Genomic DNA, 71,425 nt, shown 5'->3' with positions numbered 1-71,425 from the left:
GGCGGAGGAGCGACGACGGCAAATAAGGCGGAGATCGACACGAGCGCCCCTTTCCGGTCGGTTAAAGAGGCGGTGATGTTGTTCGGGGAGAGAGTTCTTGCTACTGAGGTTTATGCTAACAAGCTCAAAGAGGTGACCCTCAGATTTTTTAATTTCAAATTCATATCTCATCTTATATTTCACTGGAATATATGAAAGATATTGCAAGGCCAAATCTGATTTTTGTTTTTGCATGTTTTGCATTAAGCATCAGTTAGTCTTGCTCTTAACTTTAGCTTAAAAGAAGAAGGAAATTAGATGTATGCAATGTTATGAAATGGAAGGAGGAAATGATGTGGTACACTAATAGACTATTTACCAAAAGCACGACTACTGTTAAAATTAAGCATATGGCGTATATATAAAGCTTCATCCATGCCAAATTAAACTTGATGATTTTGAATGAGAATAAAGTCGTTCATTGGCGTGGGCGTTGCTTCTCTCAAATATATATTTATATATAGAATAACCAAAAGGCAATGCCGTACATAGTGATATCAAAAAACGTAATATCAGAAGATGCCTCCTTAAGTTCCAAGCAGAATTAACATCTTGCATAGTATGCATACACTAAGTAATACAGGAAGTAATCAGATTGTCTCAAAATAAAAAATAGAGGAAGTGATTACATTAATTAAAACTTTTGTCCCCATGTTAATCAACACATAAAATGTGGTATAATAAAATTAGTATTAGCCACACAGTTGCAGGAAGGGGGTGGGGAGGGAGCAATGGCGTCGGAGTTGGAGGAGACGAAGCAAAGCCTCCAAAAGGCACGGCAAGAGAGTGAACACATGGCCCAATACCTCGCCTCTCTACAACAGGAGCTCCACCAAACCAAAAAAGAGCTCCAAAATCTCAAAATGACGACGGAAGATGTCGAATTCCAAAGGAGGAAATGCGTCACGTTTGCAAATCCTCCCTTGGTGGCCCAAGTAATGCCGCCGCCGCCGCCACAGGCAGTGTTCCAGAGACACCCCTCTCTTAAGAAGAAAAAGATTAAGGCATTCATCGGAGGAATCTTTTCCAAGAAGAAGGGAAGCTCTGAGATCGCTTTTGCATGAATATATTAACTACCTTTAATAATGGTCGCCGTTACACGACAGTTTTCTCGTATCTAGCTAGGATGTTGCCACTTTTTTTTTTTTTCAATATATTATACTCTAAATTGGTCTGCGAGTAAGTTGACAAGTTGCTCGGTTTGAGTATTGTCTATTGAAGGTACAAATAATTAAGCTGCATAATTAATATAGAGAAATTAATTAGACGTGAACATTGTTTAAAACTTTTTCCCAAAGTATTATATTTGTGCTTTTGCAAAGTAGCATAACATTTAAGAAACGAATAATTATCAAATAAGAAAAGGAAAAGAATTCTCGATCGAGTAAAAGGAATTGGAAGCTTAGATGCGCGTATGTATATAACCTCAAGCTCGGCTTGGCACATATGCATACAGCTTAATTGGTTCAAGCTCGTTCGCTTTGTTTATTACACAGAGTTCGAGACGAAGCTTGATTTTTGACTCCTCAAATTGTTTTGTTTTAATTTGTCATTTGAGTTCGACTCCTTCAAATATTCAAGTTCAACCTCATTTAACTTGCAATCCACAAATAGTAGTGGCGACGCAGGATTTCTATCAAAAGGTGACAAAAAAAATTATATCAAACGAAACTAAATATATACTCCAAATTATTCATAGAAATCCAATCTATATTTGACCGCGACGATAAACAATAAACATGAATTCGCCACATTTATATTATGTAAACATAACCGAGTAGTATGTACGGCAATGCATCATTCATATAAATAATGTTTAAGGTTGTTAGCTTTTTAATAAAACAAACACATTACACAACAAACTTAATTGAAAAAGAACATATAATCAAATATGATATATAGACTAAAACAAATATCAATATAAATAATTTTGTCGATTCTCTTGATGAAAACTTATGCTATGAGAGTGTTACTTTATCGTAGTATTATTTTACTGCGACAACGACAAGTGAACCATAGTCTATATGAGATGGTTTCTTGATTGTGAAAACATTGGTAATCGTTTTCCATTAGCTCATGTTTTATTTTAATGTCAAAGTTTAATTTGGAGCAGAAGTATCCATTATATTAAATTACACAGGGTTTTTATTTTTTAAGCTCTTTAACAAACAACTTATAAGCTTAAAAAATATATATCTTTCAAGAGCTTATAAGCTTCCAAAAAATAAATTTCTCTACCCCGATTTATTTTTTTATAATCTTATACTTTATAAATATTATTCAACTATAATTTGTTATGTTAATCATATACCCTCCCAAGTCTCTCTTTGATTTTCTCCCTCTATCTCTCTAACTAATTATAAGCTTAATTATTCAAACACTTTGACAATTTATAAGCTCTTAAGAAATTATATTTTATAAGCTCCTGATAAGCTCAAAGAACTTATAATCTCTTCTAAATAAGCTCAGCCAAACAACTATTATTAGGCGGTACCTAATGAGAGCTGTTCCTCCATTAGGTTGTTTACTCTGAGACGGATTAAGAGCCAATATATAGCTTGGGCGCCGCATAGATTAATCACGTAATTAAATTTTTTGCCACATTTTGTCCCTTACACAAGAAATTAAGACACTAGCTAACAGACCCAAATTTATACAAATTTAAGATTTTATTTTTGTTTGTGATTTTTTTTTTTTTGGAATTGAAGTATTATTTTGTGTAATTATCATTAATTTAACTTAATGATAATAATTTTATTTTTCTCAAGGAAGACATGCATATCATTAATAAACACATGTATAAACATAAAATTTCACTAACGTATTGGATCCTTTCCATTTCATATATCACATGTCATGGTAATTAATTAAGTAGTATGTGGTTAGATATGATTTTTTTTTCAAGAGTTTAACTGGATTAAAACTTAAAGTATTTTATATTTTTGTATCGAATTTTGTAAATGTTTAGCAGTCATCCGTTGTTAATTTGTTTCTTTTCTTTTCTTATTTATTTATTTTTTTTGAACTGGAGAAGGAGGGAGGGAGGTAGGGATTAATTGATTTATTTTTGAACCTCTCTGTTAAACACAGAAAGTGTTCATCATTTGTTATTAGCTACAAATTTAAATGAGCGCGGGTGAGTAAAAGAGGTTGGCATGTTTAATTAATTAAAATCTATAACTACAAAAGTTTGTATGCCTTAACATATTTAGGACAAAAGGCATGCAAATGATTTGATCACATGCCTTAGGCAACATCTTTTCTTTTTTCTGAACTAATATCGATCATTGAGTCACAAAGATACAAATCCATTAATTCCTTTTATTCCGCCATACGACAGAAATGATTGTGCTAGTCTTCCCGATTAATATCTTTCAAAATAAATAAATAAACAATTATGAAATATTGAGCAATAAGTAGGAGTTCATGTGAGGATGCTCATTACATCCTAGATTAGGGTTTTCTCTTCTTGATAAATTCATGAAACTATTAGAGAGATTTCGCAAGATAATAATGCGGTTCATCTTCCCGCGCGGCCTTCCTGCGAGAGGAGGCTCGTCGGAGGCGGCGCCGAGGCGGAGATCGTGCGACTGGGCGACGGAGCCGCCCAAGACCTCATGCAGTTCCTATTACTACTCCAAATCTCATTACAACGAAGCCATTTCTGATTGCATCGAGTTCTTCAACAAGTCGTCGCAGGATGCTGCTGTATCTAATGGGACTAAATCTATGGTTTGAGGAAATATTGTTCTCTCTTTCACAAACTCAGTTTGCAGTCTATACATTATATATATATATATATATGCTTGTATGCATCTTAATTTTATTACCAATGTTGTCTAGTCCCTCGTGACTTGCGAATTGATCGATGCGCCAAGAGAGAGAGAGAGACGAGCAGAAAAGAAGCTAATTTAAGTTCTTCTACATACTTATAACTTTTTTTTTCGTATTGCATCTATACATTGAAATAGTGAATTGATACAATTTTTATGATTATTACGAACCATAAGAAAATGTTATGGATATAAAGATGGAAACATAAACGCCACAGTTTTAGTTTTTCCGGTGAAGAAATTGATAGATCAAGAGGGTCTTTGGCTAATTTTAAAGAGTTTATAAGATCTTGGAGCTTACAAGATGTTTCAAAAATTTATAAGATGTAATTTTTAAGAGCTTATAAGTTGTCAAAGTGTTTGAATAATTGAACTTATAAGCTAATTTTTTTGCTAGAGAGAGAAAATATTTTTTTAGAGAGATAAAAAAAAGAACTTGAATGATATATGATGAAAATAATACTTCATCCGTCCTACGAATCTTGAATCACTTCTTTTCAGCACGAGAATTAAGAAAATAGTATTTAGTGTGTTAAGTGTGGTAGGTAAAAAAAAGTGAAAAGGTGAATAAAGGAAATTTTTTTTGCCGTATAAGGAAATGACTCGAGACTAGTGGGACGATCGAAAAAGAAAAGTGACTCAAAATTTGTGGGACGGAGGAAGTAAATTATAGTTGAAAAATATTTGTAAAAAGATTATTGCATATGAGATTATAAAAAAATAAGTTGGGGTAGATGAACTTATTTTTGGAGCTTATAAGTTGTTTAGGAACTTATTTTGCCAAACACTTTGAAAGAATTTGTAAGGTTCTAAACAACTTATAAGCTGTTTTGAGGAGGTCTTAAGCTTTGGCCAAACACTCTCTAAATGAAGGGTAGCGGGGTGTTGATGGCAACCGTAAAACAATGCAAATTAAATATGATTATGCGCGTGAATGATATAATGTCCAAATTTAATTACGACTTTGGATGTACGGTTTCGAATAACAAAATATACATGAAAAAATAGTTTAAATATTATCACAAAAAACTATATATATATATATATAGGGTAGGGATCTATATATATATATCCGTTTGGTTTGCTCTAGTTTCAAAATTGTTCTTTGGATGTTGATCCATTATATGTTAATTGTCGTGTTCCACTAAGAACATTATAGATTACGAGACAAAATACATAGAAGACAAGTAGACAACTATTCAATTAAAAATGAAAATTCCAACCCCTTAAAAAAAAATGAAAATTCCAAAAATCATGCCAATTAATGTCTCATAAAACACAAAAGGCAGCATTGAAAGGTCTATAAGAGGAATCAAAATCTTAAAATAAAAAAATAAATATTCAAAAAATTATCAAAATTTTAAAAGAACTTGAAACGATTTAATTAGGCATCAAAAGTTATGCACGTTTCGAATCTTGTCAATAATTGACCTTAATTTGCTCGATTTTTTAGTCATCAAATTAATATGCATCGATCAGTCACTTGTCACTAGTAATTTACATCGGTTTTGTTAAAGAACCCGACAGCATGGAACATAAAATACAGAGAAACATGAAATAAGATGACAAATAAAAATGAATAGATTAGAAAAAGAATTAACCAATCCAATAGTTAAGAAACACAAAAACTATATAATGTGTAATTAGTTCTCGCACAATGATCACTTGCTTTTGGCCCACAACACATTTGTTTTGGATAGGTTACCCATGATCTGCTTTCTTGAAATTACTTGTTTTGATTTATAGTTTTTTTAACTGTTATTCGACAACAAAAATAAAGTAAATTTGATTTAGGTTATGATGTGAATAATTAAGTATTTTATGTATATGGTCTCAGCTGAGGGCGGTCATATATGTATTCTTATTTTTACACCTTAACTCAATAATCACATAATGCACATTAAAAAATGTAGCCTTGTACGTATATTTTAATAATATAGTCATTCAGTCATCGATCGATCCTTATCATATGAGATGATACATATGGACCATTTTTTTTCTAAAATTAAATAATCTAGATTGGATACTATATATATTCCTTATGTCCTATTTAAAATGTCTTATTTTTTAATTTAAATCATTTCATTTGAAATGTCTCACTTTATTTTGAAACACTCAATAGAAAACAAACACAACTTCATCAACATAACTCATAAATTGTACTCTATAATATACCATAAAAACACTACACTCTAGATATATTTTCTATCTTGCTTGAAATATATCCTCAACGAAAACTCTTTCTAACTTTATTATAATTATAATTACAACTCATTGTATATTTAAATCACCTAATCCTTAGTACACATGCCCAAAAGAAATTATAGACTTTTCAAATAGGGCTGAGGGAATTCTCTTAAACAAACAATAATATCTCGAACTGTTAAATATAATCTAATAATTAAATACTACATAATAATTTACAAAAACATATTTGATCAATTGAAAAGTTTTAAAAGTCTGACCCGAAGTCTTTCCATACCGAAATAGAGTATGAAGTTGGTAATCGGAATCAAATATACTTGATTCTGAATAAACTTTAAATATACAATCGAAAAGCTCATCTTCGAACTAGAACACGATCTTGGCCAAAACGGCATAAACCTACTTAATAATAATTAAAAAAAAAATCTGTCTACACCCAATGGTTGCGGATACTAGCTAACATATAAAATTTTTTGATGATATGTAATTATGTAAACAAAAGTGAACTATTTACATATAAAGAATAACATAAGCCGCTAATATATTTAAACATATGTCTACGTTTCCCATGACTTACAATATAATGCAATATCAAGTACTAAATTCATTATATATACATGTGATGATTTGATTGCAATTAAGCAGTGACTCAAAAAAAGAGGAGTATTAACGAGCATTCATTTCGACTTTCTTAGCTTTTCTATATATATATATAAAAAAATGAATCCAGCCGTTCTTGTCGATCCACTTTAGTTTCCCGTTGTCATAAGTTGCCAGATTATGCGAATAAATAAGAGAAACACAACAAAAGAATATATTAGTTTAAAGCTTCGAATATAAGGTTGTCTCTTGTACATTCAACATGGTTACAACAAAGCCCTTTCAATCGAAAGTATATGTGTTTTTTTTCTCTTGAAAATGGAACTTTTTTAATACATAGATGCAGCATTGGGCTTTAATATTAGATTATTTGGAGGAATAAGGGGGCGTTGCGATACAATTTAATACAATATCACTACCAGGGGCGAATCCAGGAATTTTGTTGGGGGGGGCTGAACTTGCACGGGAAAAAAAATTTTGGGATATAATATATAGTAATTAATAAATAATTGTTTTTTTTGTCATTAGATCAACAACAATAATAAAAACCTACAATAGTTTCATTCATTACCATGTCTATTACATTACAAATAATCTATGAATAGACACTTGGCGAACCCGAGCTAGTAATTGTGGAAATAATAAATAATCACCTGGCCCAAAGTTGATCAAGACACGCCATGCATCTAAGCAAATTAGTGCTAGCTTCGGAAAACCGAGTGTTTAGCTCTTGTATTGTTAGATCAACAACCTAAAATATTAATAGAGTATTTAGTTTATTATTATTTTTAATTTCTATATTTTAAAAAAAATCAAAATTGGGGGGGCTCTAGCCCCCCCTGGATCCGCCACTGATCACTACAAGAAAATACGTGTTTAACGACCGAAATTTTCGGTCGTTAATTTTGCGGCCTTAACGATCGATTTACGACCGTTGCACGACTGATTATATTTTTTATTTTTTAACGACCGAAAATTCGGTCGCTAATTTTTTTTAATATTTCAATATTTTATTTTTCTTAACGACGGAATTTTCGGTCGCAAAAATTATTTTTTTATATTTTAATTACTTTTTTAATTTTAACGACCGAAAATTAGGTAGTTAATATATACATTTTTTATTTATTTTTAAAAAATTATTTTTTTAAAAAAAAATTTAATTTTTTTGAAAAAAAAAATTTATTTTAACGACCCCGAATTATTCGGTCGTTAAAATTATTATTATTTTTTTAAATATTTTGAAATAAAAAATATTTTTTTAATTATTTTTTTAAAGACCGAATTTTTCGGTCGCTAAAATTATTTTTATTTATTATTTATTTTTTTATTTATTTATTTATTTATTTTATTTATTAACGACCGAATAATCGGTCGTTAATATTATTTTTTCAATTTTTAAATTTTTAAATTTCGTTTTTATTTTTATTTTTTGATTATATATATATATAAATATTTAATTATTTTTTTATTAATTTTCTATTTAATTATTATTTTCAAATTATAGAGAATATTTTAAAAATGATTGTTCATTTACATAATATTATTCTAAAAAAATAGATAATATTGATTATTAATAAAAATGTGATATTATTTGCAAATAATAATAAATTATTAGATTTATTATAATAAATTATTAGACTTATTAGATTTTCTAAATTATTAGATTCATTATTTTCAAAATATTAATAATTTTTTTATTTTAAAATAATAAAATTATTTTTCAAATATTAATTTTATTAATATTGATTATTTGATTTAATATTAATTTTGTTGTATATTTGATTGTTATTTTTCATACTCATATTTTCTTTTCTTTTTTTAATTACGATAATATTAATTTTTTATTATTTAAAATTTGATCGTATATTTACCGTCAATGTTTCGTCGGCACCACAAATCTCAGTTATTATCTCGACATATTATAAGGTTATGAATGATTAATGATATTTTATATTGAATTAGAGTTTAAATGAATTAATAGGTACTATATATATCAATAATACGAGTGTTCTGTACTGGTGACTACTCGAAAGGAACTTCAAGGTTAAGCGTGCTTGACTTAGAGCACAAGTAAGATGGGTGACCTACTGGGAAGTTCGTCAAATGGTATGCAATTAAGGTCAAAATACATTAGAAATACACTAAAAATACTTGTGGGATACAAAGATAGTAATATTCGAAAAAAAAAAAGAAATATTATTTTTTATTAATTTTTAACGACCGAATTTTCGATCGTTAAAAATAAAATTTTGGTCGTTATTTAAAAAAAACTAATTTTTTTATTTATATTTTTTATTTTTTTTTCTCTTTTTAGTCGTTAAAAATAAAAATCTGTCGTTAAATTTAACGACCGAAAAAACGGTCGTTAAAACTCGGGCGACGATGCAAACAACGACCGAAAAAAACGGTCGTTAAATCGATCGTTAAAAATATTAACGACCAATTTTTGGGTTTTAACGACCGAAATTTTGGTCGTTAGAACCGCATTTTCTTGCAGTGTATCGTCTAAGTCTCAAATCATTATAACAGATTAACTTAAAGGGTTAAGTATCAATTTGGCCCCTAACGTAGAGGCCCCTATAGCTATTAATACCCTATGGGCAGGGGTGTGTCAACTAAGCCCCTGAAGTACCTAATTTTCGCCAATTAACCCCTCCGACTTAACGGACGGTTAACACCGTTAACTATTTTAATTTTTAATTTTTTTTATTTTATTGGTGGTGGGACCCACACCATCTTCTTCACCAAGCTCGCCGGAAACATGCCGGAAACCTAATCCACCCCTTCCCCGAAACTCCGGCGTGGCGGCGACGACAGTGGCGGCGGAGCTCTGGTGGCGAGCTCGGCAAGGCGGCGCGTTGAGGAGGCTCAGCCGCTTTGTTGCTGCTCCTTTCGCTGCTATATATGGAAGACCGAAGGTGGCACTCAGGGCTGCGACGCCGGAGTTTTCGGAAAGGGGTGGATTAGGTTTCCGGCGTGTTTCCGACAAGCTTGGTGAAGAAGATGGTGTGGGTCCCACCACCAATAAAAATTAAAAAATGAAAATAGTTAACGGTGTTAACCGTCCGTTAAGTCGGGGGGGTTAATTGGCGGAAATTAGATACTTCAGGGGCTTAGTTGACACACGCCTGCCCATAGAGTGTTAATAGCTGCAGGGGTCTCTACGTTAGGGGCCAAATTGATATTTAACCCTAACTTTAAAACACCATTTAAATTGTTGTTATGTCTTGAATCTCCCGTAAAGGTATGCAGTTTTGGGTTTTTAGCCCAATTTGGGTGTATTATCTCAGTACTATATATATATACTTGAGATCAGTAATCTGTAATTCTAATCGCATAATAAAATATGTTCTCCTCTTTGTCAGTGAATATAGCCAAATTGGTGAACCACGTAAATTTATGTCTTCTTTACATTTTTTGTTTGATTGTGCTCTTTAATCTCATTCTGTCACGACATAAATGTATGTTATAGGTAGAGCCGTACAGGATCAGATACAAATTAGTTGTATATATATCTATTAACTTAAAGATCAATTTAGTTCATGAATCTTGATTGGTAGGTAATTATGTATACAATAATTATGACTTTTTTTATGTATACACTATATTTTTTATTTATTATAATAACTTTTATATATTACAATAAATATATAATTCACCGTTAACAAAATGATGTTGGTTTTGACCAAAATCAATCCATGTTAGGATATAACTGGTGATTTTTAAAGAAAATATTTATTTTTATTGTTATGGGAAAGACATGGTGATTTTGAGTAAATAAGAGAAGATTAGTAGTATGATTTTCTCTCGAAAACAGAAAAGATAATAATGATTAGCTCAGGAGCTGATTTCCCGTGCGCGGTGAGGTGCTATAATCACCATTAATATTAATTTATTATTTAATTAATTTGATTAAATTTTAATTAATTTTAAATGAAATATAAAAAATACTACTACTAATTATTTTTATTTTAAGAAAGGGCTCAAGCAAGTTTTTGTAGTAGCCCGGCTCAGTACCCCCAAACCTTAAAATGGTTAATTAATTTAACAATAACTTCGCTTTTAAGGTGAGTTTTGTAGTGGGGTTTTGACATGCGGATTATAGCACCATCGTTAACAGAAAAGGTTATCATTTCTTGAGTTTATCTAAAACTAATGTACTTTTGTATAATTAATTAATCTCGTCAGTTACGAACAGATGAATGTGGTGATGATGGTTGTCTAATTATTGCAATAGTTTGAAACTAATTAAAACGTATGCAAGGAATTATTAGCGCTCAGCTTTTTCTGGGAAGTTGTATATTGTGACCTGAAATAATCATTAGTCCATCTCCATTACTCTATACATTAGAACTCCAATTTATTGATTGCATCAAATTGGGAATATTTAAAAGTAAAAGTATTTATTGGTCGATTCGTTTTACTTGTGAATCGAATCATTATAAAAGAAATAATAGTAGTATTTTTTTTAAGGGTTGGTATTGGATGTGGCCGCCCCGCGCCCAAACCCACCCCTGACCCGCGCTCCTGATCCGTTCTCTTTTGACCCGCGCCTCAAATTATTATATTTATTTATAATAATTGTAAATTTTAATAAGCATAATATATACATTTGTTCGCACAAATATATACTTATGTAAATATAAATATTTATCTTCATTCAATATAAAGTATTATATTTTTTAAACCCTAAACCCTATAAACTAAATCCTAAACCCTGTAAACTAAACCCTAAAACCTGAACACTAAATCCTAATAGGAGTATTTACTTTTAATAAGCATAAGAGCATCCGCAATGGGCTTACTTGATAACCTACTTGATAGTGGTTGTGTTATTGAGTAAGTAGTGCTGCATTGGGGTTACTTGATAGCCTACTTGATTTTTTTAATTTTTAAAGAGGAGAAGAGAATTAAAAATAAGAAAAAAAAGGAAATTACTCGTGCATACTCGAAGACTCGAGTAGCACTCACCTGCAACGCTCTACTCGAGTGCACTACTCTACTCAAGTAGGCACTCGAGTAATGCGTTAGTGATGCTCTAAGATATACATTTGGTCGCACAAATGAATACTTATTTTAATATAAATATTTACCTTCATTCAATATAAAACATTATACATATCAATAATTACTTTTCTTTACGATAATAATTATTTGAACAAATAATAATATAATTATTTATGTTTATTAAAAGTAATAATTATTATAATAAAAAGTAATAATTGAAATATTACGTTTCTCCACAATATTATAGTAACTATTTATATTAACATAAGTATACATTTGTGCGAACAAATGTATATCTTACGCTTATTAAAAATAACAATTATTATCAACAAATGTAATAATTTAGGGCGCGGGTCAGTGACTCGAGTTTGGGTGCGGGGCGACTCGGCCGCATGACCGCACCCAATAATTGGTGTTCTTTTTAACATGAAAAAGAAATGTAATATTTTGATATGCTGATTATATTAATAGGTTATATATCCATATTGCAAATCTTATCTCACCACATCGATTTTATCTAAACAATTCGAAATAAGAACTTATTTATTTTAATACGTTTCATACGTATAAATAAATAAGAGGTGGTATTGGGTACAATCGAATTACACCCACACCTAGATCTTGACTTGTACTTTGATTCGAACCTACATCCTAACCCGAATTGTATAAATAGCACTATTATGAATGTTGGTCAATCCGGTTGTACGGTACACTCGACTTGGTTGTACTCAAATTTTTTGTGAATAAATAAGTATACTCATTCTGTACCAATTCAATAGGCCACAAAGTTAGAACAAAAACAAATAATCTATAATAAAATATAAGATAGAAAATAATTTTTTTGAGAATATATTTAATCAAAAAGTACTAGAGATAAAACAAAAAAAAGATAATTATGTGTGAGGTATAATGACATGTGGTGTAAATAATAAGTTATGTAGAAATAGTTGTTATGTATTTATTTTTTATATTAAAAAGTGACCTATTAAAATAGAATGTTCAAATAAGAAAAATAGGTCTATTAGATTGGGACGAAAGGAATATGTATTAATTAATTCGAATTGTTAGACCTGGTTAACATCTTTATGAGATTCTATGGACCCAATAGGCCCAAATCATCTTAGGGTGTACTTTTTTTAATTGTAAATTTATCATAAAAAATAAAATACAATAAATATTTTTCCTTTTAAATATTTTTTTTTATAATAAATTTACAATGAAATAAAGGACATCTATATGAGAATAAGAGATTCATCTAAAAGTTTCTAATTTCCAGCGGCTTCGACTGTTACTTAACATTGCACTACAACGGAGTAAAATGGACCCAAATATGCTAATTAATTTGCCACTCGTAGTCCAAAATCCTTAATCGAATACAAAAGCCCAAAGCTCTAAATCTAACGTACCCAATTCTTTTAGGAACACTCATGTTTTCAGATTTGTGGTGCATCCAGTTTAATTAAAATTCTAAATATAATTGAAAATTCCTCATTAAATATTAATAAAGTCTAATTAATTCTAATTAAAATTAATTAATATGTAATAAATTTTAAAATATCATTGTTGAGTTCGATTTTATTCTCAACTTCTAATTCACGACATCATCTACTAAGCCGATGATGGGTTTCGATTAGAAACAAAGCCGAGCACAAGAATTAAGGAGCAAAACTCAAATACTCGGTGTTTCGGAGTGTCGAAAATAAGAGACCTTGGTTTACGGAGGGAATCGAGTGCTATTTATAGAGTTTACATGACAAAGGCAAAATAGTATTTTCTGCTTTGAGCTCGGAAGGGTAGTTTCGCCTTTTCAGGTCTTCGCTCGTTTTGTTTCTATCTGAGCTAAATTCCAAAATTATGCTCCTATATTCATATATGAATTCTTAAAACATCAAATTTCATCCTTATCAATTATATGAATTCTTAAAACATCAAATTTCATCCTCATCAATTATTTAATTGTTAATTTCAAGCGGTAATGTTTCCGCCTATCTATCAACCTGAATAGCAGGCCCATTAGCCACCTTCAAACGCAATCGAAAACACAAGTTTAGTTAGTCCATCATAGCGTGGTCTTTAAATTTATTTATTCAATTATTAATAATAAAAAATACAGAAGTTGAGCATGTGTGTGTACACTACAAAAAAATGCGTAAATAGCGACAACAATTATCGACGACGATTTTGCCGCCGGTAATCACCGGCGGCACGGCGGCGGCATTTCAGGCGACCCTCCCTTTCGCAATCACCGGCCAAGTACCGACGGCAAAATCGCCGCCGGTAATTTTATTATACGTATTATATGTTTAATTTTATACAATTACTGACGGCGTTCTACCGTCGCTAATTAGCGACGGCAATTGCCGTCGGTAATGAATTAATAATAGGGTACGCGGAGCCCTTCTTTTTTCAGTTTGCGCCGCACAGACCCCCCCTCCCCCCTGCTGTTGCTGCTTCTCCTTATCCGGTCGCCACCTGCCGCCGCCGTCCGGTGGACATTACCGACGACGGTAACGCCGCCGCTAATTAGTGACGGTAAATGCTGTCGGTAATGTTCCGGCAATTCTCCGCCGTTCACCAGTGGAAATGCCGGCGGCGGCCGATCGCCGTCGGTAATGGCGTTACCGACGAGCCGATTAGCGGCGGCAAGTTGCCGACGGCGCCGCCGCCGGTAGCATATTTCACCGGCGGCTGTTCTTTATTACCGACGGCATTCTCTGTTTTTTTTGTAGTGGTAGCTTAACGGTAAAGTGGTTAGTGTCTAGATCAAAAAAATTTGGGTTTGAATCCATCGTGACATGATCTTTAATTTTTATATTTAAATATTAATTTATCAAAAAAATACAAACTCAAGTTGAGCTTTAACTTTTCCTTAAAATTTTGTGTGCGTATGTTAACTTAATTATAGAGTGATTAATATCTAAATTTAAATATATTGAATTTGAATACATCATGATGTGATCTTTAAATTTACTTATTTACTTATTAACTTTTTATACGCAAGACTCTGCCAATCTTTGAACTTTTTTTGTGGGAAGTTCAAAGATTGAGGGAAAAAACGGAAAATGACTATAGTTCGATGACATTTAATTTCACACGCAAGACTCTGCCAATCCAACTCACAGTTTTTGTACCTGATTTTACTCTTGTTCCATTCTTGAAATCTTGGCCACAGCCACACGTGAAAATATAATTTCATATTCCTTCTGTCCACGAAATAAATATTCGTATTTTCTTTTTGATTCGTCTATTGAATGAGTATTCGTTTTCTTTTTTTGATAAGTACTATATTTCACACAATCACTCATAATAAAAATGAATCTCTTATTCCATTTACATGTACTTGATCAATTTTTAAAACTTGTGCCATCCCTAAATGAATAATCATTTTTAAAAGTTGGACCATTTTCATAAGTCGGTAAAATTTCACACATTAAAATATAATCAACCAATGGAAAGCTTCCCTCGCCAAAAGTGGCAACCAAAACTAATTAAGTCGAAGACCAACTTTCATTCTAAAATAAAATATTACAAACTTGTACTTGTGTTGAACTAATGATAAGTGGTTAATATTCAAAGTTTAAGGTCTTAGATTCGAATCTATCATACTATGTTCTTTAAATTTCTTTATTTATTTGTGTAATTTATCAAACAAAATATTACAAACTTAGAATTATATATATCACTACAAGAAAACACGCAATTAACGACCGAAATTAACGACCGAAATTTTCGGTCGTTAATTTTGCGGCCTTAACGACCGATTTATGACCATTTCACGATCGATTTTTTTTTATTTTTTAACGACCGAAAATTCGGTCGCTAATTATTTTTTTAATATTTTAATAGTTTATTTTTCTTAACGACCGAATTTTCGGTCGTAAAAATTATTTTTTTATATTTTAATTATTTTTTTAATTTCAAAGACCGAAAATTCGGTCGTTAATATATATATTTTTATTTTTTTAATTTTTTTTAAAAATTAATTTTTTTAACGACCGAATCGTTAATATTATTTTTTTAATTTTTTTTAAATAAAAAAATATTTTTTTAATTATTTTTTTTAAAGACCGAATTTTTCGGTCGTTAAAATTAATTTTATTTATTTTTTATTTTTAATCTATTTTTTATTTATATTTATTTATTTATTTATTTATTTTATTTATTAACGACCGAATAATCGGTCGTTAATATTAATTTTTCAATTTTTAAAATTTTTAAATTTTGTTTTTATTTTTATTTATTTTTATTTTTTGATTATATATATATATAAATATTTAATTATTTTTTTTATTAATTTTCTATTTAATATTATTTTTCAATTATAGAGAATATTTTAAAAATGATTGTTATTTTCATAATATTATTCTAAAAAAATAGATAATATTGATTATTAATGAAAATGTGATATTATTTGCAAATAATAATAAATTATTAGATTTATTAGATTTATATTATAATGTAACACCCCGCCTATTTATATTAAATTTAGAATTATTTTAAACTTAGATTAAGATGATTTATGCCGGAGAAATGAAAATGAGTTTATTCCAACAAAATTATTTTCAAAAGCTTTTATAAAATTTAGTCTTTTGAATTTTTGTGCATTGCATAAATTGAATTATATGAATGTGATTAATTCTATATGCTAATATTATTTTTTAATACTACATGATTTAATTTAAGTCTATGTTAGGCTTTAATTATTTAAATGTGTTGGGCTTTGACAAATATTTATTTGGGCCTTAATTTTTTTTTATTAAAATGATATTCTATAAATACCAAAGCCCACACCAACCTCCTCATTTGTACCACAGCCATGAACAGTGTGTTTCACCATGCCTCTACAATTGCTACACTATTCACCCCATGCGCTCACTCCTACAAGTCATACAAAATCCCCTAATCTCAGGGATTTTGGGTAAATTTTTCAACGTCTCACCTCCCTCCTTTCAATCCTTCACGCATGCTTCTACTCCCTCCTTTCAATCCTTCACGCATGCTTCTACTTTCTATTATTCGTCATTGCTCCTATAAAATATCATCCTCATTCATCTTCTCTCCTTACCACAACAACACAACTTCTACGGTAAAGAATTCTTCTTGTTTATTCAAGTCTCAATCTTCTCATTCATTTTCTAATATCAGCAGATTTCTTTCATATGCAGAGAAAACCATCAAATATCTGCCATTTTTACAGAAACCACCAAACAGAATTCATACAAAAAGGTTTCACCTTTCAATTCCTCTACTTATTCATTCATGCTCAACATCATAGTACGAATAAAACCAACTGTAGATAAAACAAAGAGATACTGAATATTGTTCTTACATTTGGTAACATAGATGAAAAGATTAAATGATATAGAAATGAAGAATTTATATGAACTGGACTTGTGTGTTGCTGTGTTGGCTTGATGTTGAGTGTGTGCTTGCTGTGGTGAGAATCGAGTAAGGAGAGAGAGGGCAGGCGGCGGTCAGCGGTGGCTCCGAGCTGCTGTCTGGCCGGAGCGCGTAGAGAGAGAGAGAGTGAAGCCGAGGGTGCGTGTGTTCTGTTGGCTGGGTCGGAGCTCGGCGACGGCGGCGGCGGCCTGGCAGCTGCTGTCCGTCGAAGCTAGAGAGGAAGAGGGAGAGAGATGGGGCGGAGGCGGTGACTCGACGCCACTGTTGTTCGGCGGCCGGAGTGAGTGGAGGAGGGAGTGAGACAGAGTCATGGTGAGGGAGGAAGGCGGCGATTTCAGATCTGGGGTCGGAGGCGGTGGTGGCCGGCTCTTCGCTGCTGCTGCCGTTGACTGCCGGAGTCGAGGAAAGGGAATGGGCGACGGCTTCCAGTTCGTGTGGGTGAGTGAGCTGTCGTGAGAGAGGGAGACAGAAGGAGATGGAGGTCAGGGGCGGCGGCGGTAGCGGCCGGAGGCCGGCTGCTGTCGTCCGCCGGATGAGGGAAAGGGGGGGAGCTGGGCGGTGGTGTGTGGTGTGTGGTGTGTGGTGTGTGTGTGCGTGTGAGGGGAAGAGAGAGATGTTGGGGGAAGCGGCAGTGAGGGGGGAGAAATAAGGGAGATAGGGTTTGGGCTTATTCTTGGGCCTCAAGGAGTTGGGCTGGGATTTATTCATTATTCAGGCCCTTATTTTATTTAATTGGTTTGATTGCTTTTAAGAAGGATTGAGCCCGAATTTAATCAAATTTGGGGTGCATACATGTCACTACAAGAAATTAAGGGTTTTAGCCACACATGGATGTGTGGCTAAAAGTATATTTATGTGTCACTGTTTCTTTTTACCCACACATAAGTCAAATGTCAACATGTGTGGGTAAAACTTTGTAAAGAAAGGGTATTATCCACATATATGTATATGTGTGGGTAAATCACCAAACATTTACCTACACATATATATGCCACGAATAATATATTTTATGTGTCGGAAAAGATATTTATGATATACTGCAGCGATGATGTGGAAATGACATGGCATTTACACGTGGCAAATTTTATGTGTGGGTAAATCATCAAATATTTACCTGCATATATATGTCACTAAAGATATATTTATATGTGTGGAGAAAAATATTTTTTTAGTAATTGAATTTTAGAAAAAATATTACTATTTTCAAATATTATATTTTATTAGTCAACTATAATATAATCATAATCAAAAATAAAAAATTAAATATAATACTCAACACATTAAATTTAACAAGAATATCATACAAAACATTTACATAAAAATATTCAACAAAATCAAAGTATATGTGCGAAATGACTAACTACATATAATTATAAATATCTAAATAACTAAGCACTTAATCTACAACTCGCGATTAATCTAGGACTGATAATTTTTCTTCGAGCTCTTGATCAAAAGCAATTCCATTGTACATTAGAATAGTTGAACATTGGTTAACCATCATGATAACTTTTTGAATTACTCCTGTCAAGATAAGAGAAACACAATATTAGTCAATATACACAATTTAACATATTGTAAAGTACATATAACAAAGTTAAAATAACCTGAAAAATATAATTGCTCCAATTGTTAGTTTAATCCATTAAGTGATTTCAATTTTTGAAAGAATCAATTCTCAAGCTAGAAGAAGCAAGCGTGAGTTCGAGTGGATAAAACAAAGTTGCTGGGCTATAAATTATTTCCGTAACTAGATTTAAAAAAATCACTTCTTTATGTGAGAACAACATTTATATTGAGTGAAATACATATACATGAGTTTAGTGCCTTATGATTTTTAGACCTTAAGAAGAACAACAGAAAGTTTGGTCCAGAAGTTAAGATATTAAGCTTAGTGATTCTTACTATTAAGCTATCAGACATTAAAAGAAATCAGAGATACAAACCTTGATAGATATGACAAAGTGGCCACCAGCTTTTAGGAAATATGATGCATTTAAAGCCAAATTTCTTTCCTGTAGGGGATGAATAAATCAAATACTTCAAAGTCGAAAAAAAGACTTGATATCATATTTATTCAAAATCCCTCAAACCATTTGATGCATCAATTGGTAAGGTTTGCTAGCTAAACAAACAAACAAAACAACCAACAATAGTTGGACACAATTTACATTTAATGAAGCCACATCTTAATTTACCAATATTTTTACACTACATATTTCTACACAATTTACAAAGTGATAAGCTGACACTCCTACAAAGCTGAAAACATGAGCCATTTCCTATAGTTGCAAGAATAGTCAGCAACAATCCCTCCAATAATAGTTCTTCACCAGTTAGTTAAACATATTTTTGTTTCTATCAGCATATATAAAGGAAGATAAAGCAAGATCTGTCAACGCCAATTCAATCTAATTACATAAATCAAATCTTATTTGAGAGATGACATTTTACTTGAAATTAATGTGTGAGAATGCAAAGAAGCAGAAGAAGTTCCAAACCAGTGCTCAGCTTGTCTTCTTCCCCCAAAGAAGCCGGAATGGATGAAGCTCAGAGATAGTTTCCAAATGCTGCTCCAATTGCTATTGCAGGTTAGTTTCACTGCATATATATATAATGCAAGTATTATAACTTGAGCTTGAATTCTAAGTGGAGAGAGAGAGGGGAGGGGAGAAAGAGATAACTGACTCCATGGTGAGAAAAAGCCTAAGAAGATCATCCCCTTCTACGACTAAAATCTACCACAATCAAGAAAACATTGATCAAACAATTAACAATAATACTACTAAAATCAAATTTAAAAAAATACAATGACCCAGATCTAGGGTAGGAGCCTCTCCGCCGCAACGCCGTCTCCCACCAATGCCCCTGGATCGCCGAAATCCACCACCAGGTTGCCGCCCCCCTCCACTTGCTCCAACCTCAACTTCAACAGCACCTCATCGCCTATCCTCCTCGCGCTGTCGTCTCCCGATAAACAACCCATGAAAGGAAAAATTAGAGCTTTGTTTGGAGTATTTGGAGAGGGATGTGGGGATCGCTTGGAGTAACTGCCGAATATGTGGAGGGTTTTAGTATCTGGCGGTAAAATGAAAACTTTTTGCGAAGATAGCGGTAAAATAAAATGTTTTCTAATTTTTGTGGGTAAATGTTTGTTTTAGACTTTTAGTTTTCAATAATTTTATATAATTGCATTTTTTGGCAACAATTATCATACTTGTATATTGCTTTATTATATATAACTTTCATAAAAAAGTACAATATTATTAATTAATATAACATATTTAAATTTTTAACCAATTATTCATGGAAAAGTATAATTAATAATTTTTCATGAGTGTAAATTTATATATATCATTTCATTTCATCTTTACGAAATTAATTTTAATTATGATTGAGAAACTTGTCCGACAATTTTAATTTCAATACTTGAATTACTTATTCTAGATTTTGAATCTAACATCTTAAATTAAATTTATGATGTAGCTAATGATTGTTATTAATTTGCCACATCAGCGTAATTGTATTTATATTAAGAATTAAACAAAAAATAAAAATAAAAATAAATGTGACTAAATCTTTTTACCCACACATAATTAAGTGTCTTTAACTATTTAAAATCATCTACTGAATTTACCTACACATATTCAATTATGTGTGGGTGTATTGCCACACATTATTATGTGCCACAAATTATGTGTGGCTAAAATTTCCACGTCAGCATAAAATATATTAAGAGTTAAACGGAAAATAAAAATAAAAAATAAATGTGACTAAATCTTTTTACCTACACATAATTAAATGTCATTAATTATTTAAAACCGTTAAATGAATTTACCTACACATATTTAATTATGTGTGGCTATACTGTCACACATAATAATGTGTCACAAATTATGTGTGGCTAAAACCCTTAATTTCTTGTAGTGTGTTTATTAAAATCTGGGCTGAAATTTTAGTTTAAAGGTGGACTGTTATTTATTTTATTTGAGCTGCGAATTTTTCAAATAAAATATGGGCTTCCATTTAATTGTTGGACTTGTTTATTTGATTTATTAATTTGACTCTTTATTTGAGTTTAATTAATTATTTTTGAAAAAGTTTGCATAATAGTATTTTCTTATTATGTGCATATGTTAAATATATTTATTTAATTATGTGAGTTAAAGCATGAATTAATTTTGCACCAAACATTTTACATAAAATCATTTATGATTAAATTGACTTTATTATTAATTCAATTATTTAAGTAAAATCGAGCAAGGATATTGTTGGCGTCCTTAACTCAAGAATTTTAGTTTTCAAATATTTATTTATTAAATTTTGAAAACCCGGCTAAGTGAATCATAGAAAGATAAGCACTACACTATGACTTAAGATTAGATTCAGGAGACCTATTAAGATTATAGATTTCTTGTAGGCTTTGTGGATCGTGAGGAGTAGCACTACTATACCAATTCAGAGTTAAGAATAAACGACAGGCATTGCCTAATCAGGTGGGCTTATTTTCCAAATGTATGATTTAGCTATTGAGCTTAAATGTTTCAATGAAATGAAAACTGTTTATCCGATAAAATATTTTGTGCACTCTGCTCTGTTTAAGGCTCGCAACAATGAATCGATCGAGGTTCTCTCTTGACCTAACACGTTATTTGAGAATTGTGTACACCTATTAGCTGACCTGGTGGGTTGATCTCCATCGGGCACTAATCATGTATGAGGCGTTATAAGGGTGCTCGACGGGATGTGTTCCAGAGCATTGGGTCCCAAATGGGAACTTGACTGGGTTACGCCCTCAGTTCAAGTAAGCAGGAGTAATGGATCTGTCGGTGGCTAAAAGGTCCGAGATCACAGCGAGTAACGGAAAGGGAGTGTGACAATTGCGCGCAATATAATAAAATGTTTTAACATGCTTAGAAGTTATTTCAATTTAAAACCTTCTAAGTCATGTCAAGTATAATTGGATAAACTGCTCTTATGATTATGAAATGTTTATAAAAATGCTAGCCCACTAAGTACATTAGTACTTAGCCCAAAATTACTTTCAAATGTTTTCAGGTTGATTGGTTGGTGCTGACGGGGCAGAGCTGAGGCTAGGGTTCAACTCAGTATTTTGTCTTCCGCTGTTGCATTAGCTCTTATTTGTCTTATGTTTCTCTATCTTAAAAACTTTTATGTTAAATTCTGAATTATGTTTCTTATCGAGCTTAGACTCTCAACTCTAGCACTATGTTATTTAATATTGGTTATCAGAAGCATGAAACCAAACTTGTGATCCTAAGATTTAGAATGTTATTAATTGATTACTATCAGTTGATTTATGTCTTTCTTCACTCAAAGGGCGTTGCCCGACTTCTTATCCTATTATTTGAATTTCACAAGGTCCTTCCCTTGTTCATTTCTATGATTTTAATCGCACCCGATTATAGTTTATTCCTTCAAGAATTGGGGTGTGACATATAATAAATTATTAGACTTATTAGATTTTCTAAATTATTAGATTCATTATTTTCAAAATATTGATAATTTTATTATTTTAAAATAATAAAATTATTTTTCAAATATTAATTTTATTAATATTGATTATTTGATTTAATATTGATTTTGTTGTATATTTGATTGTTATTTTTCATACTCATATTTTCTTTTCTTTTTTTAATTACGATAATATTGATTTTTTATTATTTTAAATTCGATCGTATATTTACCTTCAATGTTTCGCCGGTACCACAAATCTTAGTTATTATCTCGACATATTATAAGGTTATGAATGATTAATGATATTTTATATTGAATTAATTAGAGTTTAAATGAATTAATAGGTACTATATATATCAATAATACGAGTGTTCTGTACTGGTGACTACTCGAAAGGAACTTCAAGGTTAAGCGTGTTTGACTTAGAGCACAAGTAAGATGGGTGACCTACTGGGAAGTTCGTCAAATGGTATGCAATTAAGGTCAAAATACATTAGAAATACACTAAAAATACTTGTGGAATACAAAGATATTAAAAAAAAATCGAAAAAAAAATATTTTTTTATTAATTTTTAACGACCGAAAATTCGGTCGTTAAAAATAAAATTTCGGTCGTTATTTAAAAAAAAAAGTTTTTATTTGTATTTTATATTTTTTTCTCTTTTTAACGACCGAAATTTCGGTCGTTAAAAATAAAAAATCGGTCGTTAAATTTCACGACCGAAAAAACGGTCGTTAAAACTCTGGCGACGATGCAAACAACGACCGAAAAAAACGGTCGTTAAATCGGTTGTTAAAAATATTAACGACCGAAATATCGGTCGTTAGAGCCGCATTTTCTTGTAGTGTATGGAGTATTATTTTGTTCAATACTTTCGTATTATTTTATATAAAAATAACAATACTATAATTTTAGTTAAAATTATAAAAAGAATTGACATTGAAACACCAAACGAAATACTTATTAAGATTGGGATAGAGGATCCAAGCACTTGAATCGAATGATAGTTTACGTGCAACATGTACACAATATGTAGGAAATTAACTAACAACTATATTTACCTTTTAACATATTCAAATCACAAAAAAGGTTCTAGATATAATTAATACTCTTTAATAAATTTAATTGAACAGTACGTTGCAGCCTTGCAACGAAAACCCATACTAATGAAAACTCATAATACAATTAATTAATTGAACTAAGGATTCAACCCTACTAAAAATGATAAACAAAAACTCCGTTCGACATTAAATTTAAAAATAAATGAATTTTAGTTTAATAATTAAATTAAATATCCCAACATAATGATATACTTGTATATCACAATTTCCATTTCAGTGGTTATTTTAGACACATTAGGTATGATACATCATAGTTCACTAATTATAAATTGATTTGAACTTAGGCCTCGTCAAATATTGGAAAAGAAATTAAAGGGACAGAAAACTAATTAAGGAAGCAACCAAATGGAAATGGTCAACGCCTTACTAATCCAATCCAACCGAATCTCAGTTGAAGCTATATTTATTTAAATGAGTTTAGCTGGCTAAAGATAAGAAAATTAAACATTATAATCATTTGCCAATTAGTAGATTGTAGAAGTAGCATTTTCATGATCTTCTAGTACCAACTAATTCAAGATGTGAGATAATATTAATTATCTTACTATGATTTGGTGTGTTTATGTTTTTGTTAAACTAATCAGTAGCTTGGTCTCACAAATTAAATCGCTCAATAATATTTTGCATGTGTATGCAATTATTAATTATTATTACTCGAAGACTACTGAGTGGGTCAAAATTCACCCCACTTTTTTAGTTTCCTTGGTTAATTATGTGATAATGGTATTGCACTTGCCCCAAGAGCACCCTCACGTGATAATCACGATTTAGTTAGGGTGGAAGAATTAGTGGTCTCAAAATGTTGGTTGCACATTAAATCCAAGCCTTTCACTTTTCAAACTTCATCGTCTCCATGAATTCAAGTCCAATTATTCCAGGCATCCAACGAAAAGTATTGATAGCATGAGAGACAATTCAGGGTATGGCTTTCAAAAATTCTCAATTAATTTCGAATTTCGATATAAGATAAATGTTTAAATCTTAGCTCCAAATCTATATCTATATATAAAACACCCAAATTTATGGCAATTTTGCAATATAATCTTTAACATGGTGATGGTAGCAATTATATAGAAGTTAAAAAGAGAGGAGAGTGAAGACAATTAACAATTCACTGATCATCGCTATCAACCTTTTATTTAAAAGAAATGAGAGGAGAGGAGAGAGGAAATATTTAAATCAAAATTATAAATATTAATAATTTATTTCAAATTTATTTTAAATTATTTTGATCTAGTGAAATTTGTTTTAGAACTATGAATATCCTTTAATTTCCGCATGAACCTATGATTTTTTTTTAATGTGAATCATCAAATTAAACAGAACCCAAGTATTCACCGTTTTTTTTCTTCTTCTTTTTCTCTCTTTTTTATTTGATTTAAAGGTAATATGCTATTTTTAACCTGAACGTCCAAACTCATAACGAGGATTAATTTGATCTTCTCATTTCACTAAAGCGACAAAATAGGAGTATCATCTTAATGAAGTATGATACATGATTATCTAAACATTGTTCTACCAAAGAGAAATGTAGATGTGATAAAGATATAGAATTAAAGGAACGACATATTTATGGGTTAGTTGAAATTGATGATTATTTCCCACATCCTGAAATTTGATAGTATTTTATTGCACCAATCTGCATTCAACTTGTCGATAAATTAAGGACCACAACAATAAATAATGAGGGCAATATATATCGAGTTACGTCAATCTCTTATTGAAGGCGATGATTCGATCGGAATTAAGTTCGAGCAACCACCACCTTTTTTTTTTTGATAAGAAAAAAGAAATTTATAAAAAAATCATGGGTACCAGCAGTACCAAGATCACATTACAGAGTCACAAGAGATGAAGCATCTGCTAACTATCCCTCTAAATTCGAATCTAAATCAAGAAAACCGAAAATCTTACCCCAACTCCACATCCTCACCTTAATCTCCATAACCACTTTGTGTATGTCCCATCCTTTGTTTTCGAATCTGCTCACATTTCTACATCCCCAGACGACCCAGTTAACACAGCACCACAACGCAAGTAAGAATTTTCTACTCCTTTTCCAGTTTCCCAGATTAGTAAACGAAAGGAAGTGTGACACCGCGTAAGAATCGAGCAACCACCACCTGCATCTTCAATCTCATACTAGCTCCATCTCTCTTGATTATATACTCGCTTATTTTACTGGATTTTTTTTGTTTGTATTTGTCATTACTTTGTACAATCACTTACAAAAGTAGCCTATTTGATTTTAGAAATGCCAAATATTCCAACACTTAGATTTGATTTTATCACATCAAATAAGAATATATAATAGCTAGGAAGTTCTTAATATCCAATTGAAGTTCTAATATATCCAATTAATTAAGAATCGTTATCCAATTGATGTCTTAATATCACATCTAATATCATCAGATTGAAGTCTATATATATGCACATAAGAACTTCAGAAAATAACTATAAAATCGAGAAAAAATTACTATATGTTATGAATTTAAAACATAATAATAGAGCTACTCAATCTATCTTAAAAAAAGGTCACCCATATTTAATTTTATTGATTATTGAGGTAAGAGCCCCGACAGCCTCAGGTTATAAAAGGAATCTCAGATCCTTATAAATTTCAGTGCTAAAATTTGGGGGAAAAAATGAGAACGAGAAAAAGTCAATCAATCGCAGCAAATATATGGTCGTTACATACCACAAAAATAACTACATATTTATGTATCACAAAATTAACTATACTCTTAAATGTCATTAAATTTTATGATATGCTTTTATTTATATAACACGGGTATTAGCTACTCGCCTCGATCAAGAATGTCATGATATTATTTACTGACTTTTATATTCTCATAATACTTCAAAAAATTATATCACTATTAAAATATTTTATTGTAATTTTTTTCTTATGGAATAATTTGTTGTAGTCTTCAATTATTTTATAAACAATCTACTAAATTAGGTTGGTAACTACAAATTTAAATTGAAGGCAACTGATCATGTAAACACAAGACGAACTAACACATGACAAGTCTTTCGTGTCTAAAAAAATTTCACAAATGTTCTTTATATTGAGTTCCGATGTGCTTAATAATTAAGAAAATGACCTGTTTTCCCCATAAATAAAGCCCTTCGAATATTGAAGTAGATGCAAGTGGAGGGGTAGGAAACGAATTGCATGTCTCAAAAAATTAACAGCATGAGTGACATCTCAATCAATCTCCGATCGATACGACTCTAGATCGAGTAGAAGAAACATCACTATTACAAGTATTAATTAATGAGAAGTGGTGGCAAATGAGTAGATATATAGCGTTTACTTTGGATGATTAGTCTTGATAGATAAAAAAATAATAAGTCTAATTCTTTGTTTATTTTGATGGATTGAAACTTTGAGATATTCCAAAGTCCTTAATTATTTCTATCAATTAATCTAATTTTGTTTTGATTTGTATCTCATTAGAAAGAGTGGAATTGGAGAAATACTACTATTGAAAATAAAAATACTCAATCATGCATTTTATCAATCATGTAAATTAAACGATCCTAAAAGTATGATTAACATCATCCGGCGCCAAAGCAAGCTAAAGCTTCAGATTGTAACCAAGTTAATTGTAACCAACGAATTACGTTCCCACTCCAAAAACAACAGCCGCTGGAATACATCCCAGCCGTTGATACGTGCATTTACGGTAAACAATTCATCAAATAACTAACTTTAATACTACATCCCAGCCGTTGATCCATCCATGTCATAGATCTCGAATTAATATTTTCTTGGATTCGCGTCAACTGCTTCATTAATTTTCTAAATGACAATCGGCTGGCTTCAACATATATGGATTCGTTATGATGGACTTGTAAAATATGATGCTCAAATGGTTAATTAAGGATATATTTTTAAAAAGTTCTAATCTCTTTTAAACGATGAAGATTTTAGAAGATATGACTATTTCTTTGTGAACTGTGATCACGTTCCATTCTTCTCTAAAATGTCAGATTTCATATAGCATTCGTTTCCTGATACAACAATTAAAGAAATATACTATAAGAAATTAAGATTAACCATAGTATATATCATTTCTCTTTTTATCTTTTCTTGTCTTATAGATCTATACTGTTCTGTTTCATTGGGTTACAAATTAAATTAAGTAAACGCACTCCAATGCCAACTCCACCGGTTGTGCAGTACTACAAAATGTGATATACTTGAACAAAATATTAGTAATATTCTCTCACAAACTAGCTAGAGAGACATACACATCACACACATGAATAAACAACATGGCACTGAAAACAATAAAAAAAACTGTACATACAAAACAGAAATAGATCAGCTTTTAGTTACGTGACTTGATTCCACCAACTACCACACTACAAGTACAAGATATACTTGAAAATACAACTAGTAATTAATTAAAACCCTTTCTTTCATCAATTTATGTGTTACAAATTCTGTTTCATCTTATGTGCTTAACATTACTCATACAAATCTTGTATATATACTTATTCTAACCTATATACACGATTTGTACGAGTAATATAGAAATAAGAGATGCAACAAAACGTGTAAGAGAAGATTCGAGAGCAGACAAAAAAAGAAAAGGGTTAAAATTTGCAAAAATTAAAAATGAGCTAGCATTCGAGAGCTTTGTAGATCACCACAAAGCAAGGCAAAATGGCCCTCGAACTAAACACATGCAACTCCTCCATATTTGAGTAAACTCCGGCGTGCCCGGCCACGGAGTCATACGACCCGGCCGCCGCCCCGTCGTCGGCGTCCTCGGGCCCGCGCTTCACCCTCCCGGCGATGACGCGGCAGACGAGCATGGCGCGCCGGGCGGCGGGGGCGGCGAGGCAGTCGTGGGCGCGGCCGCTGCTGGCGGTGGTGCGGATGCCGGTGGCCTTGGCGCCCTGGAAGCCGTGGCGGATGACGGTGCAGACGCCGCAGGCGGGAATGGAGCCGCAGAGGGAGGAGGCGCCGCGGGCGCCGAGGGAGCAGGTGAGGGTGGCGCAGTGGAAGCGGAGCAGCTCGTTGCCGTCGGCGGCGCAGCGGGCGCTGCGCTTGGCGGCGTTGGCGGTGGCGCGTATCTTGACGGCGTCGCGGTAGTCCTCGAATCGCTGGATGGTGCGCTGCGTGTTGTGGACTTTGAGGATGCGGTCGATCTTGCAGATGGGATTGTCTTTCTTCAGCCAGCTTGATTTGAAGATTATTTCCACTATGTTGCGGCTTGAATCCTCCGGCCCTAGCTCTGACACTGTTTAACCAATTATTCACAAATTACAAAACAAATTTCCAATATAATATTTACGTACCATCCATCAATACAGAAAAACAAGTTTCGTACATGCATTTACAAAATGATGTCAAATCTACAACATTAATTGCATCACGCGCCTGGGTGTGAATTGGTAGAATTCAACAAATATAATCATTTATTGCTAAAGCTTTTTAGTTTTTGTTTTTTATTTATTTCAAATCTAAATAGTAGTACATTTTTTAGGGGAGTGTAATACTCCATATAATACTCATTTGACTATAATGATGCTACAAGAAGCTCGTTCAACGGAACATTACAGTGGAGGAAAATTATTTAATTACGTAATAAACCAAAAATTAATCAGAAAACTCAATTTGTCATAGATTAAGATTTACAAATTTATCGCTATCAATCTCGTATAGGCTTATGACCTAAACAAAAAAGAGTTGGGTCGACCGAAATATGAATTAATTGTTGGTGTCGGTGAGGTACAATATTAATATTATACAAGACGAGTTAGAAAGCGCCACGTATGGATTGAGAGCTGTAATTAGATGGTCCTCCACAAATGAAGTGGCAGAACTACAGGGTCGATGCTCCAAAAAAGAAAGGCAAACATTAATGGAGTTTAATATTTTTTTTTTGAGAGGGATTAATGGAGTTTAAATATTAAGCACGTAATTAATCTGATTTACATCTTTTAAGATTGCTGCCTGCACTAACAACTTCAAATTCCTTGATTTCCTCTATTGAGAAAACTTTAAAGTTCCTTCAATACCCAAAAGACCACCATTTTTTATGTATGTAAACATATGCATATATGTATTTTTATATTTATTGAACATGCCAAAATACTTGGACTTTCCAACGAAACCAATAATAAATGAATAAATAAAATAAAAGGATAAAGGAGACTAAGGAGTAGGTAGGCCATATGCAATGATGGATCAACTTCAACTGTCCCAATAGTCAATCTCTGTTCCACCATATATACTGGAGTGAGATGATTTAAATGGGTAAAATGGCCTAGATAAAACTACAGTAATCATGAATGCTATCACAAATCCACCTTTTATATATTACTAAATTGAGCAAATTTAAGTGACAAATTAACTTAATCTAACATGGGATAAACCAGGTTACCTTTTTATGCACAAAAAGTAGAGAGTAGGACTAATTATGCAGGATTAGGACCACAAAATTAAAAAAGTATGAACAAGATTTTAATTACCTGCATGCCTCACTGCTTGATGATGTTCCAAACTCTCAATTTTGGGGAAAACCTCTCCACATTCGGAGCAAGCACATATAGTTGTTCTTGGCAACGGATACCTGCACCACAACAAAAAATATTTCAATTAAATTAAACATATGTTTTCAATGAAGTTGCGATGAAAAACATCATTTCTCATATATATTTTTTATTTGGACAAAGAACCATAGTCGTAAAAAATTTCCCTTTCCCTTTGAATATTACCTGGTGGGATCAACAATGGCATGACACTCGTAACAGCCGGAGAGCTTCCTGAGCTGGATGCCGCGGGTGGCGGATCTCGCGGCGGAGGCGGAGTTAGCCGAGCGCGCGGACGATCCGTGGGTGGTCTTTTTGGTGAGGAGCCTGGTTTCCTGGCCGGCGGTGCTGCCGTCGGGCGAGTTATCGGCGCGGTGTACAACTCTGGTGTTGGCGTCTCTGAAGGTACAAATGGAGGAGCAGGATGAGTAGATATTGCTGTTGTGTTTGGAGGGATCGTGGATTTTGGAGTCCACGATTTGCTTGCAGGTTAGTAGGTTCTTGAACTGGTCCCACGATGACGGCGGTTTCGCCGGCGGCGGCTGCTTCTTCTTCTTGCGCTTCGAGTTGGAGTTGGGAGCATGTTTCTTCTGCTCCTGAGATTGCTCTGGCAGGAAAGTTAGCAGCGCCATGAAAAGGAGTGCTACGAATCTCAAGAGGAGTGCTGCTAAAGGATTAGTAGTATCTCTCTCTCTCATCCACACCATACACACACTTTGAGAGAGAGAGAGAGAGAGAGAGACTTCTTCTCTCTTAGCAAGTTGGGAGAAGAAGATTCTTTAATGGGGTGAGGGATCCAAGGTGTGTAAAGAAGTTGGGGAGAGGGGGAGGGCCGGGGGTGTTTTCGGTATTTTGTATATATGCATGTTTATCAATGTTGGTTTCTCATACTGATTAGTATTAATTAAAACTGGTTAGTTAAATAACCTATAATTAAGTCAGATCTTTGTTGCAAATGGTGCTTTATGAATTATGATTATGCATGTCTCGCTATTGCTATGAAAATCATCACTCTATATATATTTATGACTATTTTCAATGTAACGCGTGTGATGAGTATATCTTGATATAGCAGAACTATTTATAGCATAGAATTTTCTTGTTAATCTATAGTCAACGCTTAATTTGTACCAACCGATTGATTTGGCTTACATATTATTCCCTTCGTCTAATAAACAAGTATTCATTCCGTCCACAATATCGTTGTCATTTTTATCATTTTAATTCGTTTACAATATTTTTATCACTTTTATTTATAATAATAAGATTCACAAATTTCATTCACAAATCACAATAATGGAATCTAAACTTCATCCGCAATAATATTCACTAATATCAACTACTACCAGTCATTTTCTTAAAACACGTGTCGTATTCACAAAGTGATAACAATGAGAGTATTATTTTTTCCATTTTCGTTCGTCCTATAAAAAAATATCACTTTCATTTTGTGATACGACGTACCCCACACATTATTTACCACATATATTATCACTTTTTAAAAAAAGTGGTGAATTTTCTTCTCCAATCAATATATTATCTATCAAATATTTTTTAAAATTTATATTATATATCTCCTAAGTGATATTCTCTTATGTGATGGAGTATGATAACATTTAATTAGCTTAATTATTAGTTCACCAAATCAAATAAATTGTGGATGAGTGTAGTCGGTGAAAATCCGACCAAAAAGTTTTGTTAAGAATGCTTACTGCATCAAGTGTTTTAGTTTAAGACAAATAGTAGTTGAAGAAGAATTCATTAACTCAAAATTCTAAAGTTGAAATCTGAGCGATAATAGATATATTGAGGTGGGGCGCTGGTCATTTCCTATTAATGATCGATATGGCAAAGTCTCATTTCATGCATTTCTTGTACATGGAGTAATTACTTCTATGTATCCATCAATCAATTGATTAATAATTGAAGGCAAAATAGTCTTATTTTCACTTCTCCTTGTGAGCCTTTTAGAAACTTTAATTGGGTTCGTTTTCGTATGTTTTCTGCGTTTGGTACATGATCGATCTAGATAGAAATCTAGGTAGGAGTATAAAGTCAGATTATTCATATACTCCCCCGATTTATTAGATGCACAAAAATTTTGGACATTCAAATTAGAGAGAAAGTGTAAAATATATAGTTAAAATTAAGTGGTATGACGTATAATTTTTTAAAAGTTAAATTTTGTCATTTATAAAAACATATCACCTATAGTGGGACCACCCAAAATATAATATATGTCACTTTTAATGGAATATATAGAAAGTATTAATTATAATATATATATATATATATATATATATATATATATATATATTAAGAGAAGCAAATTACTAATATTTTTTAAAATCATGCCACGGTGAATTTGAACCTAAAAGCTTTGGTTTCAGATTACCATTACGCCAACACACACACATGCGGTGATAGATTGAAGGAGGAAGGGAGGGGGCCTTGGGCCCACTGGATTTTTGAAAAAAAAAATAGTAGGTATTATATAAAGTATATATTTACTATTTTAAAAATTAAATAGACCTAACAAATTCTTCAATAGTACTGCTAATAAATTAAATTTAACAAAACCATATCTTCAAATTAATTGATAATTTATAATGACAAAACTATTATTTGTTATTAAATTAAATTAATTTGATTTGATTAGATATATGCTTCTATTTATTATAATTGTATTAAATTAATAAATTTCTTTTGATTATTTAAAATGTGAAGAGATTGAGACAAACTTTTGAGAACACGATAAAAAAATTGAATCAAACTTTTTGAAGACGGAGTGAGTACTAGTTGAACCCTTCGACGAGTTTTTGCATACACACATTAACCAATATATTAGATTCATCAAATAAAGACAGTACTATTAAATTAAAGATAAATAATACAAGAACTTATTAATATATTATGAAAAAATTGTATAATTAAAGAATTAGTGAAATAAAAAATTAAAGGAAAAAGATTTAAGAATGCATGCATTTTACCTATACTAATAGAGATTATGTGCATTTACAAGTAAAAAAGAAATTATTTTAGTAATTATTTTTTTTATGAATGAAAGTTTATTTTCATTTCATTTTATAGTAACAATTATCATTTTAATATATTTTTGAAATTAATTATTGGATTTTTTTTTGAAAATTATAATATTATTACATTCATAAAATTGAAAAAAATTAACTAAATTTAATATAAAAATAATACTTTTAATTAATTAAGCATCACCTAATTTGGTCGTCATTAGAAAAGGAGCACAATAAAAAAGAAAAGAAAATTGATATGAAATTCATATTTATTTTCTAGGTTTCTTCTTTTTATAAATAATTTTAATGTTAAGGATTCTGGCAAAATTAAACTTGTAATAGAATTATTAAATAAATAATTTGTATTGTAATTCTAAATTATTAAATTTTACATAATAGTGAATAAAGTGTTCTAATGAATACTACTGCTAATTAAATAATTATTAAAATATAAAATATAAATCATAGTAATATATTTTTAGGTTTATTATGTATAAATATTATTACATAATTGACCTAAAATTAAGGATATATGAGGGATATTATAGACAAATCAAATTTTGTAAAACAATTTAAGCTCTTTAATAGGCATAGTTATACTCCAATATCGGTCCATGATAAAATTTTCTAAAATAGAGTGACACAGGTTTTAAATTAGGTTGTTGAGTGTATTGTGAGTGGTAAAAAAATGTTGTAATTGGTATTGAGAGTGATGAAAATATAAAAAATAAGGATAAATAAGGTATTATAAATGGTGAGAATGATAATTGAAAAATAGAATATTAATTTTTTTTTCAGACGTATAAATTTTTATTATGGACGCAAGGTGTATATTTATATATGTATGCATGTTTTGCGTGTGTTTGTGTGTATGTCATGAATCGCCACTTGCTGATCTAGGCCAATAATATTTTAAGGGTGACAAGTGACAACAATATATATATATATATATATATATATATATATAATTGTATATATTTTGTTAATGTGCTTTTGCACTATAAAGCACTTGTGTCTTTTTCCAATAGGAAAATTATGAATTCATCTCATGTCAACTTGTGCGTATTAAGAGGGTGTTTGGCTGAGCTTATAAGCTCCTCATAACAACTTATAAGTTGTTTAAGAGCTTATAAGCTCCTTCAAAGTGTTTGACAAAATAAGTTTCTCAATAGCTTATAAGCTCCAAAAATAAGCTCCAAGAGCTTATAAGCTCCCCAAAAAATAAGTTCATCTACCCCAACTTATTTTTTTATAATCTCATATGCAACAATCTTTTTACATATATTTTTTAACTATAATTTATTATTTCCATCATATATCATTTAAGTTTATTTTTCTTTGATTTTCTCTCTCTAAAAAAATATTTTCTCTTTCTAGCAAAAAAATTCTCTCTCTAGCTTATAAGCTCAATTATCAAAACACTTTGACAACTTATAAGCTCTTAAAAATTATATCTTATAAGCTCTTGAAACATCTTATAAGCTCCAAAAGCTTATAAGCTCTTTAAAATAAGCTTTGCCAAACACCCTCTAAGTCGCGAGGGTGGATAGTGAAAATTGAGAGAATAATTAGAAAGTATGTATATAAAATGATAGTGGAATGAATGATATTAGGATGGAACCGCGCATGTGAAGGTTAGGACGGCTAAGTTTGGCTTCTATATGCCAAGTGTAACATGGCATGTACATTGGAGTATCCTTTTGTTCCTTCTTTTTGTTCTTTTAACTCAAGTCTGCACGTTACGCTGGAGTTAATTATATACTTACATTGCATTCGAAACAAAAATGAAACTTTTACTGTTACTAGAATTTTAATTTGCGTTCCAAACAATAATATATAAATCTTTTATAATTCAAAATTTGAGAATAATTTTCCCTTCTCATAGCTAGTGGGTTCTCATTTGAAAGGAATTCTCGCATTTGAACCCTTATATCTATACATATATTAAATATAGAAAAAGAACCACTCCTAAAAATAGTAAGTCACCGTAATTTTATTTATTTGTTCATTTCGTCTACTCTACATATACAAATATCTTTTTGTTATAATTTTTTATACTCATAGAATTTGTCATACTTTTATGATTTGTAGTTTTCATTTTAAAATGAGTTTGTAGGCTGACCCTACCCTATACGATTATATTAAACATGTAATAACATATTTTTTTAATTATTGTTTTGATTGGCATTCCTGATGCCTTGATCCCTTTTCTTTTAATAAAATTTTTACTTTACTGATCAAAAAAAAAAAAAACATATTTTTTTAATTAAATATATAATAACATATGTTGGAGAAAATTATAAAGTTTTAATATGATACCAAAATCCCTAAGACTTATGTATGTGCCAATGTATATGCCATATGTTGTATCTCTCCCATCTCCACCATCATCCAACATTCACACCATGGTTACTCATGCTAAAAATAGGATTCTTAAACCTCACGTGTTTAGCTTAGGTTTTCTTTGCTGCTGTTGAGAGATGTGGTTGTACACCATTTGCCGTCATTACCAGCTTCTGTTAATGATGTTTTAGCACATTATTGTCATACCCTAATTCTTGAAGGAATAAATATAATCGAGGTGTGAATAATTCATAGAAATAAATAAGGGAAAAACCTCGTTAAAATCGAATAATAAGATATCAAGTCGGGCTATACCTCTTTGGATCACAAGTTTTGTTTCATGCTTCTGACAACCGATATTCATTAGCATAAATTTAGTAGTGAAGAGTCTAAGTTCGGTCAGGTATATCATTTGAAATTTAACATGAAGATCTTAAGTTGAGAAAACAAAAGACGGATATGAGTAATTGCTACAGTGGAAGTCTAAAATAGAAATTTAACCATAGCCCCAGCTCCGTTCCGTCAGCACCAGTCAGCCAACCTGAAAATATTTGAAAGTATTTTTGGGCTAAGTACTAGCTAATGTACTCAGTGGGCATGCATTTTCTGAAACATTTCATATTTTCGTAAAGACAGTTTATCCAATCATACTTGACATAACTTAGAAGGTTTTAAATTGAAAGAACTTCTAAGCATGTTAAAATAATTTCTTTCATTTGTGCGCACATGTCACACACCCTCTTTCTGTTACTCACTGTGATCCCGAACCTTTTAGCCACCGACGGATCTCTGTCTCCTGCTTACTTGAATTGAGGGCGTAACCCAGACAAGTTTACTTTGACATGGGGATGCTACCCAGGCAGGCCTCATATTTCTCATGCTCCGGAACACATCCAGCCGAACACCCTTATAACGCCTCTGGTTAGTGCCGGATGGAGATCAACCCACCGAGTTAGCTAACAAGTGTACACAATTCTCAAACAACGTGTTAGGTCATAAGAGAACCTCAATTGATTAACTTTGCGAGCCTTAAACAGAGCAGAGTGCACATAAATATTTTATTGGATAAACAGTTTGCATTTCATTGAAACATTTAGAGCTTAATAACTCAATCATACTTTATATATTTGGAAAGTAAGCCCACCTGATTAGGCAAAGCTTGAAGATCATAATTACATAAATTCATCTTGGGAAAGCAGCGGTAATCCCCTCGATCCACAAATCCTACAAGAAATTATATTCTTAATATGTACAACATGTTGTTTGTCGCAGTTGTGCTTAATCTGAATATATATAGATCACTTGCTAATTGCACTACTGAAATTATTAATTTGGCTTCACTCCTTGTACTAATCCTGTTTTTACTCTAGAGCTCGGCTTAAGTATGACGTTTCCACATCACATTTGGTGTGACAAATCCCTACGTTGTTAGTCTTTCTACTAATCCTATTTTTCACGCTAGAACTAAACATGTTGAGGTTGATATACATTTTGTTCATGAAAAAATATTGGATAAAATGGTGGAAGTTGGTCATGTTCCCATAGCTGACCAAGTTGTGGATATCTTTACCAAACCTCTTGCTGAGTTCAGAGAGTTCAGATTTTGTTTCTTTCGAGACAAATTCAAGCTTGTTGATACTGGTTGAATATTTGAAGAAAACTCTCTCTTTTGGGAGTATATTAGCTGTACATAATCTGCTATGTAACTTGTATATAGTTTAAATTTAACTTTCTGTTATAATTAGTTTCTTAGCTTGATTAGTAGATAGCCAGCTCAGCATGCAAGTTGTTATAAGCGGTTTAAGTTGGCTAGCTAAAAGTAGGATAGTAGCATAAACAAACTTTCTCCTTCTCTTTGAATATACTAAATCTTCTCCATACTTCTCTCCCTTGCTTTTCTTGGTTTCTTTAACAGCTATACATTAGAAAATTCATTATATGTGGCAATTATCTCAATTAAATCTAAACAATAATTATTTTATAAATATTACTATTATCTCAATCAAACATATATATTAAGATTTGTAGTTTGGTCCATTCTTATAAAAGAGAAGAATACCATTTTAAAATGCTATATATTTATATTTGTAATATATTAAAAAGAAAACTTTAATTTAAAATCAATTTTAAAATTGAATGACGATTTTGTCATTATAATCAAATTAAAGATTTATTTTTAAATTATATTTTTTCTTTATATTTCAGTTAATTCTTTATCTTCATATATTCTTTTGTTTTATTTCTTTTCTAAAATTGTGAAATTTGGTTAATTATAAAATATTTGATATACATACCAAATTAAAAATCACGACTAGAGCTTTAATTTGATAGTGTATTTTATGTAAATATTATTCTTCAATTCTTTTTTTATTTTCATTTGTTTTTCTTTTATCTTATTTAAATTTCTTCATTTTTTTGATTTCTCATATAATATAAAGTATTATTATGAATTCTTCATTATTTTTTATTTTTTATGTATTCAATTAAAATTTTATTTTTATTATATCTATAAACATGATAATTGAATTCGTATCAATTTTATATATATAAAGAAATATAAAATATTCTCATGCATTGTGCGAGTGCAAATGCTAGATGTATACTATGAGGAATTATATGGTATATACCTACCGTACGTGAACATCATGTGAACGCCACTCAGCATTTTATTATTATTATTATTATTATTATTATTATTATTATTATTATTATTATTATTATTATTATTATTATTATTGGATTCTAAGCTCGAAAATTAATATTATAAATTACACCAAGTTGATTTTTTCACTTTTTCCTTATAAATTCAGACAATTTAATGAAAGAATAAAATAAGGTTTGATTGTTATGTGATTTATAAAATTAATGACGTTTATAACAACTCCTGAGGTATTAGAGTAAAAATAAAATGTATAAAATACTAAAAAATTATATGTCACTAATGTGGATTAAACGTGAACAATAAGTATGAATAGAGAATTGTGCTCACGTAAATTAATATGTAGATATCATAATTATCATTCCTACGTAAATAATGTCATTGATCAGTTTAATTTTCACGTAACGCGTAAGAGTGCGTTTACTTTGATGGATAAATTTATCATGGGAAAATGATAGATAATAAATATTTATGTCTTTAAATACCTCATTTTTTTTTCTCGCATCTATATAATCTATCTATATAATATATAAAAGAAGAGTTTTTCCCTCTCTTTTTCTCTCTCTTCTTTCATCAATTTTTTTACTATTTTTCATTTTGTTTTTCTATATTTTAATTATTTTCTAAATATTATCAAATTTGATTCATGAAAAAATATTCAATACGCATCTTATATTTAATATAGTATAAAAGTCATCATAAATGAATTTAAAACGAATAAGTTGTGAATTATTTTATTTTATTTTTAAAACATACTTTGTATTTATTTATATTTTAATTTTATTTAATATTTTTATTTATTATTTAAATATATCGTTTAATTTTAATGTTCGTCATGCATCACACGAATATAGGTATTAATTTTATACAAAAGAAAAGTTCATCATTTTTCCTTCCTTATTTTCACTTTAAATAATAGTATCATCCAACCAAAAAAATCATCTAGTTTACATATCTCTTTTAAAGTTGTAAAGCTTAATCGAGTTGGTCAAATTAAGCCCCAGTTTTGGAGCACAGACACGTGAGTCATCATTGTATCACGAAGAAGGCATATCACCAAAAGTCGTGAGCACTGTGAGATTCCGTTTTGTAATGAAAAAAGAGGTATTAATTCCCACTTACATTATTTCTTGTTATATTCATGCATATGCATATATTTGTGAATTTTTTTGACGTTGTTGTGATTCCCATACCTAATACTTCCAACAATTACAAGACAAAATTATTTGTTGTTGTATCATACGTATCTAGCACCAACTTCATTGTGTTCAACTCCATGATCGAGGTTCCTACAAGTAATTACTATTTGGGTGTAAATCATTCTGTTGGTGGAAAAAATGTACTCTAGTATATAAAATTGAGAGGCTGTATTGTGATTGACTGATTGTAATGCTTGCTAAATCTGCCTATTAACTTAAGACTACCTTTATTTTGATGAATAAATTTATCCATAAAAAAAGATGAATAACAAAAATTTATGTGAGAAAAGGGTCGCACGTACACAGATTTAAAGGGAATTCCTTTTGTAATTGATTGTCTCATTGAAATTTATGAAGCAACAAATTTATTTTCCTTAGGCGCGTAGGTGTATCTTAATATCTTTGATTGGAGTAGTTGGAGGTCGGAAATCGGCTACGCCAACTGTTCTCCATCAACTATTATTATTTACTTTGTTATTTCACTTTCATTCTAAATAAATGGCTGTGGACCTTAGCTTGTGGTCGTCTTCAACACTTCAAGCGTGTACATCTTAAACACCTTTTTTTTTTTTTTTTGATAAGGAAAGTAAATATTATAGAACGAAAAGGCACCAGTAGTACCAAGAAGATTACAAAATCATCGGTGATTCCTCATTCGACATCCACCTATGAATCCCAACTTCATCATTAACAAAACCAAAAATTCTACCCCAACTCCACACTCTAGCTTTGATTTCTCCAAACAAGTTTGCACTCTCCCATATTTTGTTCTCAAATCTACTCTCATTACGCATTTTCCAAATAAGCCAAGTAGTACAACACCAAAGAGCCATCAAGAGCTTCTTATTTCTTTTCCGGCCACTCAAACTAGTAAAGAACTGAAAGTACGAGGACACGTCATATGGCTGCGCCATGCTAACTCCGAGCCATTGAAAGATTGCTTCCCATACCTTTGAGGTCTTTGGACAGTGGATCAACAAGTGGTTCGTGGATTCCTGCCGATGAAAACAGGCGTTACATCCCACCTCGACTTCACACAACATCACATTTCTTCTCGAGAGATTGTCACACGTCGGAATTCTGTTCTTCAAAATTCTCCATGCGGTAAGCTTGACTTTGTTTGGAATAGGGATCTTCCACACCTTCGTACTCATATCAGTTTCCTCCACCGCCTCCGTAGTGTCGTTTGCTTGATCTTTAATAGCTTCATAAGCGGACTTGGTTGTAAAGCCTCTCCCGATGTCGCCACTCCATGTCCATCCGTCCTTGTTACCTGCACACAGATTAGTACCAGAAATAAGGCTAAGCAACTCCGAAACTCCTTCCTTCTCTCTCTCAAATAGCTCTCTTCTCCACCTTAAATCCCAACACCATCCAGTATCAGTCCATTCCCCAACTTCACAGATTGCAGCTTCTTTATTAGCACTCAACTGAAAAAGTCTAGGAAAAGTAAACTTCAACGGCTTTTGTCCAACCCACCACTGACTCCAGAATTTAAAGGTCTTCCCATCCCCCACCTTTGGCTTCAAATTTTGAACAAACCAAAAATTGCTCGCCCCTCCCGCCGCAGAAACGATCTTCGGCCACCACCCATCTCTAAATCTACCTTTCCCCGCGTTTTCCAGACCTGTCTCTCCCCACTCAACCTCACCATAAATGGACCTAACAATTTTAGCCCAAAGCATGTCCCTTCCAGTAAGGTACCGCCACAACCATTTAACGACAAGTGCCTGATTAAACCACTCAATATTTTTAAGCCCCAAGCCTCCTTCATCTTTTGAAGCACAAAGCACCTTCCATTTCACCCAAGCAATCGCACTTTTACTAGAACCCCCTCCCCACAGAAAATTACCAAGTAAAGCATTTAGGGAACTCACAATTGATTTTGGTAAATAGGTAAAAGAGAGCTGGTAAATCGGTATAGATTGAAGCACAGCCTTCACCAAGGTCACTCGGCCCGCGAGAGAGAACTTCCCATTTTTCCACGAATCGATTTTCTTTCTCACCTTCTCAACCAAGTATTTCCAATCAGCAACCTTTTTGCCCTTGCTACCCACTTTAATACCGAGGTAATTGAAAGGTAAGGAGCCTACATCACAACCCAAAACAGCCGCCATCCTCTCGATCTTATCCTCCTCAACCCCAACTCCAAAGAGACAACATTTTTTGAAATTCACAGCAAGCCCTGACAGTAGCTGGAACACTCTGAGAATCCTTTTAACTGCCACTGCATTTCTTTCATCATTCTCCATCAAGAAGACCGTGTCATCGGCGTATTGGAGGTGCGGAATTGAAATGTAATCATTTCCTACCTTTACCGGCTTAAACAGCTCCTTCTCAACAGCTCTCGTGATCAAAGAATGGAGCCCCTCCGCTGCAATAAGAAAGAGAAATGGGGAAAGCGGATCCCCCTGCCGTAATCCTCTTTCTAAACACACCTCACCAGATGGAGATCCATTCACCAAAATATTCGTCGTCGCCGAGGAGATACAACCTCGGATCCATTTCCTCCATAATGGTTCAAAATCCATTCTTTCAAGCATTAAATCTAAGAAATCCCACTCGACGGAGTCATATGCTTTCGCGAAATCCACCTTGAAGATAATCCTCCCTTTTCTCTTCTTAGTAGCCTCCGCGATTGCTTCATTTAGAACCACGACCCCATCAAGGATGTAACGGCTGCCAATGAAGGCACTCTGATTATCCGAAATAACTGAATCCATGACCTGTTTCATCCTATTCGCCAAAACCTTCACAATGACTTTGTAGAGGCTACAAATAAGTGAAATAGGCCTAAACTCCTCAAGTGAGCAAGCTCCTTCTTTTTTAGGAATGAGAACGATGAATGAAGAGTTACATCCCCGAGGGATTTTGCCATTGGAGTGAAATTCAGTCATCACCTTTAAAAAATCTTTCTTGATAATCTCCCATGACGCTTTCCAGAACTTGAGGTTAAAGCCATCCGGTCCCGGGCTCTTGTCACCGTCACAGCTCCAAATGGCCTCTTTAATTTCTGATTCTGAAAAAGTTTTGATCAGCTCCGCATTATTCGCTGCAGAAACTCTCCGAGCAGTGAAATCTCCCGGTATCATAGGTAGGACGCGCGGCGTCTTCTTGAAGTGATTCTCGAAGAACGTTTTGACGTTCTCCTTAATGGTCTTTGGATCCTCGATCCAGCAGCCCCCAACATCAAGCCCTGCAATTTCATTCTTCTTTCTTCTCCCAAAGGGATTATAAACCTAAATTCGAAAGGGTTGATGAGAAGAGAAGGAATGAGCAGAATAGCGTCAAAGAAAAGAAGTTGGAACAGATACAACCATGCAACATGAAGGTGTATAATAGGCACGCAGGTGTCTCCTTTAAGGAAGCTCTTACAGGTGCTAAAGATGATAAAGAACTTGATGATGAAACATTACAGTTCCAGACGACGGAAGAAGACTTGGTTTGGCTTAATGGTAACGGAAATAAAATCTAGAATTTAATTACTTATCTTCCCGTTTATTTGATTTGATTTATAATCCTTTTTTCGTGTTAACTTATTTGATTTAGTCTGTTTTTCACTTTATATTTGAATTCATAAATTTATCATTCTAAACAATCGCGGTAAATAAATAGAAGGGACGAAGAGAGTATTTTATTTTTCCTACTTATAGAGTTGAAAAGTTAAAATAGGCAACCTAGTTGTGCTTAAAAAAAGGAACCTAGTACTCTTTTTTTTTCCTTTATTAATTATCAACATCTTTTCCTGTTTGAAGTAATTATAAATTAATCTTAAATTCTTAATTATACAATTATATATGAACATTTAGTTATGTATAAAACATATCGAAACGGATTTGAAAACTTTAATTTGGTTTGTCAACATCCCTCACGTGTCACTTTATTACTTTACATTCATTTTATATATATAAACTTTAAAAATTGTATTATTATATTTTAATAAAATAAAAATATATTTAAATGTGAAACAGCCTCCGGATATGTAAGACGGTGAAATCTATATAATATATAAAGAACCAGTTTAACAGAATATAACTTACCGTCATTTTTAAACAGAATATTCCTCAATTTTAACGGCTCTGTTAATTCAGATTGTATTACAATTCACGTATATATTCCTCAATTAATTTCATTCAGCCTTCACCCACTAACCTACCATTAACCCATTAATTACAATAGATTAATTCAATTTAATTTACAGAGAACTGTCTCCACTAACCCACCTCCACCATTCAGCACATAATATCACACCACGTATGTGTACATCAAATTCTCGATTTTAATGAAAAATCCCCAATATCCGAAATCCTTTTCCTCAAACTCTCTTATCTCCATAACCGTCCATCGCCTTTCCATTACTCACCAAACTCAATATCAAAGACTCGGCCACTGTTCCTTCGCTCACCAGACTCGGTCACCAACCGCCGGCCTAGCGCCGCCGCCTCAGACCAACGTCGCCCAAAACGGTAAAAGAAAAACCAACCAGTTTCTTCATGTCTCTCTCTGTTTCTTTATTATTCGATTATTCTCCCATGATTTTAAGGAAATTTTCCCAATATCTTAAACCCATTTCATCAACTCTCTTCTCTATTCCAGATTTCATAACCGCTCCTCATCGTTCCATCGCTCACCAAACTCAATCGAAGACTCGACTGCCATTTCTCGATCGTCAATCGCCGCCCTAGCGTCATCGCCTCAAACCAGTGTCGCCCAAAACGGTAAAAGCAAAAGCAATCAGTTTCTTCCTCTATCTCTGTTTCTATTCTATCAATCAATACACTGATGACCACTGCATCGGAAATTAAAACAGTGTTTCTAAAAGTGCTGGTACTAATTTCAATGTTTATCATCTTGAAATACTGGAATGTAGAACTCCTGGACCGATGCAGCCCTCCACGTGCGGCGGATTCACCGTTTGGAAGGGTGTTGCGGTTGTGTATTTCTCTGCACCAGCGGCACCTATGGTTCGAAGGTTATATTATCTCTTTTATTTCAATGCTCTTTTTAGAGGTGTTTCACTCTTTACGCAGAACTGTTGGACTTATGCTTTAATGATTTTTGGAGCATAAAGTTGAACGAATTGTGTTTTATGTGTTTATGTTTTAATGATTTTTAGAGCATAAAGTTGAACGAATTGTGTTTTATGTATTTTGCTCCTTGAAGTGTCCATATGTCCCTCTAATGATTGGTTCTTATGTGCTTATAATTTGTAATTATTAGCCGTAAAATTCAGCAGTTTGAATATAAGCAGTTTTCATATTATTTGATGTGGAATTTTCACTCTATTGATCTAAATATTATGTGAGTGACCGTTGAGTTATTGGAATATTGCATTCATGTTCTCTAAGTGATTTTTGAGTTTACTCCAAATATTTTTTATTTCTATTATCTTCGATGAATTCTTTATGCGATTATCCAAATCATTTTGATTTATGTCTTTTATTGCTTAATTTTCTTATAGTTATTGCATTTGCTTCATAGGTACCTGAATGCGTATGTTCATGGGTTGTCCTTAGAGGCATTGAGATTCTGAGTATCAATGTCTCGAAAGGTATTTATTGAGTAATCATTATACTTTGCCATCTTCTTTTCACGGGTTGTCATTAGAGGCCTTGAATTCATTTCTCATACATTTGTGTTGTTGTTTTACTCAACTAGAAATTGATCCACCTCTCCATGCCTACATACTGATGAGGCTCCATTTGGATCCAAATAATATTGGATGGAAGCTAGATTTATGTTTAGTTGTGGATTTCTTTGATTATGAATAAGCTTCTTCACATGTTTCCTTTGCAACTTGAGAAGATGGCTTATTTTGTAAAGTTAATTACTTTGAATTGAAATTGTGAATTTAACAGGATGTTTGTTTCTTTCTAATCTTATTGCAAGCTTATTTAATTCCTAGAAATGAAAGAATGCCATGGTAGAGCTAAAAAATTGATGGTGTCATAAGTATCTTTGCTCTTTACTGTATTGAATAAACTATTTTTCAATAGCTTCCAATTTACACCTTTTTCAGTGTTAGAGAACCAATTTGTTGTTGTCATTGCTCATATATAGCCACTCTCCTTTATTTCCTACTTTTCTCACATACAAACACACACGAAAAACATTATCTGTTATATGCGTATAAGCATAAGAATCATCATTTTAGCTGACTATCTTAGACTGGACAAAAAGTAGTTACAAGCACTTATTCTTATGTCTTTGTGTTTGTGTGTATGTGTGTGGTCAAGTTTTGATTTTTATGGATTTTCAAGTTCTTTCATGAAATGGGATTGATGCACCAGTTTTGAATTTAATAAACTTGGTATCCTTTATTTATTTTTAATCAGAAGGTGAAGATAAAGATAAAAATATTTGTGGGTGTGTGTATTTATGTATTTGCTTTTGCTGCTGCTGCCTAAGCATGTGAATGTGTACTGATTCCCTGTTTCTGCAGCCTGCACAATTTCAACAACATATTGCAATTAGGCATGCATAGTGATAGAGATACGATCATATGAAATGATTAAGGAATTCTGACCTGACACGAGATGAGCAACCTGTTGCAGCTCCATATGGAAGTAGCAACACAACTGAGATAATGGCACCACGAGCACGGATTGTTTAGATCCTTTCCACGGACACTGTGTGTATAATTACTTTTATGGTTAGAGATTTATTGGTCATAACAGTCAAGCTCCCTGCATATATTCATACTTGTAATTGCTTTACTATTGTTGATCTATATTACTTGGCTATTGTTCGCCCTTTTGTAGTTTTATTGTGATTAAAACAAATGAGTGATGATAAATTTCAATTTTTAATTATTTCGTTTTCACTCTTCATTATTTTTTTTCTAAATCTATCTCCTTTCTCATTTCAACATACTGTATTTTGTTATCTTTTTTTATCTTTTTCTATATAAATATAATTTTTTTTCTATATTTTTGTTAAATGTCAATTATTATGTTTTTATTTATATTTTTAATTACAATATTTATTAATGCAACTAAAAAGAATTGAGAGTATATTTATATTTTAGGATTCTTTATTTAATCTATATATAATATAAAAAACAAGTTTTTCTTACCGCCAAAATTTCTCTCTTCTCCCAATTTTTTTCACCAAGTTCTCTCTCTCTCTCACACACACACATCTATTTAATTCTTTTCAATAAATTGTTAATTTCGATTCAAAAAAAAAAAATCAATATAGATGTTAAACTAAAAATTACAATTAGATTTTTAATTCGGTGTAAAAATAATAAAAATAAAATTGAAACGAATAAGTTATGATCGTTTAAACTTTAAAGTGTCAAATTATTTTTTGTTTTCTCTCATTTATTTGTAATGTTGAATATTGTATTCTTTTTTCATTTTACTTTCTTTTGTTGGTGATAACATAAGTTGAGGCTATTTTTTTTACTTAAAAAAAATTACATGATCGTTTAATTATAATTATTTTAAATTTAAATATATTTAATTTATAATATTTTTTAATGCAATTAAGGATAAGGAAATTGTGTTAATTTTAATATGAAGTTATAAATAAAAAATTACTTATATATCTAAAAATTAGAATTTAAAATATTATATTATAAACATATTTGTTGTTATATATTTCTTTTCATATTATTTGTATTTTTCATGATTTTTAATTAATTTTTACTATTTAAATATGAACTTTTAATAATAATATAGTTTGGACTGTTTAGTTATTATTACATTAATACTCATTAAATTTAATATTATACTCATTAAATTGATAATATTGTAATTATACACTATTTTAAATTAAATATTAATATTTAAATTAATATAATTTTTGGTTACTTATTAAACTAATTCATAAATAATGATATTTTGACATTTTTTATATAATTTAAAATTTTAAATATAAATAAATATATCGTTGTCCGTGCATCGCACGGGAGGTCTTACTAGTTTTAAATAAATTTGTAGAAATGACATCGTCGGTCCAAATCCAGTCATATGGTTGGGCTTTACATTTCAAGCCCAACATTATTTCATACGAAAACCACATTCCGATGAAACGCTGTCGTCAAGCTACATGGCCTACCCCTTTGTTAGGGTTTTAATTTCAAACTTTTGCGCCCAAAATTCCAAAACCCTTAAATCCCACCTGATTTATACTCGGTTCAATTCAAGATTATTCCTTTTTCTGATAAACGAACAATAACCCAAGCAAATCATGTCGACATATAATTCAGACGAAAATTTGAGCGGGAATGCGAACCGTAGAAGCACCTGGGATGGCTGCAGTGTGTTGCTTGACATCAACGATGGCGATCGAGTGCTTTTTGCTCGCCTTACTGCAGGCTCGTAAGATTTCAAGTGCTATAAAAGTGAAGTAGTTGTGAAGGAGTATTATTTATGAGTCACTGCAATTGTTGATGTTTTTTAGGAAAATAAAGATAGGAGACAAGAATTGCTCTCTGCAGCCTTTGATTGGGTGCCCATTTGGGTCTTCGTTTCAGGTGGAAGTTGGCGCAGACGGACCGTTTCTATCTCCGATTGTTCCAAATGGAGAAGGTATGCATGTTTTTTAATGTTCGTTATTCAGTATTTTATTGGTTTTAGAAGTCTTCAACTTATGGGGGCAGTTTCAAAATAATACCATACTGGTGGAGATTATTTAAGCTGATTCATTGCATAACATAATGGAAATTTTGTTGGAAATCGTATCTCTTATGGTGCAGTTGCACTTTTGTTGTTGTTCTTTTTTCTTTTCCTGGCGTGGTTTTTGTATGCTTAATTATCGTTTGGATGCTGTATAATGTGGCATCTGTAAAATGATTTTTTTCAGCAGTCCAGTCCGAATATCAGAAACTTTGTCTTAGGTGTCCAAAGTGTTCAAGTTTTTAGATGATTTTTTTTTTCTTAAGATTAAATCAAGTTGAGATCATCAAGCTGCTGCAGAATTTTGGTGGTGTTCGTTAGTTGTTGACGTGTGATTTCCTCTGCAATTCATTTGGTTTGTGCTCCCTTCTTATAGTAATTGGATTATGTATTGGCAACATTTTCTCATCAGGTAATAATCTCGGCGAGAAAATGGATGATCAAACTATGGAAGAGTGCAGAGATAATCGTGCATTAGTAGATAATAACACAGCCCAGTCTCTCACGGGTGAGGACATAGATGGCATGCGGAGGTAAAGTGTCAAGTTTTCATAGTTTACTTATACACACTGCATTAAAACATTTTACATGACATGTGATTCACATTCAGATAGGATTTGATCATACTCTATTTTCAACTGTTAGATTGCTTTGATGTATACATGTTTCTATGATGCTTGTAATCACATTTACACGTTGTATCATTTAAAGTAGTTCTAGTTCAGAATCTATGCTGTTTGTATTCTTGGATAAAATAGTTTGCATCTAATGTAATAATCGGAGAACTCTGGTATGCCAAAATTTCAAGTTCTAATTTTTTGCTACTGTTTCATTAACAAGTTTATGCTTTTCTGATGCCTTTTCCAATACGCATATTTTCGCCCAAAATACTTCGATATTTTTATTCTTCCTTCGAGACATCACCTTCACTGACTAGTTTCATTGGAGCTTGATATTTTATCAGATTTCTTTTTTTCTCGAAGTGGGGTAATGGGGCATAAAAGTTGCATCTCATTTCTTTGGATTATGATAGAAGTGGAAGTATGATAAGTATAGTTGAGTTGCAAGTTTATCTATTAGGTGCTCCCTTCGTCCCATGAAGCATGACACACTTCTTTTCGGCACGGGAATTAAGAAATTGGTATTTTGTGTGTTAAATGTGGTAGGTGAAAAAGTGAAAATGTGAATAAAGGGTAAATTTTTTGCCATTTTTAGAAACGTGTCATGCTTCGTGAGACAGACCAAAAAGGAAACTGTGTCATGCTTCGTGGGACGGAACCACAATGAAATTTTTCTTTGAGTTGACTCCAACTTTTGATCTCTATGGTTTTTGCTTTTATCAATCAATTGACATTATATTCTTCTCCATTGTCTCTTTTTTTCTGTCTGAGCATTTGCATTAATTAGCAGAAAGGGAGCAACTGGAGATGAAATAGTTCAGGCTCTTATTGCAAACAGTGCGACATTTGAAAAGAAAACAGCTTTTTCACAGGTGCTTGATTAATACATGATACAAGAAATTCTGTGACATCCAAAACCAAACTGATATTCTTCTGTTTGCAGGAAAAATACCGCATCAAAAAGCAGAAAAAATATGCGCCAAGGGTACTTCTAAGACGTCCATTTGCAAGAAGGTTGACTTCGTGCTTCCTTGCCTTTTCTAATTTTAATGTAGAAATATTACAAAATTTGTACGGTCGATACTGAAAATAATTTTAAAAATGAGGACTTTCTGATTGCTCATGCACATACACATAAATGTGAGGTTATAACGCATTAATCTATATAAATTTACAAACAGAAACTCTTTGCCACATTTCAATCTTTTATTAAAAACTTGAGCTTTTTTTGGTTAATTATAGAGACATATGAAGGTTGTAGTAATAAATTAAGTTTTGTCTCTTTTTCTGCTATGCTGCTCTGCTTGGGTAAAGACTCCCTTTGATTTTAATGGTTAAGAGGTTTATTCTATCAAATTACCAAGTATCAGACAAGCAATTCACAGCTACTCATTTTTTTACTACTCCGTATTATATTTTTGAGTATCTGATAATGTTGCATCTGTTCATAAATTTTGGAAATTGTATAACAAACAATTGGATTATTGACCTGTAAGTCTGTAACTTAATATCCATGGCTTCAGATACCTAGGTAAATTGGTAAAAAAGTCATCATTTAATCTCTAGATTATTTTCTAATCTTCTCCTCTTACCTTATAGTTTTGGTTGGTTTAATTAGTTAATTTAATGATGTAGACATTCAATCTGATCTTAATAAAAACAACATCCAGAGCTATGGCAAGTGATATAAATGAACTCTTTTCCTCATGACACTTGAAATTATATTTTCGACATTTGGTGCTGAAATCTCATGCAAGGAGAATCTTTCCTGCTTGTTTCAAAGTTGCTTTCTAAGAAGTTAAATGATTTCTTTTTTCGTGTTCTTCATTCTGGCAACAATGCAATTCTTATGTTCTACTCTTTTTCTTTATAGCATCTGTGAAGCTTACTTCAAAAAACATGCTGAGAAAATCGGGTAAGTATCTTGATCTAGTGATGACCAATTATTGCTGTAAGTTGAATATAACTGAAAGCAATTTGTAATACATGTTGAGAATTTATCAAGAGATTGCGAAAGTTTAGTTGAGAGATGCCTTTTATGATGTATTTGTGCATGAGATGAACTTTTATAAAGTTCCACTTTATCCATGCATTGTTTGAAAACATACAGATTTGGTAGATATGGGTTCTCTTAACATAACTCTGCTCTATGTAATATGGTTTTCTAGCATCTTCACAGGCATGAAACATTTAGTGAACAGGTCAACAGGGGGTTGTTGAACACTCAAAATGGTTGGCAATCATGAATCATCTCTTCGACCTATTTTTGTAGTGCAACTTATCACATTTTTTATAGCCTCCTCCTCAGGCATGAGACACTTTCACTCCAGTGCATCTTTATATTGGATATTATAGCATATTGCTGGATGGGTTTATTGCATATGGTCAAATAATAAGGTCATGCATAGCTACAAGTGACGTTGTGCAGTTAATACAAATTAAGAGCTATCTCTATACTTGTTTAGGCAAAGATCTGCATTTTTTAGGCTCCCATTTCATGCTATTTCTAAACCGCATGTTTACGAGGCCAATATTTTAATCGGCTTGGCCATTTCTTTGTCACATGACTCACATCTTTCATCTATTTCTCAAAGATGCTATCTTTTTTGGAATAACAAACCAGTTACTGAAATAAACATTGCCTTTTTCTCCTTTCCTTAAAATTCATGCAGTATTGTTTGTTACTTTACATACTTCTAGTGTTAATTGAGCTCTTGATTTCCAGATTTTTGCGGGTGGATACCTTGTCCCTTCTGCTTTCCTTGGCTAATGTCACTGCACACTCAGATGTACTTGTATTTGATATGCTAGAGGGTATAGTTACTGGTTCTGTTGCAGAGCGAATGGGAGGTTTGTTATTCCTCACTTCAATCAAATTTGTTCCTTGAAACTTTTGAATGACTTCTCCCACTATTTATGTAAGAAATGAAATTGAGTTATCCATTTCTAATTCTCTGTCCCAAGGAAACATTCAAATGCAGTTGTCACTGACTCACTGACATTACAGTCTTTATGATGAAATTGTGTCAGTAAAAATTATACTAAAGATAACAAATTGTTTATCCATGTCTAGTGACTTACTTAAAGATGGATATGTCAAATCTGGCAAAGTTCACCAAAATTAGATTATGTTGAGATGTTCCTTCGTATCTAAGTTTCTAACTCCTTTTAAGTCTGAATTTTGTTATCATTCCAGGAACGGGTTATGTATGCAATCCATATTGTGGAACCACTCCATCACCCATTAGTATTGTTCGGATGTTCAATTTCAGTGACGAGACTTGCAAAAGGTGCATATTGATGTTGGAATCAAACATTTAGTTTATTTAAGTAAAGATGTCTTTAAACTAATATATGATCTTCTATGTAATTCTTTTCGCCTGGTTTATGTCAACAATTATGACCTATGCGTTCTTTTTCATTCATCCAGGATTTTACATGCTTCGCTCACTGAGTTACAACCCTCCAATAGCAAAAATTCAACATCCACCGACCAGCTTGTAGATGACTGTAATATCGGAGAACAAGAAAATGTGTGTTCTCCCATCCTCTATTTATTTCACTAACTATTTGAGCTCAAAATGACTGGTGTCTTATGTGCAGAAAGATACCCTGTCCTCTTCTTCAGCTAAAGATTTGGTCAATATGGAGGAAAGCACCGTGAATATGGATACCGCCGACAATAATGTAGCTGCTTCTCCAAAGAGTGGCAAAAGTGTCAAGGCTGGTGAGAAGGCACCTCCGGAGGCTATTAAGTCTTGGAAGGAAAATGGCTTTTCCAGGTTTTTTGCAGTTATCTTTTTCTTTTAATTATGTATTATGTGAAAACAACTAAATCATCTAAATTCTGGTTCTTTTTTCTTTTTCGTTTTTGTTATTGATTTTTATTTTCAGTTTGATTATTGCCGCTCCAAACTTGGATGCTTGGGACATTGCAAAAGACCTGGTGCCACTTTTATCATACTCGGCGCCATTTGTGATTTATCACCAGTATCTCCAGGTAACCATTTCCACAATCCACAAGACAGGATACATAGTACTATAAGCTATCCACTTATGATTTACTACTCGATTGTGCCTTCATGTTTATTTCTTTTCGATCCTTCACTGCAATCCTTTGTTAAGAGACTTGGTACTCTTGAACAAGTTTACCTAGTTCCTTTTGTAGATTATATGTTCCACTCGTTGCCCTAATAGTGCTGAAACTGTTGATTTTTAGCCTTCTCAACTGCCTGCAAACAATTAATGCAACTGTGTTACAAATATATGTAACTCGTACCTTTTTTTGATGCTTCTTTATGATATTTGATCGTCGGATGGACACTGAGATGATGCTCATATCAATTTATCTGAGTTCCAATTTTGGTGTTAAATGAACACGACTAAATTGATGTTCATCTTTTTATTGCAGCCTCTAGCTACATGCATGCACAATCTGCAGAGCAATAAAATGGCCATCAACTTGCAAATTTCAGAACCTTGGTTACGTGAATATCAGGTTTGCCTCTCTATAACTCATTTTAGGAGAGAGATCTCAATATGGTGACGTACGCTTTCGATAATTCCATTGAATTATCCCCGATCTAATATTCTACCCCACTTATGATACGTAGCAATAATATTTTGATAAAAATAAAATTGCAGGTTCTTCCATCAAGAACACATCCACATATGCAGATGAGCTCATCAGGAGGCTATCTGTTGAGCGGCACTCGAATAAGCGGCGCCGATCAAAATTAGTTTCATCTCACTATTTCTGCATTTAACGTTGTTGTTTGAAAATTTCGAGCATTCATCCCTAAGAATTGTATAGTTATAACTTATAAGATTTTTGGTTTTTGTTGCTAAATTATCCCACATAATACAGGACTATATTGTCGCCCGTTTTGTACTAGTATTTTCGCTTCTTTTCTGCTTTTTATATGAAAAAACTAGTGCGCCCGGCGAAATCGAAATTAAACGATATGTTTAAATAAATAAATATTAATATTAAACAGAAACAAAATATAATAAATGCAAAATATGATTTAAAAATAAAATACTAATTACTCAATAAAATCTTGAATTTAAAAAATGTAATTTTCAATTATGTATAAAGTGTAATGATAATTATAGTTATTACATTATTTTAAATTATTTGATAATGAAAATTTATATTACACATTATTATTATAGAGTATTTCGCATAATAATAATAATAGAGAATTCATACACAAACATAAATAAAAATTGCAAAATTTTAACAAAGAGAAAGAAAATAAATATTTTAAAATTTTATATTCATTTTGATGATTTTTATACTATATTAAAGATCTTCTGATGAACTTAAATTTAAGATAAACATTGGATAATTTTTTCATAAATTAAATTTGACGATGTTTAGAAAAGAATTAAAATTATAAATAAAAATAGTAAAAAAATTAATGAGAGAAGAGAGAGAAAAATGGAGGGAGAAAACTCCTCTTTTATATACTCCCCCCGACTCACGAATCTTGACACGTATTCCTTTTTGGGTTATCCCACGAATCTTGACACATTTTCAAATAAGGTAATACTCCCTCCGTTCACAATTTAAAGCCCTACCTACTCTTAATTTTTTGTCCACAAATTAAAGCTCTATTATGCTTTTTGTACTTTTTTACTCTTCTTCTTTCCTATATTTACTATCCTTTGCCACTAATTGACCTACCTTAAAACACCTTTATCATTTTTATATTCTATAATTACTACACTTTATCACTAGTGGACCCACTCACAACACCTTTATCACTTTAGTCAACTATCTTTATCACTTTAGTCAACTACCCTTATATTTTGTCCACATCACTTTTTTCAGCTTTCTTAGTCTTCGTGCCCACATAATGAGGCTTTAAATTGTGGACGGAGAGAGTAATTATTATCTTCTCTCCCCTAGTTTATCACTTTTATTACATTCTCTCTCCTACTTTATCCCTTTTATACTTTATTAACTAAACACTTAAAATACTAATCTATAACTCCTTAATTTACGTACCAAAACCAAACGTGTCAAGATTCGTGGGATGAAGGGAGTATTATATAGATAATACTCCGGAGTAGTAATTGTTTTATCAAATTGACATGTGATTTACGTAACTTAATCTCAAGTATTCTTATAGTTGATCTGTATTTAGCTGTAATATTTATATACTTCTTTTGTTTTATAAAAATAGTCATAGTTTTTCATTTTGAGATGTTTACAAAAAATAATCTTGTTTTATTTGTAGACATTACTGTCCCATGACAAATCAATATATATAATCTTCTTATCCATTAATTTAATTTATCTATTTTGCCATATATGGTTCATAATTTTGTTTTAATCTAAACCCCATTACCCATTAAGTATGTTTCTTTATCTATTTTAACACTACGCTTAAATGGGTGTATATATTTTTTTTCTAAATATAAATTTACAATTATTAAAACCCGTGCATAAGTAATGATACTTCTTCGGTCCATTAAGAGCTTGCACAATTTTTGGTGGCATGAATTTTAATATGGTGGGATAGTGTTCAAAAATAAAAAATTCATACTCTTAAGAGACGTAAGTACTCTGTTCCCTTTCCCGTATTTTTTCCACTGAATTTTCGCCGGAAAAATTTTGATGAGGCATGGCCCTCAGTTTGCGTCTCCGTGTATTCGATGGGTTCTTTTTAGGTTTTTCTTTTTTTGTTAATAAAATTTTATTTCAGCATGAGAATAATTTAAATATATAAATATGCACCCATATACGTTACAATAAGTTCAAGTTGGCCTAGAACACTTACATATATGGTTGATTGTGAAAATAACTTAATTTTATAATGTATCTTGTGTAATACTTGGTCTGCCTAGACACCTTCATGCAAGCTTAAGCTGTAAGTAACTATATGGAGTACTTGTTAGTTCCTATGTACATGATCAATATATAGATGCATTTTATGTACCATCAGTGTGTGTTTATTTTAGTCGAATTTATATTAAGGGGTGGAATTAAAAGTACCCACCCCCATAATATGTCTATGAAAAATACGGGGGTGGGTATTTTTCATAGACATATTATGGAAGTGGGTATTTTAATGTGGTCCATTAATTTATTAATGGGTTTGTACACCGTTATGTATTAACTTAATTATTTAATCATTCTCTCTCTCTAAGGTTCCCTTTTTTCTCTAACATGCTTAACGACTTAATTCTTTAATCTTTAATTATCTCTCTCATAGGTTCCTTTTTTTTTTCTTTTTTTCTTTTTTCTACCATATGCTTAACGACTTAATTCTTTAATCATTTTGTCGTGCAAGTTCGTGATTGTGAAACTTACCAACCTTGAGTGCATATTTCTTTGTTGTTGAACTATCTAAATCTTCGTCATGAGTCTCTCATTTTAAACTTTGGTTTAAAGTAACTTAAACATTTCGCTCAATTTTGTCAACGTCTAGGTTCTAGAAATTAGCATATCTGAAATTGAAACTATACCTGAAACGGTAATTTTTCTCATTTACCTTAATGATTTCTCTTTTCTCTAGTTGTAATTATGTACAATCTAGAGATTGAAAGCTAATATTTAGCTCTAAACAATGCAACAACATTTGTTATTAGTTATTGGTAACAGTAATATAACAAAATTATTTAATAATAACATAATTTTAGTAACATCAAGAGAATGTCATAAATTTTATTACACATTAATTTTATATGTAGAAAATTTAGTTACATCCTGATGAGGAGTAATATATGTAGAACAGAGGAATCTCTTTACCAGTGGTATTACGGAGAGCAGCGAGGTAGCTTTCATCAGAAGAATCATACCCGCCGGAAGAATCATCCTCGCCAGAGGAAGCACACCCGCCAGAGGAACCGTCCTCGCCAGAGGAGCCACCCTCGCCAGAGAAACCACACTCGCCAGAGAAATCACACTCGCCAGAGGAGCCACCTTCGCCAGAGGAACTACTTTCGCCAGAGGAACCACTTTCGCCAGAGAAGCCGCCTTTGCCAGAGGAATCACCAGAAGCGCGGGGAAATCTCCCGCGTAAAGACGAATTTACCATCATACCCTCGACCACGCAAGGCGCATGCTTGGACGCTGATTTTACTATTTTGTCCTCCTATGTAATCTATAAATAAGCCCTGAGCTCGTGCTTTGTAACCTATGTTATCTCTAATTCTCAATACAACAACAGTTTTCTCTTGTGTTCTAGCATTCCAATTGTCTTCTTTGTCTTCTCCAGTCGATCAAACTAGGTATAATCCACATTTCTTTAATAATCTACCGAAAAATCTCTACCCATCTTTCTGTATCTCACCACATCCACACATGCATCTATTATGCGTTTGTTAGATATAAAAGTGTAGGTAAATTTTGTTACTAAAATTGATCACTCTCAAATATCACTATATTTTATGATGACATGCTTTTATTTTTGTGACATATATAGTTACTTATCACAATATGCTATAATTTTATTTAGTGACAACTTTTAAGGTAATAATTCTTCAAAAATTATGTCGTCACTGAAATATTTTGTTGTACATGCATGTTCTGAAATTATATATGAACACAAAACAACAATCTACGTACTCACCATATATGCATAGATTCGTTGATGTGCCACACAGGTTACAATTACATAGCGATTAAAGTTCAGTTTTCAAATTAAAAATTATATTTCTATTAATATTTGAACATGGTAATAATTAGATAAACTCCCCCTCAAGAAAAATACTCAAATTACCTTATTGACGATTACCTTAGCACATCCTTACTCAAATTAATATTTACATACACGAAGTACTGGGAAAAGAAAATATAATTTCGATTCCATTCTTCTTATCAACATGATTAACTAATCATGGAAATGGTTTAAATATTTCAAGGTTTTTTTTTGAGGGAAATGTAACGAAAGGTAATGATTTCCCTTCAACCTCTATATGCTAGCTTGTGGGTTGTTAAATCTTTCTTGAGGGAAAAATGATGAACAACGTAAAAATTGGTCAAATAGTTGTTGCTTCAAATTAAATGTTGCTGGCTACAAAAACAAACTCCTAACGACATTGAATTGACGGATATGTAAACAAATAATCGTGATATATTTTACGTGCATGAGGAGAATTCTTCATGATATGGCCTTGGGAGTTACCAAGACATTAATTAATGCTATAATTTTTTTAATTTAACAAAGTCATGCATGGCTGAAAAATATTTTTCCAAAAAGCAAAAAAATAAATAAAAATTAAGAAAGGCAATACATTTATGTTTTTTTTTTTTTTTGAGGAAGGCAATACTTTTATGTTGAGTTTAATTAATTAAGGAGCTAGGCAGTGGGTGTAACAACTAGCTAGTCCGACAGAGCAAGGCACAAGGTTGAACTAAGTTCAATTCCCCCCACTACCATAACCTAATCCGCCAAACACATAACAACCTCTCTCTCTCTCTCTCTCTCTCTCTCTCGTTGTGATTGTGTTTTGTTTTGTTGTTGTTGCATTATAAAAGGGAGTCCTCAGCACTTAACTCTGAGAACACAAGCAAGCAATAATATTTTCATCATCTTAAATATTATTTGTTGAAAAGAAAAGAAAAGAAATAAAGCAGCTAGAGAAGAAGATGAGCTCTTTGTCTGCGTTGGCATTGTTGCTCCTTTGGATGCCTCTAGCAATGGCCAAACTGCACACCCATCAGTTCGTGGTAAGTCTGTAGCTAGCTCTCTTTTATATATAATGCTATTGCTAATTAATTTGAAGGTTGATCATCAATAATATATATAGCGATTAACTAGACATTAATATAATGTCATGATATATAGGTTGAAGCAACCCCAGTGAAGAGGCTGTGCAAAACCCACAACACGATCACGGTGAATGGGATGTATCCGGGGCCAACGTTGGAGGTGAACAACGGCGACACTCTGGTGGTGAAGGTTATTAACAGAGCTCGTTACAACGTTACAATTCACTGGTATGTATAGTATTTTGCATGCATGCATGCATGCACACTAGCTAGCTAGCTTGTTGTAAATTGTAATGATCGATGAATGAATGAATTAATTAAGATGTAGATGATGAATGAATTAATTATTGTTAATTATTAGGCATGGCGTGAGGCAAATGAGAAGTGCATGGGCTGATGGCCCAGAATTTGTGACTCAGTGTCCAATTAGACCTGGCAAAAGTTACACTTATCGTTTCACAATCCAAGGACAAGAAGGCACGCTGTGGTGGCACGCCCACAGCTCGTGGCTGAGAGCCACCGTCTACGGCGGTCTCATCATTCGCCCCAAACAAGGCGATGCATATCCCTTCCCTAAGCCCCACCGTGAAACTCCCCTTCTTCTTGGTGAATGGTGGGACGCCAATCCCATTGATGTTGTGAGAGAAGCTACCAGAAGCGGAGCTGCTCCCAATGTCTCCGATGCTTACACCATCAACGGCCAACCTGGTGATCTTTACAACTGCTCCGCCAAACACACTCTTATTGTTCCGATCAACCCCGGGCAAACTAATCTGCTCAGAGTCGTCAACTCCGCACTCAACCAAGAACTCTTCTTCAAAGTCGCCAACCACAAGCTCACCGTCGTCGCCGCCGACGCCTCCTACGTCAAGCCCTTCTCCACCTCCGTCCTCATGCTCGGCCCCGGCCAGACCACCGACGTCCTCATCACCGCCAACCAGCCACCCAACAGATACCACATCGCAGCACGTGCTTACGCAAGTGCTCAGGGCGCCCCCTTCGACAACACCACCACCACCGCCATCCTTCAATACCACAACTTCTCCTCGCCATCGGCAAAGCCTGTGGCCGCCCTCATGCCCGCTTTCAACGACACCCCCACCGTCACCGCCTTCACCAGGAGCTTGAGAAGCCCCAGGAGGGTGGAAGTGCCCACCAAGATCGACCACAATCTCTTCTTCACGGTGGGGCTGGGCCTCAACAACTGCCCGCGCGGCGCCAGGGCCCGAAACTGCCAGGGCCCCAACGGAACACGCTTCGCCGCTAGCATGAACAATGTGTCGTTTGTGCTGCCCTCCAACTTCTCACTGCTGCAGGCACATCAGCAAGGCTTACGGGGGGTTTTCACCACCGATTTTCCGGCCAGGCCGCCCACGCAATTCGATTACACCGGCAACGTCAGCCGCTCGCTGTGGCAGCCTATGAGAGGCACCAGGTTGTATAAGCTGAAATACGGGGAGGCCGTGCAGGTTGTGTTGCAGGGAACGAGCATCTTCACGGCGGAGAATCATCCCATCCATCTTCATGGCTACGATTTCTACATCGTCGCCGAGGGATTCGGGAATTTCAATCCCACCAGAGATACGCCCAAATTCAATCTGGTGGACCCACCTATGCGGAATACGGCTAGTGTACCTGTTGGTGGTTGGGCCGTCATAAGATTTGTTGCTGATAATCCAGGTTACTTACTTACTTAATTACCATGCATCATTAATCTCTCTCTCTCTCTCTATATATATAATACTATAAGTTAATTAATTTATATTCGAATCAATTAACATATATATATGCAGGAGTCTGGTTGATGCATTGCCACTTGGATGTCCATATCACTTGGGGATTAGCCATGGCCTTCCTCGTCGATAATGGCGTCGGCGAATTGCAAACTTTACAGCCGCCTCCACCAGATCTTCCCCTTTGTTGATTAGAATATATCAGGATTTCCTTCAACAGCCCATGCACCCCAAATTTAACATTTCCCATTCATTCAATTTGTATTGTTTCCCAAAAATTCGGGAATATATAGTTTACTTTCCCTCTTGTTTGTTTGGTTGTATTTGTACTTTCAATGAAACTAGTGTTTCAGCTATACAGTTATTTTTAGAATTTGTGAGAATTTCAAATATATTTTATTTTCATGAAACTGGTGTCTTCTAATATGATGATACCTATTTATTGTATTTATGAATAATTGACACATGTAACATGTTACTAAGGGTTTAATAATGCCAAATGTGAGGATTTATATTTTCCTTAGGTATGTGGTAGTTTATAATAATTATTATTATTATTAAATGAAACGAATTCTTAAATTTTATACTCCTGAGTGGATATTCATAAATTTATTTGGGGATAGAAATATATCCTGAGTGGTATTATCGTAATTGAAAATCAATAAATCCTAATTATTAAAACCCTAATTATGAATCCAGTTAAACCCTAATTAAAATTTAAAGATTTTCAAACACTATTTAAATTGTAACGAATGCTTAATTTATGGGTAAAAAGCTCTTTTATCCCGGATGGGATCCTCTGTCCCATAATTTAGTGTGTACCACCGTGTACCACTCCTATTCTCTTTATTTTATAATTATTTTTTATAAAAATAAAAATTATTATTAGATTATGAACTCTAATTAATATTTATCACTGAAAATTGAAAATTTTAAAAATTATATACCCTAACTTTGAATTAATTAACCCAAATAATCTATTATTAATACAACTAAATATAAAAAAATAATTATAAACCCTACTTGGATGAGTGAACCCTTGATAATTATCTTTATATTATATTAAAGCATAATAAATTAAAATTAAAGAAAAAATAATTAAAAATTATATCAAATTAAGAGTGGTACACGGTGGTACACACTAAATTGTGGGACAGAGGATCTCATTTGCTTTTATCCAATGAATTCTGTCATTTAATGCGCGCAGTGGGCCCATCCGAAGCCCAGTACTCGATTTAACAAAAAGAATAAATATTTTCGGCCCAGGAGGTACATTTGTACGAAAATTGAAAAGGGCAATAGGCGGGGGCGGGCCCCTCCGATTCGAACTCACCGCCTCCACTCCCGCTGTTTTACATTCCAAAACCCCCGCCGGTAAACCTCACTATTTTTTCTCCTTTTCGGAAATCCTTTTGCGGCACAACCAATCCTCCGCCTAGATTTCTCTGCTTCTTGTTTTCAGCTTCGATTCACTGTGTTGGAGTTCGATTTCATGGTATGTCAGCCTCCGGCGAGAATTTGGACCTGAATCTCAGTCTAAATCTACCTCTATCTAGATTGCATTTGGAGAAGCATTCCCTTTCGCAGCAACCGCATCTGAGGCTGCCTTCTCTTTCGCCTCCCGCTGTCGCCACCACCAACTCCAGCAAAGTCACCCCTGATAAGTTTGATGCTCATTGTAGCGGTGATATGATCGCTCAACGATCGCGCTTCTCGCTTCCACCGTCGCACTTGCTGCCTCGGAACAATACGGTCAGTTGTAGTTGGCTCCTTTTTGTGTGTGTTGGTTCCTGGCGTATTACAGTCTTTGTATTTTTGTTAAAATTGTTAAATTTGCTTTGAGCGCTTTTTTCATTTTATTTTCGGCTATTTACAAGCATTAGTTTGGTCTTATAGATGCTCCTGAAAAATTACTTCAGGTATTGCGTTGACTGCGGATTTTCATGGTGAATGTGTAAAAGTTTTACGGTCAATGTATTATTTCTCCTATAGCCTGTATGGTCGTATCTATATTTCTGTTTAGCATTTAATCATCTTTATCAACTCTTTCATGTCAAGTGTGTTTTCTGTGATTTCTTGTGTTGGATTCTTATTTTTTTGTTTCATTGTTTTCCTTATTATTCTGTCTTCCCTTCTTTCTGATCTTCATGTCTCCACACGGCTCAATGATCATTTTAGAACTAGAAGGATCTGTGTTTGTATTTTGTTTTCATGTTCGTGAGCTTGAAATTAGCTGTAATCACAAACTAAGCATGTGTAATTGAAACAAAAAACCAGTGCAACTGTGTAATAAACTACGAGCACAAATGTTCAAGATGATGAAAGTTCTCCAATGGGTATGCATTGAGTATTTCCGAAGTAGCAGCAGTTTTTGTTTATCTGTCTCTGACACATTTAAGTTCATTGAATTTGATCCATCCACAAACATTAGGTTGGAAAATGGATACATTGCGACTAATTTAATGTATTTGTTGACAAAATAGAGTTGGCAATGTGGTTCTAAATGTCCTCTGTTTTTTTTTTATGTGACAAAGTTGGGGATTTTTTGCTTCCAAAGCGTTCCTTTTGGTAGTCTGGAAGTTTATAACATGAAGTGCTTCTTAGGTTGTTCCTTTGGACTCAAATATGGTAGTAACTAGTAAGGTGAGAAAGATTGTTTGACATTGTGAGGCAGATCGCTCATTTTTGAGATGTATTTACAGCATGGATGTTATTAAATGTGATATTTTTCATTGTGTTGAACTTGGGCCCAATTCAGATGCAATTAAAGCATACTCCATAAATGTTATGGAAGGAATATAACATTGAGTCATGCACATGCTCGAATGGTCTTCTTTTTTCTTTTTTTCTTTTTTTTTTAATATAAACTTCTGGGTATTGGTTCTAACCATATTGTTGATGAGACGTATGAATCTAGTAATGATAATGTCTTTCTGAGTTGTGGAGTGCCTCTGAGATTTGAAGGTCATCTAAATGGAAATTTATAAGAACTGTAAAATCTACTTTACATACTCACATTACCTCAGCTATCAAGGAGACCGAGCATGGCTAAGGGTCATACTTTTGACGATTCACCTTATGGAGTTATTACAAGCTATTGTACATTGAGAATCTTAACTTTCTACTCGCATTTTAGGGTGTCTAGATTCTATCTGGAGCTATTAAAGTTTGTAAACTTTGGTGGAGTCTAAAGTTAGATATATTAAAAATGCTTAAATATGAGTATTTGAAATTGGATTGCTTATAAGTATTTAAGTATTCTCAACATGAGTATGGTATTTCCTACAACAATTCTGTTTATTTTTGCGAGTCTCTACAATCTTCACATCTTTTATGTATCATTATGTTCACCAGTCTCACTGGTAATTTATTTTACTTACACAAGTTTTGAGTGTTAATTGCATGTATGTCTCTTTTAAAGTTGTATAATATTAATGTGAAGCCTTTTAACTATTCTTGAAGCAGCCAAATGAACTTGGAAGTGTTGGTGTTAATGCAAGTCTCCAGATTCCTAAACAGGAGGAAGTAGTGAACACATTTTTACTTGGGCCTTCATCTTACGTGGTGGGTGCTAAACGTGTCAGTAAAGCTAAATCTTCAAAAAATGCAAAATCTGTTGTTCAGGAGGCAAAGTTAGGTAAAGTAAAGCTTATATTATCTAGAAATGTGTAATTGATCATTGATTATTAGCAATTTATTTTCTCACTGGTATCCTTTTCCTTGCAGAGTCTATTGATAACTTTAGTTTAAGCAGTTGCCGGTATGATAATTCTTTAGGTGAGCCTTCTTAAAATATATTGTTATAACCACTGTTTTTGAAATTAAGTTTTTGCTAATACGAGGAAGTTAAAGAATGGCAAATCAAACCTTAACTTTTGCAGGCTTATTAACAAAGAAATTTATCAAGCTGATCCAGGGGGCTAAGGATGGCACTCTTGATCTTAACAGAACAGCTGATGTTTTACAGGTATTAGCTTTTTATTAGACAGAATGACAGATGCTCATAAGCATCAACTCCATCAGTATGTTTTGAGCGACACCTTTTTAGTGCTTGTGCCTGATATTGTGGTTAATTGTTTTTGACAACATGCAGGTCCAGAAAAGGAGAATTTATGATATTACGAATGTTCTTGAAGGGATCGGTTTGATAGAGAAAACAACCAAGAATCATATTCGTTGGAAGTATGCTATGTTCACCGTTCTGTACTTGTACATGTCTCATGCTTTTTCTTTTTCCTTCTTTTCATGTAAACCATGTATGGCTTCTTTGTGACAGAGGATTTGAGATGTTTGGTCCTAAAGAGCAAGATGACAAAGTTTCTCACTTGAAGGTGCGACTATAGCATTTCTATGTAATAGTCAATTTAATCAATAATTACTATATTTTTGTACTATTCTTTAAATAATTAATTCATGTGGTGAACTGTCTGTGTTAAACAGGCCACTTACCAATGTATAACATGCTGGACAATAATTGGTCCCATTATCATTTAATGTTAAATGTAGATATAATGTAAAATGTTGTATATAGGTTTCTTTCTTTAAGAAACTTATGTTGCTTATCAAAATTCGTATGTCAATGACAGAACTATTTATCATGACAGGCTGAGGTTGAACTTCTACGTGCAGAAGATCGTAGACTTGATGATTGCATAAGGTATGGTTAATTGAAAGTAAGAACAAATTTCCTGTAATCATAAAGCTTAAAGGTGCTTTGCTAATACCTAACTTTTACACAGGCAGAAACTAGAAGACATTAGGGAACTTACTTCTAATCAAAAGTATGCAGATATTTCCTCTCTTAAATTTTTATGTATATTAGTAGTGAAATTTGGCATCTTAGCTTTCGGTAAATCTGTATTTCTGCAGGAATCTTTTTCTGACGGAGGAAGATATTATGAGTCTTCCACATTTGAGGGTTTGAATTCTCATGACCTCAAGAATTGTTTCATTTCCTTAACTCAAATATTCCACTGACTTGGCATTTTTTTCTGCAACCGCTACAGAATCAAACTGTTATTGCCATTCAAGCTCCTCGTGCAAGCTTTCTGGAAGTACCGGATCCTGATGAGGTGGATAATTCGATGGTCCAGGTTCATAAATTCTTACATTTTTTTGTTGGTTTCTTACTGGTACCATTACCACAGGATATTGGTTTCTCTCAAAAGCAGCATAAACTTATTGTGAGAAGCACAACTGGACCCATTGATGTTTATCTCCTGAGGTACTTAATATTGAGAGCTTGAGAAGTCGATGCATGAACTTAAATAATCTCTTTGATATTTTATCTCTGTACACCTGGACAGATGCATATGAAAAGACACTACAAAGTAGTGAGAAAACCCTTATATCATCACATCACAATTTATGTAGACTTGTGATATCCAATTTGTTATTTCAGCAAAAAGGAACAGAAAAGCAGAGATGGCTCAGCCAAGCGTGCCAAGTTGTTGGATTGTTTGGCCAGGACTAGTAGCAGTAGAGTTGATGAAGCTGATTGGTCTTCAAGTCCTGATACTTCAACGAGCTCCAAAGCATCTGGGTTCCAGAAAATAGTCCCGTTTGATGTTGGTGTAAGTTCGTCTTATGGCTTCAGTTAGTGATTGCTGAGAGAGCTTCTTTATCTTCTTTTAACTGGGCACGACTGCATGCAGATCGATGATGACTACTGGTTGAGATCAGATCATAATGTGAGCATATCGGATTTATGGAGCTCGGAAGAGTTGTAGCATTTCAACACGATGTGCTGACCAACTTGCAGAGGAGGGTAAACGAAGGGTGTACATAACTTGCTATAATTTTATTTCAGTACTACAATTAAAATGGAGTGATGAATCTGGTAAATGAGATCCATCAGTATCTCACAGATTGGCTCGTTAGGTAGAAAATAAGGATAGAGCCTATCATAATAAAATCCCTTTTTTGCGCTTTAAGAATTTAGAATGTAAAAATCTCAAGCATTCAATGCCTAAATAGTGATTACAGTGGATGCCCATCCATTTATCTGTTTCTTTTTATTTTCATATGGAGGATTTGCATATTCATTTCATTTTTGACATTTGCACCAGTAACGAATTTATGCCTTTCGGTATTAAGTGATAGTATTTGTTTGATGTTGGCTTTATAATTAGTTTAATCTATTTTTCCCCTACTTGTATTGTTAAGTACATAAAAACATTAATTAATACTAATGTGGAAGCAATGTCGAACAGCGTTTTCCTTGAAATTTTTATTGAGCGGAGCCTTCTGGGAACGAGTTCATCTGTTAGCCCATGAGCAGCTTGGTTAGTTTATAACTCTAATAATTGAAAATTAAGTTAACAATTCTTCATACGTATTACAACAATTCCGAAAATCGAATGTACAAGGTGCGTCGAATTTTACCGTTTTCTGAAAAATTGAAATCTGAATATTCAAGTTATTGTTATAGATTCTGAACTGCTTAGGCTCGCCTATTGAAATGATATGATAGTGGATATAAAGTGTTCTTCGTGTCATGATGTTTAATAAATCAATTAGGTTTGCCCTCCATCTCCATGTCATGCATGCACCAAAAATATTTTAAATTTCAAAGATTTTAAAATCAAAATTTATGATATATAATAAAAAATTAATTATATAGCATTGATTTAGTTGCTAAAACATTATTTTAATTATACTCATATATTAAACCAATATATATTTGTGTTAACAGTGTGAATTAGCCAAATAAGGAAGTGAAAATTAATAGTTGTCCACCAAGTTAATTTGAATAACTTTTTTGTCAATTTTAAGGTAAAAGGACAAAATTGTCCTTAGTTTGACTTACACGAAATTAGCTAATGTTTTCTCTCTCTCCGTCTCTCTCCCATGTTCATCCTCTTTCTCTCTTCTCTCTGTTTTCTCTATCTCTCCTTTTCTTTGGTGCGACAATGTGTAATTATTTTTTCGATCATCTTCTCCATTTAAATTCGACGATGTTGGTTTCTCTGTTATTTTCTCCAAATACATTTTTTCGGTTTTCTTTGCCATTTAAATACTTGGAAGATCTAATTGTTGTTTCAGTTTCTCCATTAAAATACTTATTATTCAGATTTAGTCATGATAACCCATTCAACTATAATTTGAATACTTATTTTTAGTTGTATTTTAATATGTTACGAACATGGATTATTTGCACCTTTCGTTTCAAGATCTATCACACCAACACTTCACACGAATGGATACGATAAGAAAAAGGCGTTGTCCAGTGATGCTGGTGAATCTGACTAGAGATTGTTGTCTTCTTCACCCCAATACATCTTCATATGCACACTTGGCACGAATGGTGTGAGAGATTTTTTCTTATCACTCGTACCGTGTATATGTGCAACATATCTTGGAACGACTGACACGAATGATGTCAATGGCACCATTCTGGCTAACAATTGATGTGGCAGATCTGGGAATAGATGGTTTTAGTGAACTTTTTAGCACCATTCATTCATGCACTTGGCTCGACAGATATTGGAACGGATGGTACGAAAGAAACCATTCGTACCATTTCATTACAGAACTTTGTAGATCTGAATCTCAATCTTATAATTTTCGTAGATCTAGATCTAGATATGGCGACAATGGAGCAATGATGTAGTTCTCTGAATTTTGGAGAAGAGAATGACGACAGTGGTGATGAAGAAAATCGAAGAAGACGACTTGTCGACGAGAGAAAAGTGGACGAGAAAGAGAGTGTGCGAAAGAGAGAATGTGTAGTACCCCGTTTCCTCGAGCTAAGTTTAGAATAATTTTGAACTTAGATTTAAGATGATTCACGCCGGATTGAGGAAAAAGAATTTATTTAATTCCAACAAAAATGATTTACGAAAGCTTTTGTAATTTTTCAAGTTATTTAAATTTTATTTTGTGCTTTGCATATTAATTTTAAAAAAAATACGAGAGTGATTCCTCTGCCGAGTGATTCCTCTGGCGAGAGTGATTCCTCTGCCGGGTGATTCCTCTGGCGAGTGATTCCTCTGCCGGGTGATTCCTCTGGCGAGTGATTCCTCTGCCGGGTGATTCCTCTGGCGAGTGATTCCTCTGCCGAGTGATTCATCTGGCGAGTGATTCCTCTGGCGAATGATTCATCTGGCGAGTGATTCCTCTGGCGAGTGATTCCTCTGCCGGGTGATTCCTCTGGCGAGTGATTCCTCTGCCGGGTGATTCCTCTGGCGAGTGATTCCTCTGCCGGGTGATTCCTCTGGCGAGTGATTCCTCTGCCGGGTGATTCCTCTGGCGAGTGATTCCTCTGCCGGGTGATTCCTCTGGCGAGTGATTCCTCTGCCGGGTGATTCCTCTGCCGGGTGATTCCTCTGGCGAGTGATTCCTCTGCCGAGTGATTCCTCTGGCGAGTGATTCCTCTGCCGGGTGATTCCTCTGGCGAGTGATTCCTCTGCCGGGTGATTCCTCTGGCGAGTGATTCCTCTGCCGGGTGATTCCTCTCCTCTGCCGAGAGATTCGTCTGGCGAGTGATTCCTCTGGCGAGTGATTCATCTGGCGAGTGATTCCTCTGGCGAGTGATTCCTCTGCCGGGTGATTCCTCTGGCGAGTGATTCCTCTGCCGGGTGATTCCTCTGGCGAGTGATTCCTCTGCCGGGTGATTCCTCTGGCGAGTGATTCCTCTGCCGGGTGATTCCTCTGGCGAGTGATTCCTCTGGCGAGTGATTCCTCTGTCGAGTGACTCCTCTGGCGAAAGCTATCTCGCTGCTCCCCGTGATTTCCCTGGTATCACCATTCCTCTGCTCTGACAGAGAAATCACCTTTCCCCTGCTCTGGTGCGGAACTAACTTTAGAGAGAGAGAGGAGTCAAAGCAAGTGGATAAACATAGTTAACGGATAAGATATTATATGCAAGTGGATAATTAAGCATGTGTTATTTATCCAATACTTGATGGCTAAGTAAATGGGGTTAATAAAACAACACCTTTCTCTTTCATCCCTCATAACAGACGTCTCTTTCCTCTCTCTTCTCTCTCTCCTCTCTCGACTGTCATCACCCAACACCATTGATGAGGTTACTCCACCCTTCTTGGCACATTCATTATCCCTTCGGTAAGAAGTTAAACCATCAACTCCTCATTCAAGCAACAACTAGAACGAATTTCAACCGAAACCTCTTAAGGTTCCCTCTTGAGCCCTTATCTCATTTACTCAACTGTAAATTCAAGCATATCAATGGTGTCATTCCAGTAAACCAACATACCAGTATAAGTTTTGCAAGTGCATACACTCTGTTCGTTTATAATTTTACAAGCATGACATGAAATTGCATTTTTATTTTGCAATAAAGTATTTATGATTTAATTGGTTTTATTTATAATTCCAATTACTAAAGAAAGATGAGTAAGAATATTGTTGGTGTTCTTAACTCAAGAGAAAACGTTTTCAATTATTTATTCTTTAAATTTTGAAAACCCGGCTAAGTGAATCATAGAATATTAAGCACTTCACCGTGACTTAAGATTAGATTCAAGGAGACCTATTGAGAATAGTTTTCTTGTAGGCTTTGAGCAACAGGAGGATTAGCACTGCTATTCCGATTCAGAGATAACGTTAAACGACTGGCTTTGCCTATACAGGTGGGCTTATTTTTCCAAATGTATGATTTAGCTATTGAGCTTAAATGTTCGTGAAAAATAAACTGTTTATCCAATAAAATGTTTATGTGCACTATGCTCTGTTTAAGGCTCGCCACAACGAATCAATTGAGGCTCTCTTATGACCTAACACGTTATTTGAGAATTGTGTACACTGTTAGCTGACTCGGTGGGTTGATCTCCATTCGGGCACTAACTAAGAGGCGTTATAAGGGTGCTTGCTGGATGTGTTCCGAAGCATGTAATATAAGGGCCTGTCTGGGTAGCATCCCGAGGTCAAAAGTAAACTTGTCTGGGTTACGCCCTCAGTTCAAGTAATGGGAGAAATGGATCCGTCGGTGGCTAAAAGGTCTGGGATCACAGCGAGTAACAGAAATGAGTGTGACATCTGCGCGCAAAACTAAGTACATATATATCTATATAAATGAAATATTTTAACATGCTTAGAAGTTCTTTCACTTTAAAAACCTTCTAAGTCATGTCAAGTACGATTGGATAAACTGTTCTTCAGATTATGAAATGTTTTAAAGTTGCAGCCCACTAAGTACATTAGTACTTAGCCCAAATATTTTCAAATGTTTTTCAGGTTGATGGCAGGTGTTGACGGGGAGAGCTGAGGCTAGAGTTCAACTCCGTGTTTTGACTTCCGCTGTAGTACTAGCCTTTATTTGTCTTTCGTTTCCTTGACTTAAGACATTTTGTTATGACTCTGAATGATATCTTTTGATAAGCTTAAACTCTTGACTCTTAAGCATTTTGATTAATGAATGTTGGTTATTCGAAGCATGAAACTAAACTTGTGATCCTGAAGTTGTAATGTTTGTTGATGGATTAGTATCGTTTGGATATCTGTCTTTCTTCATCCAAAGGGGCGAAGCCCGATTTATCATCCCATTATACGTATTTTACAAGGTTTTTCCCTTGTTCATTTCAATGATTTAGTTGCACCTCAGTTATACTTATTCCTTCAGAAATTGGGGTGTGACAGAGTAGTATCAGAGCATAAGTTTTCTTTCATGTCTCTGATAACCAAAAGCTTTTAATGATTAAAGTCTAGATTAGTACCTCTAGACTTCTAAGAAAGATGTTGAACCTCAGCTCGCCGTCACACTGCCGCAAGTAAGATACGTTTTAAAAGTTTCAAAGTTATTAAATATTTTGAGAATTTTCAAGAAGTGCGCGCTTTCAATGAATGATGCTATGTGAATTGTTTAACGCTTTCCATATGCTATAAGTTATGAATTGCAAATCGCTTTCATATTGTTATTTTGAGTCTTCGACTCATATAACCAATGTTATATCGTGTTAGGGACTACCCGAACCCTTAACGATAGTTTCGTGTTTGGGACTACCCGAGCCCTTAACGAATCAATGATAAACGGTCGAGTTTGATTCCTTGAATCTTTCCGGCAAAAGCAAAGTTTTTAAAGAATGGGACATTTATTGTCCACGTGTTTTAAAGGTTTCAAAAGAAACAAACAAATGAATGAACGAATGAGAAAGTTTATGTTATCGTTTTAGGTTCACTGCCTATACGATCAGAATGTTAGGTCCTCTTACGAACGGTTTGAGTACCACCCAAGAATGCCTTGGGAATGTTAGTCGTGATAGGCTTGATCGATTTAAGTAAGGACTGGTAAGATAGAG

General features: G+C 33.2%; 7 protein-coding genes and 1 long non-coding RNA gene across 11 annotated transcripts in view; 5 read left to right on the top strand and 3 right to left on the bottom strand.

Annotated features, from left to right (window-relative positions):
• Positions 1–1,306, top strand: part of LOC131011078 (WEB family protein At1g75720) — a 1,512-nt gene extending 206 nt beyond the window's left edge. Inside the window, exons 1-2 of the mRNA XM_057938831.1 lie at positions 1–132; positions 744–1,306. The exon at positions 1–132 is cut by the window's left edge and continues 206 nt beyond it. Coding sequence (XP_057794814.1) covers positions 1–132; positions 744–1,103 — 492 coding nt within the window. The 3' untranslated portion in view covers positions 1,104–1,306. The remainder of the gene's footprint in view (positions 133–743) is intronic.
• Positions 1,307–18,331: 17,025 nt separating this feature from the next.
• Positions 18,332–20,984, bottom strand: LOC131011077 (uncharacterized). 3 transcript variants are annotated; one of them, XR_009096732.1, is made up of 4 exons: positions 19,769–20,984; positions 19,586–19,685; positions 19,031–19,099; positions 18,332–18,608 (listed from the first exon to the last, which is right to left on the bottom strand). XR_009096732.1 is itself a non-coding variant. In XM_057938829.1 (4 exons), the coding sequence occupies exons 1-4, from the start codon at positions 19,801–19,803 to the stop codon at positions 18,499–18,501; spliced, it is 357 nt and encodes a 118-aa protein (XP_057794812.1). In that variant the 5' UTR covers positions 19,804–20,977; the 3' UTR covers positions 18,332–18,498. The 3 variants fall into 3 exon arrangements, 1 of the variants encoding a protein (XP_057794812.1); XR_009096731.1 differs by having other exon boundaries at positions 19,773–20,399; XM_057938829.1 differs by having other exon boundaries at positions 19,539–19,685; positions 19,773–20,977.
• Positions 20,985–27,956: 6,972 nt separating this feature from the next.
• LOC131011076 (uncharacterized) lies at positions 27,957–31,036 on the bottom strand. Its single transcript, XM_057938828.1, has 3 exons — positions 30,423–31,036; positions 30,177–30,277; positions 27,957–28,942 (listed from the first exon to the last, which is right to left on the bottom strand). Exons 1-3 carry the CDS (start codon positions 30,941–30,943, stop codon positions 28,320–28,322), a joined length of 1,245 nt encoding a protein of 414 aa, XP_057794811.1. The 5' UTR covers positions 30,944–31,036; the 3' UTR covers positions 27,957–28,319.
• A 6,436-nt stretch (positions 31,037–37,472) lies between these two features.
• LOC131009878 (uncharacterized) lies at positions 37,473–43,512 on the bottom strand. The gene is made up of 5 exons (XM_057937281.1): positions 43,507–43,512; positions 42,367–42,705; positions 42,061–42,216; positions 41,473–41,799; positions 37,473–37,523 (listed from the first exon to the last, which is right to left on the bottom strand). The coding sequence occupies exons 1-5, from the start codon at positions 43,510–43,512 to the stop codon at positions 37,473–37,475; spliced, it is 879 nt and encodes a 292-aa protein (XP_057793264.1).
• A 106-nt stretch (positions 43,513–43,618) lies between these two features.
• Positions 43,619–46,289, top strand: LOC131011075 (uncharacterized). 2 transcript variants are annotated; one of them, XR_009096730.1, is made up of 5 exons: positions 43,619–43,932; positions 44,063–44,184; positions 44,337–44,438; positions 44,948–45,017; positions 45,909–46,289. It is a non-coding gene; the product is annotated as an uncharacterized LOC131011075 (long non-coding RNA). The 2 variants fall into 2 exon arrangements; XR_009096729.1 differs by lacking the exon at positions 44,948–45,017 and having other exon boundaries at positions 43,681–43,932.
• Positions 46,290–47,488: 1,199 nt separating this feature from the next.
• LOC131011072 (uncharacterized) lies at positions 47,489–53,604 on the top strand. The gene is made up of 13 exons (XM_057938826.1): positions 47,489–47,793; positions 47,876–48,003; positions 48,503–48,623; positions 49,501–49,582; positions 49,654–49,724; positions 50,584–50,625; positions 51,436–51,560; positions 51,907–52,000; positions 52,141–52,243; positions 52,314–52,492; positions 52,605–52,710; positions 53,122–53,208; positions 53,355–53,604. Exons 1-13 carry the CDS (start codon positions 47,663–47,665, stop codon positions 53,448–53,450), a joined length of 1,365 nt encoding a protein of 454 aa, XP_057794809.1. The 5' UTR covers positions 47,489–47,662; the 3' UTR covers positions 53,451–53,604.
• Positions 53,605–58,079: 4,475 nt separating this feature from the next.
• LOC131011071 (laccase-12-like) lies at positions 58,080–60,577 on the top strand. Its single transcript, XM_057938825.1, has 4 exons — positions 58,080–58,392; positions 58,511–58,662; positions 58,796–60,114; positions 60,228–60,577. Exons 1-4 carry the CDS (start codon positions 58,312–58,314, stop codon positions 60,356–60,358), a joined length of 1,683 nt encoding a protein of 560 aa, XP_057794808.1. The 5' UTR covers positions 58,080–58,311; the 3' UTR covers positions 60,359–60,577.
• An 870-nt stretch (positions 60,578–61,447) lies between these two features.
• Positions 61,448–66,190, top strand: LOC131011073 (transcription factor E2FC-like). Its single transcript, XM_057938827.1, has 14 exons — positions 61,448–61,541; positions 61,630–61,919; positions 63,633–63,804; positions 63,894–63,944; positions 64,049–64,134; positions 64,261–64,349; positions 64,444–64,498; positions 64,772–64,824; positions 64,907–64,948; positions 65,037–65,085; positions 65,174–65,239; positions 65,315–65,391; positions 65,569–65,740; positions 65,822–66,190. Exons 2-14 carry the CDS (start codon positions 61,665–61,667, stop codon positions 65,894–65,896), a joined length of 1,242 nt encoding a protein of 413 aa, XP_057794810.1. The 5' UTR covers positions 61,448–61,541; positions 61,630–61,664; the 3' UTR covers positions 65,897–66,190.
• Positions 66,191–71,425: the final 5,235 nt, after the last annotated feature.

The sequence above is a fragment of the Salvia miltiorrhiza genome, chromosome 2, assembly GCF_028751815.1.
Source record: "Salvia miltiorrhiza cultivar Shanhuang (shh) chromosome 2, IMPLAD_Smil_shh, whole genome shotgun sequence".
Lineage (NCBI taxonomy): Eukaryota > Viridiplantae > Streptophyta > Magnoliopsida > Lamiales > Lamiaceae > Salvia > Salvia miltiorrhiza.
Note: the sequence above shows the minus strand (reverse complement) of the source record. Positions and strands in the feature narration are given on the sequence as shown.

Coding starts and splice junctions, on each gene's coding strand:
- LOC131011077 (XM_057938829.1), bottom strand. CDS start 19,803: ATGATCTTCTTAGGCTTTTTCTCACCATGGA. Junction 19,686..19,772: donor AGGCTTTTTCTCACCATGGA/GTCAGTTATCTC, acceptor ATATATATGCAG/TGAAACTAACCTGCAATAGC. Junction 18,609..19,030: donor ACTTTGTCATATCTATCAAG/GTTTGTATCTCT, acceptor TTATCTTGACAG/GAGTAATTCAAAAAGTTATC.
- LOC131011076 (XM_057938828.1), bottom strand. CDS start 30,943: ATGGTGTGGATGAGAGAGAGAGATACTACTAATCCTTTAGCAGCACTC. Junction 30,278..30,422: donor GCCATTGTTGATCCCACCAG/GTAATATTCAAA, acceptor GTTGTGGTGCAG/GTATCCGTTGCCAAGAACAA. Junction 28,943..30,176: donor TCAAGCAGTGAGGCATGCAG/GTAATTAAAATC, acceptor TTGGTTAAACAG/TGTCAGAGCTAGGGCCGGAG.
- LOC131009878 (XM_057937281.1), bottom strand. Junction 42,217..42,366: donor TCAAGAAAGATTTTTTAAAG/GTGATGACTGAA, acceptor GTCATTGTGAAG/GTTTTGGCGAATAGGATGAA. Junction 41,800..42,060: donor AAGGGAGGATTATCTTCAAG/GTGGATTTCGCG, acceptor GCTGTTGAGAAG/GAGCTGTTTAAGCCGGTAAA.
- LOC131011072 (XM_057938826.1), top strand. CDS start 47,663: ATGTCGACATATAATTCAGACGAAAATTTGAGCGGGAATGCGAACCGT. Junction 48,624..49,500: donor GACATAGATGGCATGCGGAG/GTAAAGTGTCAA, acceptor ATTAATTAGCAG/AAAGGGAGCAACTGGAGATG. Junction 53,209..53,354: donor CTTGGTTACGTGAATATCAG/GTTTGCCTCTCT, acceptor ATAAAATTGCAG/GTTCTTCCATCAAGAACACA.
- LOC131011071 (XM_057938825.1), top strand. CDS start 58,312: ATGAGCTCTTTGTCTGCGTTGGCATTGTTGCTCCTTTGGATGCCTCTA. Junction 58,663..58,795: donor TACAACGTTACAATTCACTG/GTATGTATAGTA, acceptor GTTAATTATTAG/GCATGGCGTGAGGCAAATGA. Junction 60,115..60,227: donor ATTTGTTGCTGATAATCCAG/GTTACTTACTTA, acceptor ATATATATGCAG/GAGTCTGGTTGATGCATTGC.
- LOC131011073 (XM_057938827.1), top strand. CDS start 61,665: ATGTCAGCCTCCGGCGAGAATTTGGACCTGAATCTCAGTCTAAATCTA. Junction 63,945..64,048: donor CCGGTATGATAATTCTTTAG/GTGAGCCTTCTT, acceptor TAACTTTTGCAG/GCTTATTAACAAAGAAATTT. Junction 64,350..64,443: donor AAGAATCATATTCGTTGGAA/GTATGCTATGTT, acceptor TCTTTGTGACAG/AGGATTTGAGATGTTTGGTC.